The sequence below is a fragment of the Culex quinquefasciatus genome, chromosome 2 (assembly GCF_015732765.1).
Source record: "Culex quinquefasciatus strain JHB chromosome 2, VPISU_Cqui_1.0_pri_paternal, whole genome shotgun sequence".
Taxonomy (NCBI): Eukaryota; Metazoa; Arthropoda; class Insecta; order Diptera; family Culicidae; genus Culex; species Culex quinquefasciatus.
Genome location: NC_051862.1, coordinates 3,915,963 through 3,988,051, shown reverse-complemented (window position 1 = coordinate 3,988,051; position 72,089 = coordinate 3,915,963). Strand labels below are relative to the sequence as shown.

At 37.7% G+C, this 72,089-nt stretch overlaps 1 protein-coding gene across 3 annotated transcripts; it reads right to left on the bottom strand.

Moving 5' to 3' along the window:
• Window positions 1-13,929: 13,929 nt before the first annotated feature.
• Window positions 13,930-44,474, bottom strand: LOC6043290 (microtubule-associated serine/threonine-protein kinase 3). Of its 3 annotated transcripts, none has more exons than XM_038251918.1 (5): window positions 44,285-44,474; window positions 43,888-44,166; window positions 21,006-21,161; window positions 14,552-20,530; window positions 13,930-14,483 (listed from the first exon to the last, which is right to left on the bottom strand). In XM_038251918.1, exon 4 carries the CDS (start codon window positions 20,453-20,455, stop codon window positions 14,555-14,557), a length of 5,901 nt encoding a protein of 1,966 aa, XP_038107846.1. In that variant the 5' UTR covers window positions 20,456-20,530; window positions 21,006-21,161; window positions 43,888-44,166; window positions 44,285-44,474; the 3' UTR covers window positions 13,930-14,483; window positions 14,552-14,554. The 3 variants fall into 3 exon arrangements, with proteins under 3 accessions (XP_038107846.1, XP_038107847.1, XP_038107848.1); XM_038251919.1 differs by having other exon boundaries at window positions 44,339-44,474; XM_038251920.1 differs by lacking the exons at window positions 43,888-44,166; window positions 44,285-44,474 and adding an exon at window positions 41,532-41,843.
• Between the last annotated feature and the right edge of the window lie 27,615 nt (window positions 44,475-72,089).

The window sequence follows — 72,089 nt, the reverse complement described above, 5'->3', positions numbered from 1 at the left end:
CGGTCTCCGTGGCAAAAAGGATACTCGTCGCCCCCTAACGAGAGAGCAATGGCATCGTCCTACATGCAGTCTTGCCACGTTTCTCTTCCTCACTAATGGTAAGTATAACTAACGACTACACACACATTCATACGACTTGCGGAAATTTTCAAGTGAACTCTCCGCCGCTCATAATAATGTGTTGTAGGAGGAATTTAATAACAATAATCATATTTCTTATGGAGTCCGGAGAATGAATTCGGGAGCGGGCAGAAATTACGACTCAATGAAGCACGGTCAAACACACTTGAAGAAAGTCAAAATGGGTAAGGGAAAAGGTACAAAAGAACAAAGGTTTAGACAACTTGTACAACTCCTTAAGAGGAGTAGCATGAGTCCGGTGCCAAAAGTCAGGTGAAGAATGGAGAAAAATCTTAATTAGATTTTCCTTCTCTCTTGAATGGTTTTTGTTCCTCATGGGATGCAACGTAAAAGAAAGAAATAGAAAAGAAGATCATCGACGGGCCAGCCAACAGCAATCTTATTCTCATTAGACTTCCGGTAGATAAATTAGGGGGATTCCGGGAGTTTGGCTCCAAAACGAAACAATCCCATAGCTTCTGGTGGGCATCGATGCTATAATTGACGACAGGATAATGAAAATGTATTTATATTGCTGTAGAGATTTTGTGGGTTGGGCTTGGGATAGGTTCGTGAAGGTAGAGAGACTTTTTAAACGATGATGAAAGAAGCTGGCAGTTTATTTACTACCAGAAATAAGTTCAAGTAGCCTCAAATTTAAAAGAAAACTAGTTTTCAGACTGAAACGACAAATAAAACGAGTTGATAGTGCGTCCATCCCGGGAATTCACGGGACAAAATTTCCGGGATTTTTTCCAAAACCGGGAATTCCTGAATCCCGGGATTTTTCATATTATGTCCCGGGAATTCCCGAAATTGAAAAAAAAAAAACAATTTTGGTCTGCAAATTTAAGTTTGGTTGAGGAAATAGATGTACAGTTGAATACTTATTAATTGATAAGAATTTTAAAGCATTAAAATTTGTTTTATTTGATTTGATTTGTTTTCGGCATATAACAGCATTGATATAGCTTATTTAGGAAAATTATTTAAATTTCAGTTTACAGATCCGCAAAATGCCTGGTGCTTAAAATATTTTCTAATTAATTTTATTTATTTTTAAAAAGACTTAGTATAATATTTACGTGTATTACATTATTTTTCATCAAACACCGGCATCTGGAGGAAATCAGGACAAAAGAAACGAATTTATACAGCAATTTAGGATAAAAGTTTTGTTTTTTTTTAATTGTTTTCGGTTAATACAGGAACAGAACAAAAAAATTATTAGACCGATTTCCAAATTAATTGCTCTAAAATCTCCTGTACCTATTCAGCCTGTAGTCCCGGTTTTCCTCAGTTTGCGGTAGTGACTTAAAGATAATTTGTAAAAAATGTTTTACAAAAAAACATGAATTTCTAAAGTTATCAAAAAAATAACATTGGCTGTTATCATTTTATTTATTTTCGTTTCTTGTTTTCTTGTTTTATAGACAATTTCAAAGATTTTGTAAAAGTCATGCCATAGAAAAAAATCAATAAAAGAGATATTTTATTGAGAAACTTAATTGATTTGAATTACATTGGCTTAAAAATTGTGGTTTATTCGAAATCCAAAGAACAACAATGAACAAAAAACAATCAATTTTTGATGATTTTTTTTTACATTGAAGTGTAGTTTATCAACAATTACTAGTATAGAGGTCATTCTATGATTAAGCTTCAAAATATAACAACTATAATAAAAACATAGATTTTATGACTGTTTCAAAAATTTCTCGGGATCCCGGTAATTCCCGGGATTCAAAAAATATTTTTCCCGTTTCCCGGGAATTTCAAAACCCGGGAAAACTTGACGCCCTAGAGATGATCTCCGTATATTTTAATAGACGGAGAATTAAAATGCAGTTTATTATAATTTGAGACTGCATTCTTAAGCACAGTAACAAGACAAGAGGCTATGATTCGTTAAGCAATTCTAGACGTGATAGATTTCGAAAAAAACCTATGTTTCATCAAAATCAGAGAAAAAGAATTTCGATTTTTTTTCATGTTTGTATGATTCAATCTCAGACTTCGGATAATCGAGTCTGGACTGTACAATGTAAAATGGGGCAGATGTTATCCTATACTGAGATACTCTCAACACTCTGAGTAGTTCATAGTGAGGAGATAGTTATGTGGTCATCAGGGAAACAATAGTCACAATAAAGTAAAAAAAAAACACAAAATAAATCTCTAAATTGTATAATTTCATCTCGCTGGTCAGAAAACCATACCAAATTATTACTTTAATTCCACAAACGCTTCAAAAGTACCCACAAAGCCAGCAAATTACTCTGACTGTAAGGAATTACTTCCACACCAGCGGGAATCCATCCTGGGACTCTCTAACCCTCTCTTCCTCCCATCAGAAGGACACACAGATCTCACTCGGGTATCATCATCGTCTAGCTTTCTACCCCCTGACAGAAAAAAAACCCTGACTAGTTGTTCCCAGTTTTTCCCTCTAATCTGTGGATGCGAAAGAAGCAGTTTCAGTGCAATATCTGCTTCTCTCTGCTCAGGCTCTGGATCCTCGAAGGATGCCCTTTTTGCCCTGCCATGTGGAATCCGCATCTGTACGATTTCACCGCCCTGCGCCAGAGGTTTTGTTCAAATTTAATATGATCCCTTCGAATCTGCGACTCCCGCAAGGAAGACTTCCTCCTGGTTTGTATTGCTTCAGCGACGATGACGACGTCAGCCAGAACAAGACAAAAAGAGTCGAGTCGTGGGGCTGGAGAGATAATCCTCTTTCTATGTTAAATTGTTAAATAATATTGAATTAAATCCTTTTCATGGTACGATGAAGGATTTCCCCAGAGTCGTTGGTGGCTTTGGCCCGGAGTGGAGGTTGAGTTGCTATGAATTTTGATGATGATTATGTGGCCCCCCCAATGGAACAGGAGGTCGAGAAAGTGATGCCCGTGGGAGCTGTGGCAGATCCCCGGCGAAGGCCAGCCCAGAGCGCGTCGTTGTCGCGTGAGAGGAATAAGATATCATCCTTGGGCCGGCGAGGTCGGTCCGTCCGGGGGCCAATTGCAAATCGAGGCTGCGAGACACTGCTGGGACGGGGAACGATGAACATCCGCGCGCTGAACGGATTGTCGTTCGTGTCAATAAGAACATTATCGCCCTTGTCTTCGTCGTCGTTGAACTCAGCGCGTTTGCATTGTAGGAGAAAATTTCGAAAATTGGTACAAAATTTAAAACAAAAAATAAAATTGTTGAGATTGCACTAAATTTTCCCAGTATTTTCCATTACAAAAACATTAAATGTAAGTTTTATCAGCAGAATCGAAGTCTGGTACAATCTATACTTTCCCATAATTTCACTGCCGGCCAGCTGATGTTGGATTGGACCACACATACGCACAAAAAAAAAACGTTGAAATAGTTGAAATTAATGTTTAAAAATTTCCAGCTATTTTAACCCATCATCCCAGCCATCATCACTTGGCCCCGGATGGTAATTACATTATACGTTCTGCCGCTCGACCCATTCTCTCTGGAGACTATTTTACAGCATCGCACTCGCACTTGAGAAGTGCAATAAAACCGGTGGTGCACTCCTCCTCTAGAGAGAGACTTGGACGACGCGAAGGCCTCTGTCATCCTGGTTGACACGATCCACCCGGGGTAGAATCCTCCGACGAGAACGGACACAAATCACAAATGGTTCTAAATTTATGCAAATGCGAACGTGCTCTCGGTGTGTCGTCCATCCTAATGTCACCGTCACCTAGGACGTGCACACCTGAACCTCTGATTATTTCGTCCCTCGAAGTCCCCGCGTACGAGCAATTTTACATCGGATTTCACCTTGTTTGTGCCGTCCACGGGGTGGAAAGTCTTCATTGCGATTCCGGGGACATTTTTGGTGGTGATGTACACGAAATTCGGGACGCCCCGCAAAAAAAAGATGCCTTGTGGCTGAAAAACATACACGGATTCAGGGCCGTGGGCTCAATTTACTTTGGGTTTACTTTTGTCAGAAGAAAAAGAACGAAATGCTGGATTTTCAGTGATTGCCCTAAATTTGCAACGCAAACAACATTAAGGGAGCTTTGTTTGAACTGAGTGGAACAATTGAGAATCAGGAAAAACGTTTCAGTTAATTCTTTAGAAGAATGTATCAACCTATATAACAAATCAAATTTACAAATAATTAACGGTGCACATCAACCAGAGCTTTTGCACCCAGATTTTTGTTACAGACATTTTAGTATCTTCAAAACTTCGAGTGCTATCGAAATATTTTTTTATTCATCCCCTAAAGTACTGTCCACAAAGTAATTTACAACAAAGTTTGATTAATTTTACATTCCCGTTATTGCAGTATTGGGTCCGTAAGTTCGAACATTTTGGTATAAGAAGACAACAACTTCCTTCGTTGCTGTGTACCCTTAAAACTGAACATTGAAAAGCTAATTAGGAATATACCAGATTTTTTTACCCAGGGTTATGTTTTTTTTTAAAATAAATTGGCAACATTTTGTGGGTTTCGCTTTGTCCACAGAAGCTAGTTTTCATCATCCAAACAAAAATTGTAAGCAAATGTTTCAAAGTACAGTCCAGACTCGATTATCCGGAGGCCTCCGAAATTTTTCACTTCGAATCGAATCGAATCAAGAAAAAAACATGTTTTTTCGTTGTCCTATTTTTGATGGTCGGGCTTAAGTATCACCCATAAACTACTCTAAAATTATTTAGAATTTTTAAATCCAAGATGACGGTCAAAATGGCGATGATAACATATTGAAAAAATGTATTTTCAATTTAAAAGGCAATCAAATATTCAAATTTGACTAAATTGGGATCGCAGAACTCGAATTTAAAGTTTAAAGTAAGAAAATAAAAATAAACAACATTTTTTTTGTGGTCATGATTCGATTATCCGAAGTCCCATACAAACCTTCGGATAATCGAACTTCGGATAATCGAAACTTCGGACAATCGAGGCTTCGGATAATCGAGTCTGGACTGTATGTTGTTTAAAATCGGATTAACAAAGTTGAATGTAATAATGAGGAGAATTCAGAAAGAAATTACAATGTACAAAAACAGGAAATTCATAAAAGTGAGCAAATTTAAAATGTTAGGTCAAATTGATAATTATTACGTTTTCTTTTAATGTTTCATTTGAAAAACAAATACAATTCATTGTCTAATCTAATCTAACACAAACGCAGCCAGTCCGATGAAAGCTTGCTGGAAGGTCTTGTGATTAGATTACGCCCCAAGGACTTTTCTTGTCATTATTAATAATTGCAGTACCTACATCCGATAACAACCGAAAATGAATTTAAAAAATTAAAACGGCCAGCCCTACGGGGTTGTGTTTGCCGCAGAGAGGATTCTGAGAACGGATCACATTCCTCAGAAACAACAGGAGAGGAAGGACCGTACCAAACGCTCCTCATTTGAAAAGCAAATACAATTCATTGTTTGTTTAACTTTGTTTTTTAACTTTTCTATAAAATTTACGTAATTTGAGATTAAAAAAAGGTTCAAAAATTAATTAAAACTTGTTTTTTTTTTCATATAATTTTTTTTTCTTAAATTTTACAATTAAGTGACATTTTGATATCGTGCACAGTTTTCAAGTCATAGACATTTTTTTTAAAGTACCCATGTCTGCCCAATTTCGAAAAAAACAATTTATTGAAAAGCTAATTATTGAATTATTGAAAAGCTGCTTTTTTAACTTTGTTGATACGGCCTTTGGTTGCTGAGATATGGGAGCGTTCTTTTATTACCTAACGCAAATTTTTGATTTTCCTAAAAAAAAGGAACAGAACGTGTTTTAAATTCAAGATAGCGTTTCAAAAAATAATCAGCTGATCAAAATTCGGAATCCAAGCTTGTTAACTCACAAAAAAAGAATGTAAATTTATTTTATTTCAAAATAAGATGCGATTAACAATGATCTACCATAAAAAGTAAAGTCTTAAAAATACGTTTCATTTTATTCTATCCGATTTTAATACTGCAGGTGCTCTTTTAACATTCGCAAAAACCAAAGCGTTTCATTAACGCAGCATAAAAGGCTACCTCCAACTCCACCCAATCTCCCCATATTCCATCACACGTAAACAGGCTTAAATTAAGCTAAAAAAGTACGCGAGCGTGTGTGGGCAGGGGATAATCTGACAAATTGTTTCACCGTTAAAATTGATGATCGGTTAAAATGGTTATTTGCCCCAATGATTCCGATACACCCACCACGGCAGGTCGATTGACGTCCTCGGTCGCCACCAATTCCAATCCAAACGACCAACCACACACCTCCACCTCCACCAAGCGATTCCATTTGATAGATGAAGTGTGTATAATTTGTTCCCCTCTCTTCTTTTTTTCAGGTGCGTTTGAGCGGGGGATGATTCGATTAAAAAAAAGAGTCCCCGTTTCACCACATTACACCTTTATTTTTATTGATTGGGTGTCATTATCGTTGAAATTGATGCAAAACTGATGAGATTCGATAATACCCTTCTCCCTTACTTTCGTTCTACCTGGCTGGTGGGTGGCTTTCCCCCCTCCAAACCGATAGAGAGGTGACGTTTCAACAAATTGACAAAATCGTTTTCCGTTTTAATTTATCGGTTTTTGAATTTCAAGCGCGCTGTTTTTCCAACCCATTCCTCACTAGTGCAAAAAATAGCAAAAAAAAAGTCGCCCCAACTTGGCCAGCCCCCACGTGCATGACAGGAGAATAAATCAATTAATTTAGGCTTTGGCTTTTGGGGGCTGTGCGAGCGCGGCGTGAAAATTGTGGTGGCCACCGGTCCAGGGGTTGAGTGCCATAAAAATGTCCATCGTCATCAAATTCCACTGGAATCCCGGAAAAAAAATACACGTTGGGGGTTGGAGTGATGGTCGTCGCTTCTGAAGCGATAAATAATAGCCGACTTATAGGCGAATATATCGGATGGAAACTGTGGGGAAAGGGGATGCAAGAGCAGGGGTGGGGGTCACTGTCAATCCAAATGTGATTGGACAGTTCATGAATAAACGGTGGGGTTAATTCACGATGGATCACTTTCCACCGCATGGCGTTGCAGCAGCAGAAGCAGCAAGGACGAAAGGGTGGAAAATGTGACATCACTTACTGGCGCGGAAAATTTATTTAGCGTTAAATGGGGTCTCGTTGTCGAAAAAAATGGCGTGACCTTTTGTGGTGAAATGTGTACTCAGCATTGTGTAAATTTGAAAAGAAGTTTTTTTTGGAAAATTAACTTAGTTAAATGTTTAAAATCTAGAAGTGATTTCGAATTTAATAATTGACTTTGCTTGTTCTCAAGATCAATTTGTTTGCAGTTTGATTTTTTTGAATTTAAAATGGCTAGGATAAAAGTTAAAAGTTTTCTTTGAAATTAGCTCAAAATTAATTTTGAAAGAACAAAGACAACCGATTGAAAATCTTTTCTTTGTAAAATCTTATCTTATATCTTCTTCTTATCAATATATATATAAAAAATTTCGACGGTTTTGTTCGAACGCGAATCAGTTCATCATCGGATCGAGGTGCTCTTTGTTGCGTTGGGTTCGTATACGTCCAAGGAAGGTTCTTATGCCAAAAAGTGACAACTTTAACCAATCTGCAACCAATTCCGGATAATCTGCACATTGTATGGGAAAAATTACTTAAAATCAAATGTTGATTACAGGAGGCTGAATAAGGAAACAAGCTAAAAAAAGTCAAGAAACGTAATAAAGACAAGACGAAGTTTGTCAGGTTTAGCTTGTTTGTAATAAAAATACAGCTTAATTTTGCCCAGGTACAGTTTTGAGCATTAAACAATTCTAAAGTTAGAATATATTATTAAATGCTGTTTTTGACCCAATAGATTTTAAAAATATTTTTTCATTCCGCTGCCACATTTAGAACATTTTCATAGCAATCAGATTGCAGAATCAGTTTCCTGAATAAGTATTAGTGTTTAGCTAAGCAGTATATCAGATATGCCCAATTTCCCAAAATAAGCATTTTTTACCAAAATGTCTGGATTTAATTTCCGTTCACACGAAGAACACCGCCTACTCAAATATTCATAATGATTAAGTTATTATTTGAAATGATAATTTATTAAGTAATAGTTAAAAGGTCATACTAAGTCGTAATAATTAGTTATTAAGTAATAGTTGGTTGGAACATGAAAATTTTATTGAAATTTGATGAAATTCATTATTTTATAAGAATCATAAAAATAAGTAGGCCGCGTTCCTCGCGTATAAAAAAATCCAGCAATTTTGAAGAAGATCGCACGGAATTGGGCATATCTCAGTATACATCGAACCAAAATATATACTTTTGTTAGGAAACTTGTTTTGAAAACTGTTCTCTGCAATCTGATTGGTACGAAAATGTTGAAAAATGTTATGGTTTAACATGGCAGAGTGTTTAGATAGTGGTTTATGCAAAAAATTAAGACTTTTCAGCACGAGTCGTAAATTTATCCAACGAGGCTCTGCCAAAAATGCTCTCAATTGATTTGGAACTTTTTATTCCAAGATGGTGGCCAAACTGATAGTGATTTAATTTTGCGAAAATGCTTTTACTAATATAACAGGCTATTAACTACAGTCCAGACTCGATTATCCGAAGCCTCGATTATCCGAGGTTTCGATTATCCAAAGGTTTGTATGGGACTTCGGATAATAGAATGACGAACAAAACATTTTTTCCGTATTTTATTATTTTCTTACTTTATACATCAATTTCGAGTTTTGTGACCCCATTTTATTCAAAGGGACCATCCATAAACCACGTGGACAATTTTTTGAAATCTCAGACCCCCCTCCTTCCCCTCTCTTAGACAATTTCCATACAAAACAAATCTGTTTTGTATGGAGCGTGGAATATTGCTGCATTTTTTAAATGTTAATCACCGACATTTTGACCGCCATCTTGGATTTAAAATTTCTAATTGTATTGTAATGGAATATTGAAAAAAAAAATGAATTTTACGATTTAATAGGCAATCAACTATTCCAATTTGACAAAAAAGGGGTCGCAAAAGACGAATTTGAAAATAAAAATACGAAAAAAATTAATTATTTGTTCATGATTCGATTATTCGAAGTTCCATACGAACCTTCGGATAATCGAGGCTTCAGATAACCGAGTATGGACTGTACTATATGTGTATGAAGGATTTTCAATTGTTTTCATTTAAATGAACATTTTTCCATGACCGTTCTGAAGTTTTAAAGAAAATGTTACAGCATTTTTGGAACAAATAAAAGAGTAAAAATCAGGTGTGGGGTTTAAAATATTACTGAAATGCTTTGTAGTAATCTTGCTTTTTGTTGAAAATTTGAAGTTTAAAATTAATATAACTTTTTGTCCCTCCCGGTTAAATTACCCAAAAAATATTTTGTGGCAAAAATCAATTTCACTTAAACTAAAAGTTTTCAACAAAAAAAGTAGTGTGATCGATTTAAACTATTTGTCAATGTATGTCATTAATTTATGCATTTCTGTTTAAATGGGGATCTTAAAGACTTTTAATAAGTTTTGAATTCCAGGACCAGGACCACAGATCGGACATAAATGTAACATTTTACATCAATTTTTTCATTACGTACTGCAAGAATTGGACCGCCAGAGATCAATTTATAGCTAAAAGTTAACATAGCAAATTCAGGGTTTAAATGTTATGGAATCATTATAAGAAACCAAGCGTCTCCTTTGAATTTCTCTTTCTTAGAATAAATTGACGGAGGAACCTAGCTTCTTAGAATGGAAACAAGTATACATACTTTAAAATTTGTTTGTTATTTAAGATCGAATAGTTAAGATATTACTATAGGCTTTCGAAGAATTAAAAAACACACATTTCATTTCATTTCTCATTTCACAGTTCCATTCGGGGGTTTATTAACGTTTTCTTTTCTGTCTGTATGTTTTTTTTTTTATTATTCGCTTTGCTTCTCACTATGGGTTTTTGTTTTATTATTTCATATTACACTGCAGCAACATTGATAAGTGTGATTATGGTATTTTGTGTGTGACCGTTTGCCCTTTCTTACTCTGTGTTTTATTTTTTTTCTCCCTGTTCTGTTTCCCATCATGACTCGCTTCCTTTTACACTATCGATAGAATCAAATCTTTCATAGTTCAACTGTGGATACTTTACTCTTTACTTCGACGTTTTTTTTCTTCTTTGCGCCACGGCGGTGTGTGTGTAACTCTTACTACAAACTAAGGGTTGTCTTCATTGCTCGACTTTTCGCTTCGACACTCTCTCTAGGTACGCTTCTCTAGTGCAAGTTTACTTTCATTTCGCTAACTGCGCCACATATTCTATAATTTTATTATATTTCACTGTTTACTTTTGTTTCTGTTTTTCTGTGTATTGTATTATTGTAGTTTTTGCTAGCGAAAAAGGATCACTTCAAATAGAGAATAATAGATTAATGATGCAAACGCGAACACGAACGAATAGAAAAAGATCACAAAATAAGCCTGAACAGGTTTGTTCTTCAGCTGAGTAGTAGCAGCAAACGGAGAGGTTTAAGGGTCGGAATAAGCCTTAAAGTATGCTAGAAACACTACAAGAGCTTGGCGCGTTGCGCGAAATTAAACTGGAAACACTGCTTTTCTTCGGTTTAGGAGAGTTTGGGGCTACAATACTTGCTTGTGGGTTTTAACAACGATCAGAAAGATACTTTCCTACTTCTCACATCGAATGGTTTTCTGCAATTTGTTTTATTGGTAGAAAAACCGGTGCAAATTCTCTAGTTTACTGTTGTGTGAACACTATCAACTATCCTTGTATCGTTTTCAGAATCTAGCTCGTTTTACCGAGGGCAAGGTGGGTTTTCCGATTTGGGCTTCCGACACGCTTTTCCTACAAACTGTGCTCTCTAATGATTAGGCAAAGAAGTGGAGTTCGGAGAAGGGGAAGGCAAACGATGATTACTAAATTTATGCCTCCCCCTCTCCCCGCTCTCTTCTCCTATTTGCCAAAATTTGCATAATTTGTCGGTTTTCCTAGCATCTATGATGAACGACTCTCTCTCCCTCTCTCGCTTGTAACTTTCTAGAAAAGGGGTTCCGAGGGACTGTATTATTTTGCGATTTCGGTTACACGTATGGATTTATTATTGCTGTACTGTTCTTTCCACGGGGCGGAGTGGGAGAGGGGGAAAAAGGGAAGTTTCGGATCCGAATTTTACATTTCATGCAGCGTCTTTTTGTCGTTTGGATTTTGGGGGTTTTCGGGGGGAGCAACATTCACACATATAGAGGCTGAAGTGTATTCTATTTCTTTTTGTCACTATTTCCAAGAGCCAAGCAAAGTGAACCCACCGGAGGGCACCGCACAGAGTGATCAAAGTTGTAAATTCGCTGAGTTGTGATTTATAGCACACACGATAGTCGACTGATTTATTGCACGTGATATTTTCAAAGTATTAGAACTTTAAAATTGTAACAGTTTCTCGGGGGTTCAACTACCAGCAGCATTGGTTGAAAGCTGACTAAAGGACAACAAAACATTAACATTTAGATTCGATTCGGCATTGTTGAGATTTTCTGTGTTCTCAAAATTTGCATAAATTATGTACAAATCTACACGAAAATCAAAAATAATAATATCGTTTCGTGTCCTCCAGAAGCTTCACTTTGCTTGTCCTTTTATAGGTTATGATGAGTGTTTTGATTAAGTTTTATTTAGATATTAAATAAACTCAAATTCGAATTTCAAAAAAAAAAAAACAAGTTACAACTAGGAAACTTGAAAATAAGACGATTCTAAGAACAAAATCAACCTTTCAAATTGCATTAATTTTTAACTCAAAAGTAACAGATATTTGAGCACAAAATAATAGTTTTTGCAGCAAGTAGCAAAACGATGTGCAAGAGTCGTACAACGAGGCTCTGCCAAGTTGGATAAATACGAAGAGTGCTGAAAAAAGCGACCTTGCAACATTTTTTTGCAATTCCAAAAAACGCTTTTTGGATGGAATTTTTTGTCAAACCTCCATGTGTTAAGTGAATTCACCGTTCAATACAAAAAAATATATTGAAAAATGTTAATTTTTGATACTAGTGCTGAAAAGTTAAATTTGTCAGCACCCATTTGGTATTGAAAAGTATTTATTTTCCATTCTATTATTTTTGGTAGAGAAAAGTTGGCTGTTTGGTCGCTTGAGAACGACAGGAAGAGTAAGTAGTTTCACGACGTAATTGCAAAAACACACTTTTTAATAGGATTTTTTGCAACTTCATTGTAAAACTTATTTTTTTTCTCTCATTCTCGAATGAAAAAACGGCCTACTTTTCTTCACTAAAAATAACAGAATCAAAAAGTGATACTTTTCGATGTCTGGGCCGAAAAGTTCTACTTTTAAGCACTTGTATTTAAATAATACATTTCAATAGATTTTTTTAACGGTGACTAAACACGGAGACGTTTGACTTGAAATCCCATTCAAATGCTATTTAAGAACTGAAAACATTTTACTCAAAAAATGTACTCAAAAAAAAATTAGAGGAGTGTCGTAATTATTCGAAAATACTCAAATTTTAATAATTCGCAATATGAGTATCAAACAAAGCGAAATTGTGTAGGCATTTTCACTTTATTACATTTTTTATTTTGTACAATCCTCAAATCTTTACAAAATACTGTATTTTTGAAAATTTTCAAATTGATCAAACTTTGTATGCATTATCTATTTATTGATTTTATTTTTGGTAAAATTCTCCAATTTTCACAAAATATCATATTTGTTTTGAAAAAACAAAATTTTTATAATTTGTTAATGGTTATCGAACGAAGCAATATTATGTATGCATTTTCAATAAATTAGATTTTTTTGTAAACTACTCAAATTTTCACAAAATACCGTATTTTTGAAAATAATCAAATTTCAATAATTCGCAATACAATGGGTAACAATTAAGCAAAATTTGTATTTAAAAAAATATTTACCCAAATTTTAATGAAAAATACGGAATTTTAAAAACATGGTATTTTGTAAAAATTTGAGTATTTTACAAAAACAACTATAATTAAGTTAAAAAACATTGTAAATTTCATTTCGTTTGATACCCATATTGATATTAGTAAAAATTTCAGTGTTTTCGAAAAAGTAATTTGTTTGACAATTTGAGAACCACTTGAATAAATTTAAGATGCATTCAAAATTTTGCATCGATTGATACAATTATGCAAATTATGGAAATTTCAGTATTTTTGAAAAAAATACGATATTTTGTGAAAATTTGAGTATTTTATTTATAAAAAAAGCTCTAGATGCATACACAATTTCACATCGTTTTATATTCATATTGCAGATTTTTAATTTTGATTGTTTTCAAGAAATATGATATTTTTAATATTTGAGAATTTTACAACACAAAAAACATGCTTGTGAACATGTAAAAATTATAAAAATTTGAGAATTTTCGAAAAAAAAGGAAATTTTCATCATTTCACTTAATTTTTGATCATATCTAAATTTTTAAACGATAGTAAGGTTTTATTAGAATGGTAAATTACAATATTTATTGAAAAAGCTCAAATTAAAAAAAAAGAATAAAAATAAAATATTATTCAGATGGGTCGAAATGATGAAACTAAGCTCTAAAATTTGGTAAAAATGAATTAACAAGAGATGGTTACGTTTCAAAATCAAACTCGATCAAAAAACTCACCATGGAATGTTGTGAGACGCGAACATTTAGTATTTTGCTTGCAGTTTTGCCGCTGCTGATGCGCTGCTATAGGCTAAGTGAAATTATCTCTTGCGTATGCATTTCGGTAGACTCTAGAGCGTGTGTAAGTGTTTTTTTTTGTGGTTGTAATTCATAACTTGCAGAACTAGTGTACTTTTATTATCTATAATTTGTTACGTTCAGTAAACTTTAGTTTTTTTTACATCTTACATAGTTTTATTTTTTTCATCAAAATATCACACAAATTTAAATCCTTTTTTTATTTCAATGCGGGCCTTTTACACCCTATAATTTCTTAAACTCGATAAATCGTAATTGGTTGCTTAAGCTTACTAATATTATCTCCCTCTTCAAAATGTATCGACAGAAAAAAAACTTACAACATATATGTTCAAAATTTAGTGCAACTATGCTACAATTGTGTTCCTTTCCACATTCCCTTTCGTTCCAAACTTTCTTCTAAAACAGCAATTTTTGCTAACTAACTTTCTGTGTGCATCGTAATCACTTTCGCTTCACCTTACCCCCGCGCAATCTGGTCGTCTTCTCCTTCTCCTCATCTCACTATAGAGTATCACGGAATTATTAAATAAATATAAGCCTGCGTGCTTTCTTTTGCGCGGATTCGTATCGGCCCCTCGCCGCACTCTTCCAAAACAATAACCAATAACTAAAACTACGAGCGAACAATCTGGGAACAAAATAATAAAGAAACATATGTTTAAGTCGATAGAGAACAACAGGACTTGGTCGCGGTACCTTTTACTGCTTGTCCTCCTTGACGCTCATCTTGTCCATCATGCTGGCAAGCTGCTTCGTGGACGACCCGGTGGACGATACCGTGTTGGTGGTGGCCGTTAGCGGCGCCGAGCTGACCACCTTCGAGGCGACCGTGTTGGTTGCGGTGTTTGACGAGGGCGTTGGCGCGGCCGAGGTCACGACCTGCTGTTGGGTCGATGTCGTCGGAGCAGTGGCGGTAACCGGACCAGCGGTTGACGAGGGTGGCGTGGCCGTTGTGATGGTGGAGTTTTGATTGGATCGCCAGATGCCGGGGACTTGGCGCGGGGTCTTTAGTGGGGTGTTGCAGCAGAGGGGGGAGAGGACGCACTTGCTCTCGGCACTTCGTGGGTGCAGCCGGTCCGGGGAGAGGGCACGTCGCAGAAGGGGTGAGCTCGGTTCTGCGGTTTTTGCACGGGGGAAGCCTTTCTTCGTGGGTGGCGTTGGTGAGCCACCGAGCGTTACGATGCCCGGCATGACTGGGGGAGTTACGCTGGCCGCATTCGGGAGCACGCCCGGGCTGTACGATTGTGTCGTGTTGGAGGATCCTAGCGGGTGGACCACGGGGAAGGCCAGCGGGCTGGAGGAACGGGTTGGCGATGCCGGCAACGGGGATGGACTAGGTGTTCTGGCGAGTGGCGACAGCGGCATGTGATCGGCGGATTTCCTCCGGTTGGGACGACCCGTGGCGGAAGCCGTGTGCAGTGCCTTGCTGGTGGCACCACAGGGTGACGAGTGCAGCTTGTGTTTCAGCACGTGCAGCGTCGAAGGTCGCTGGTAGAGAGGCGCTCCGTCGTTGTAGGTCAGCGTCCCGGTGGGCGTGCTCGGGGCCGAAGTGCTTGGTGAAGACGACGGCGAAGGCTGGTACGTAGCGGCGTTGATCGTGTTCAGCGGCGAAAGGCTAAGTCGGTTGACGGGCGATGCTGTCAGCGATGACGAAGGCACCGGCTGGATGGCCGCAGGCAGAACACTTCCCGAAGCTACGGCAACAACTGCTGCTGATGGACCACCACCAACGCCACCGGTCAAGTTGGGTTGACTGCCCTGGAAGCGGGTGAACGACTGGAAGCTTCTGCTCGGTGGAACCGACGTCGGCGACTGAATCCCGGCCACCATCTGCTGCATCTCCGCACTCGCACGCTTGCTACTTATCCGTCTAAACAACGACGTTTTCCGCTTCTTCTCGTTGTCCTTTTTCTGCTTCCGCCGGCTGTGCGTGCTCTTCTTGGCGAATTTACTCTGCCACGGTTCGCGCTTTCTCCCGCCACTCTGAATGCTGGTATGTTCCAGCGGAGTCGCCCGCAAGCTGACCAACTCAGCTCCACTCAGCAACAGTTGCAGCACCTGCGTGTGGTACAACCCTTGCACGGCTTCCCCATTTACGTGGGTGATCAAATCAGCCGGTCTCAGTCCAGCCTCGAACGCCGGACTGCCTTCGTCGACGGCCATCACCAGGTGATGCATCGTGTAGAAATCCGTATCGCCGTAGTACACCCGGATCGTGTGCACCGTAAAACCGAACCCGCGCGGTCCCCTCCGGATGATCAGCGGTGGCTTAAGATTAGTGACTAGAGGGCTGAGCTCCCTGCACGGGGAAGTATCACGTGAGCTGGCCGTGCTCGAGCAGTTGCCGGCGGAATGCATCGTGGAGGTGATGCCGGTACTGCAGCCAGACGACGACGACAGGTTCGAGGCGGTCGTGGTGACGTTGTGCAGCCCAACACACCCTGCTCCGATCGTCGTGATCGCCGTCGATGAGTCGTCCGACGAGGTCATCAGCGAAAGACCCAGCGCGGACGCGCTCTTGACGATGTGCCGCGAGTTGTTCAGGTTGTTCAGCGAGCTGGACGGTGAAGAAGAGGTCACCACCTGGGACGGCGTCGACGAGGACGTCTCGTGGCCACTCTGGTCGTCCTCGATGGAAATGGAGAACTTGGGCAGCAGGCCCCGGCTGTGGACGATCTTGCGCTTGCGTTGGATCTGCGGCGAGACGTCGTCACTGTCCGTTTGGGACGATTCCGGGGTTGAGAGTTGTTTTAACGAGGAGAGGGGGTAGAAATCGCTGAAGCGTTTGTTGGTTTCCGGCGTCTCTGGGGTCGTTGGCACCGGTTGGTGAATGTGCGGACGCAGGTTCAGATGGCTAATGAAATCTTCACGATCTGGTGTGGCCAGCTCTGGCAGATATTCCAGGTCTGGCGTCGATGGCATCTTGTATTTGGAAGGATTGATGTTGAACTTGCGCAGCTCTGGTGTGATGATCAGCTTGCCGATGTCACCCGACTTTTGCTGACTGCTGCTGGTGACGTCGAAGCTATCCTCGAACAGCGACGGCAGCTGTTGCTTCTCCTTGGTCAACGCCAACGGAAGGTTCGTGCCCGGGAGGGGCGATGCGAGTGGTGGTTCTGGCTGGGCCATGATCGCGGGTGATCCTCCACCGGCTGCATTGATGTTTTGTTGCTTGCGATATTGAGGCGAGTATGAGTTGAACGAACCAAACAGCGGAGAATCTTCCATGTCATCAGTATCGTCACCGCAGATGTCGTGGTTGTACCGGTCAACACGCGTGTCAAAGTAGCTCGTGTCCTCCTCGTTATCCAACTGCGGGACAAATTCCGCCTTTTGCCTCAGCAAATTGTTCCAGTCCAGTCCGAAGAAGTAGCAGTGGTCCTTAACCTCGTGGGCACCTCCCGTACCGAGACGATCCCTGGGATTCTGTTGCAGCAGTACCGTGATCAAATCTTTCGCCTCGTCCTGGATCGGCCAGTCGTCGTTATCCGGCCACTCGATGTCGTCGTTCACCGTGTGGGCAAACAGTTCCTCCGGAGTCTCGCCAAAGAACGGCACGCAGCCGATCATAAATTCGTACAAAATGATTCCCATGGACCACCAATCAACCGGTTTCCCATAGCCCTGTCTTAAGATCACCTCCGGAGCGATGTACTCCGGCGTGCCGAATACCTGCTTGTCCGAAAATTGCCGCGTCTCGCTGTCCAGATAACCCTCGTACAGATTCGTGGCCAGTGACATCAACCCCATCTTGGACAGCCCAAAATCGGTCAGCTTGATATGCCCGAGTGCCGTAATCAGCAGATTGTCCGGCTTCAAATCCCGGTGCACAATTCCGTAGCTGTGAAGATACTCCACTGCGAGCACCGTCTCGGCAAAGTAGAACCGCGCCATGTCCGACGGAAGCGGACCGATGCTCTTCAGCAGCGTGGCACAATCTCCCCCCTCGACGTACTCCATCACCAGGCAGAGATGCTTCTTGGTTTCAAACGAACAGTACATGCTCACCACGAAGGGATTGTCCGCAAAGCTCAGAATGTCCCGCTCGGCAAAGACCTGCTCAACCTGATTGCGCAGCATCAGGCTGTTTTTGTTGATCTTCTTCATCGCGAATCGTTGTCTCGTTTGCTTGTGCTTAACGAGGTAGACCGCTCCGTACGCCCCGTTCGAGATCAGCTTGAGTATGTCGTAATCCTTCTCACTGGGTATGGCACTGTTGGTGCGTGCCTTGAAGTTTTTGGAAACACCACCGGGTGCAGCTGCACTGGTAATCGAAGAGTTGTTGTTGACGTTCTGGCCGCTCGACTGGTTGTTGTTGATCGTGTTGAGCGAGCTGTTCAGCGAACCGGCGTTCTTCGGTGTGCTGCACGTGATCGATCCGCTTCGGTTCAGCGGGGTGCCCTTCCCGCTGAGAATGGATGCGTTCGGCGAGGTCGAGTTGTTATTATCCGATGAATCACAGTTGGTGTTGATGGACGAATTTAGGGATGCGGATTCGATTATTTCTTCCTGCAGTTCGGCGATCGGATCCCGGTTGAGGCCGAGCTTCGTGATGATGTACTGCGGGATGTCCGCTTTGATGCCTTGGGTGATCTTGGCTTGGCCTTCGGCCACCTCCAGCAGTCGGTAGAATTCTTCCGGGTCGAACTCGAGGCACTCTAGAAGGCGCGCAGGACGGGAGATGATGAGCAGGAGTTTCTTGATCACTCCGGTGATTTCTGGGGCGGCTTCCGGGGACTTTTCCTTTGTTTCCATCAGCAGCCGTTCGAGGTTTTCGTTCATCTCGTAAAAGTAGCGCGAAGTGATGAGTTTGGCGTGGGACTTGTGCAGGCAATCGCGGGCCATCTCGAGCACTTGGTGGTGGACGAAGCGTACGATCGGTTGCGAGATGCGGGCGCTGTCGTTTATGATGTTCTTGTTCTCGTTGATAAAGTGGGAGAGGCGTTCCTCCATCTGTTGCGTTGCTTTGGGGAAGCGTTCCTTGTAGAAGGTGTTCATGAGGGAAATCTCGTTGTCGGTTATTGGGGAGTGCGAGGGACTGCTGAGACTGCGTGATCGTGGCCGATGGATTGGCGAGCGGCAGCCGCAGACGTTGTTCAGTTCGTCTTTGCAGCTTCCGGTTCCGGATTTGACCGAGTGGGGACTGTTACAGTGGGTTGCATGCGATTGAAGACTGAGCGGTTGCGGCGAGTGTTGATAGTGCGGGGCGAGCGGAGACACCGGCGGATTGTGCTGCAACGAGTGATGGTGGAGCTGCTGCTGCTGGAGATGGTGCTGATGATGATGGTGATGAAATACGTGGTGGTGATGGGGGTTGCGAGTTTCCATGCCGGGATTGCTGTCGTTGCTGGAAAAGTGCAGCGAGAGCATGTGCAGATCGTCGTTCGTTGGAACCGGCGGGAATTGGTGCAGCTTCTCCTGGCTCGAGCACTGGGACGAAATGTTGGAGCTGCCCGGGGTGGTCACGTAGCCCGAACTTGGCAGCGACGCCACCGACCATCGCCGGCTGTCGCTGTTCTTGTTGGTGATCCGCTTGATCGGCATGAACGGAAAGTGGATGATGCTCGGCGAGTTGATCCGAGGGCTGTCTATCGGACTAGCGGGAATGGGCGAATGAGATCGGGGTGAAATGTTGGCCACAAAGCTGAGCCGATGCCGGGCGACGGCACCGCTGCGTGCGGACGACGATGACGTCGAGCGGCGTTGGCCAAAGCCACCTTCCTTCGAGGTGATCGACAGCGTTGGGGCCGAATTTCCGAGGGTTGAGTTTCGAACACGAACCAGGTTGGAGATGTCGCTGCCACTGCCCGAGTATCGCAGCGAGTGCGAGTGCTGGGGCTTGTAGGACGACTTCCGGTAGGAGGCGGACTTTTGCAGGTTGGTTCCGGACGAGGGCCGCAGAACTACGGCGGCCGGAGGAGCCGTGGTTGCCGTTGGTGAGGCAGCGGCCGTCGTGATGACGGGCGTCGCCAGCTGGCTGATCGGGTGGGATGGTAACTGCGTGGAACTGCTCGGAACGGACGCCTGTGGCGATGGTCCCGGTACGGACGATGACTTGAGCAAGGCTGGCTTGGGAGGTTCTTCCGCCTTGACGGCACTCTGCTGGTGCATCTTTTTCAGACTGCCCCGCGAGGGACTTCCGTGCGGTTTGTTGACCTCCGATTCGAGAGCCGTCTGCTTGGGGCTGCTGCTGTGAGGTGGCTTCGAAGCCGAAACCACAGCAGGACTAGAGATTGGTTTCGAGGAGGGCTGTGGTGGCGCAACGACTTCCTTCTTCACTGCCGTCGGCTTTGCCGACGATTCCTTCACCGGGGAGGTCTTCCCTTTGGGCTCCTCTTTCACCCGCGGTGGACTGACGGTAGTCTTCTTGTCCAGCTCTGGATCGTCAAAGTTCAACGCGCGAACGGTTGAAGACGATCGGCATCGTTCCTTGTTGGTGGACAGCTGCTCGACGGGCTTCGCGGTCACTTTGGCACCGACGGTCGTGCTGGCCATCGTAATTGATGTTGTCGTGGTCGTCGAAGACGGTGAGCTGCTGGAAGCAGCGATCGTTGCTTTAGAAGGCGCCGACGCCGTCGTCGTCGTCCTTTGACTGCTCATGCTGGCAGGGATTATGTTCGTTCGATTGGGTGGCGATGCGCGAGGACTCTCGCGATTTAGATGTTATCAAAGTATCTGAAGCGAGTTTGGGCGATATTACTCACTGGGTTCGAGGTTGTCCGATGGCAACGGATGGTCATGCTTTTTGCCATCGGAACGTTACGGATAATTAGCAGGAACAATGGGGTTTGTTAGCAGGATCATGCAGTTTTGTTTATATTACACAACTCGACACTTTTAAGTCGAAGTCAGAAAACGCTCCAGTTTGGTCAAGGTATGATATATTTGGGCTTCCTGAACACGCTCCAATTGACAGATTTAAATTTTAGCGAGTTCCCTGTAAATGTTGGATATAAATGCTATAGAATCGCCTTAAGCAACCATGCGCAACCACGTTTATTTATAGGGAATTCAGGGAGCCCAAATTGACAAAACTGATCGTTTACTAACTTCAACTTAAAAAGTGTGTTAGAAACTACACTTTGTTAGACTTAATTCAACAGACTTAACTCAAGTCGTTAGCCAGGAAACTCAAAACGCGGACACTAACCTGTAGTACGATAACATCGTCGTCGCGTTGCGTTGAACCGGTTTCTGCTGCTACTCTGTTGTCTCTGACCTGTTCTAATGCACCAGCAGCAGGCTCACACGAAGCTGGTGGTGGCTGCGGAGGTGACTTAGACCTTCCTCGTTGACGTCGTCATCTCTGTAATGCACAGAAAGGTAGAAAGAGAGAACACAGACTGTTAGTAACTTCCTTATCACATCGCCCAGAACAGACCAGGTCGATAAGCTATGCGCGCGCGGAGGTGTAACAACGAGTGCGAATTGGAAGATTCGTATAATTGCTCCACGTTAAGTCTGTGTTTATTTAAGAAATTTTTCAACCAGAAACACACGGCACGCGGAACGGAGTGAGATAATCGTTTCAAAACCCACCAAGCACAATCGATCTCGTTCTGTTTACGTTCGAGGAAACGCTGTTCCATTCTTGTGGCCACTTTCTGCAACAATAAACATTACTCACGAGGCGAGCATTTCCCATTTGGCCAGCACCAGCCAGCCGAAGCGCATCTCATTTTGGTCTTCTTCGTTTGCTGTGGTCCGGCCTCTCAGTCCAAAGAGTCAGAGTCGGACTCTACACGGTCATCCAAATGTCGACGACGACTTATGACTCATAAGGGGACACCAACCGGCCAAAGAAGCCAGTGACTGGATTAGCGATGCGTGTCTTGAGGCAAGTCCGTAACTACAACGACGACCAACACACAGTGTCTGACTAAGTGCCTGTGGGGCTCACGACAACCGACAATGGCCGGGTCGTGTGGTTGAAGGTGATGAGTTCATAGAAAATCCACATGCGTACCCATGTTGAACTGAACACATAACCTCGAAGGGGGGCGCTTGCAGGTTTTAGCTTGATTTTTTGGAAAGTGACCGACCTGTCGATGTAATTATTGTGATGCGGTTGAGCGTAGGGAAATTATACTCATCGTAGAAAAGAATTGAAGAATCGATGAGAACACGTCCCACCAACATCACCGATGGTTGGACAGGTCGAGAGAGCCTGGTCAGTAGGTCAACAGCAGCCTCCGTGAAAGAAGAGGAAAAAAAAACGGGTTGAAATTGCAGCAGCAGTGTCTGGAGGTTTGAGCGCGCTGTGGACATTGCCAAATATAGGAACTGCTTGGGCTGAGAGTAGCGCACGCGGGGTCAGGTTTGGGAAGTATTTCTACAATAGGATATAGTTGGGGCGTAATTGAGGTAGGTTGATCGAGTACAAATAAGGATACATTCAATATGGTTTATCTGCGCTCAGAGATTTACGTGCCGTGATTAGATCAGCAGTGTAAAAATATTTAATCTTGACATAAATAAACCAATTTACACATACTTATTTTAGTGCAAAACCAATTGTTTTGATATGCCAAGTTCTAATCACCTATTTAAGTCTGATTGTCATCTACTGACATCTCTGTTCAGACATGATTACCCGAAGTCGTCGGGTAATCCCGATATTTAAAATTTCCCGAAAATCGAGAATAGAATTTTGCAATTTCCCGGGAATTTCCGAGACTCGGTTAGTTTAGATTTATTTTGAAAAATTACTGATATCGATGCCTGTGTGCTCTCTTATGCTAACTGGATAAGAAGCCCAGCAAGCTTAGTACAAGAGAGCACAGTGGCATCGACATGTTGGCAATAATTCGGAATGTAATACATTTATTACATTTTTTTAAAATACATTCAACTACATTTAGTCATAGTTGTTCAATAAAACATTATTTTAGTAATCAATTTGACATTTTAATCACAATGTGGTATTCATTATAATTGTGGCAAAAGCATTACGAATCAGCAAATGGAAGTTAATTTCTGAAGCCTGTTTGGACTTAAAAGAATACTGTGTTATTTTTTTATGATTCATAATTCGCACTATTTTTCATGAATCTGGCGGTCTACTGTGCTTTAATGCAATATATTGTAAAAAATGGATGGAATAATAAAACATTTCCTAAGCGATAAAGGACTTTCCAACAAAAACCGAGATATCTCAAGAATTATTCAATTTACCCTGAGGTTTTATATGAATGTAATGTAAAATAAAAACTCTCAGCAATAAAATATAATTGTAAGTATTCCAGTTAATGCTCATTTAAAAAAAAATGTTTTGAAAATTTCCTTCATATGGTGTTTAAAAAATATATATTTATTTACCCTTTGTATGAATAGCCCAAAAAATGGAAAAACTGAAGAATTCTAGATTAAATTTTCAAAACAACCTATCCCTCATGGGTTTCCTATGCAGATAGGGCCTTTTGAAAATTTAATCGAGAATTACCAAAAAATAAACTTTATTTTGAAAATTATTTTTTTTTTATGTAGATGAAATTTTTCTATTGCCCTATAGAAGTCATTTTGAATCATTGGGATATGTTTCCTAAGTCAAGAAATATTTTTTAAGCTATGGCACAAATTGATGAAAAATCATTTACACATGTTGCCAATCTCTCAAAAAAGATGACTTTTGAAAATCGTGAAAAAATTCGAGCAAAATACGTGGACTTTAATTATAGATGTTGAATGAAATTTGCAATAGAAAAGTAATGAATTTAAATATCGATATCGTGCACCGTTTTCGAGTTTATCCAATTAAAAAAATTTTTTTTTTTTGAAAACGAGACTTTTTTTACCTTTTAAAGTTCATGAAAACATTTTTTTCGGTATCGGTACCAGACGGTATCAGATCAAAAAATTTGGGAAAATTTGAAAATTTAGAAATATTTTCATTCGAAAGCTCGAAAATTTTACGACATTTTTTGACATTGAAAATCGGACGCATGGTTGATCAAGCTTGATCTTGACTCTCCCAGGTAAACAAAAGTCACGTTTAAGAAAATCGCGATTTTTAGTGCAAATTTTACCTGTAGGGCGTCCAATTTCCCGGGGTTACAAATTTCCCGGGAAACGGGAAATTTTCAGCCAATTTCCCGGGAATTCCCGGGAAATTTTGAATATATTGAAAATTGTTATGATCTTGGTTTTAATTAATATTATGCAACAAAATTGTATAGGACATCAATATTAATGGTTTAAATAAGTGTGAAGATCAATTAACAGCTAGACTGCATGTAAAAAATCATTCAACTACAAGAAAATGTATGAAACCCAATGTTTTTAAATATTTGAAGCAAGCTTTGAATATATTTTTGCATTTTGCAATAAAAAGTAATTTTTCTATAATTTTTTTTTGTACTATTATGCAGCATGATTTAATTTAAATTAATTTAAATCATTCCACAAAAAGTCTTCTATTTTTCACATTTAACCCTCTAATACCTGTAGTTGCACCAGTGCTCCATAATTCTTTTACTTCAAATTGTTATTTCTTTAGTACTAGGTGTTAAACCAATTGAATTAATTCTTTTTGGGTTAGGTTTGGCTTTCGGTCTGTTTGGGGAAACAAAAAACTTGTATGTTCTCTTCATCCGACGTTTCGACCCGTTTTGGGCCTTTCCGAAACGTCGAATGAAGAGACCATACAAGTGTTTTGATTCCCAAAACAAACCGAAAGCCAAACCTAACCTAAAAATTTATTGATACGGTCGAATAAACAGCAGGTTAATTTTTATTGCACAAATTCGATTTTCATCTCATTTGATCATGGTAAACAAAAACTTAAAAAAATCTCAATTTTAATTTGGAGGTAAGGCCGATGCAAATATTTAAAAAAGTTTTTGTCCCTCGGCCCTAGCCGAGGTCAAGGGGGGGGCAAAAAAATAAAAAAATATAAAAGTTTAAATAACAAGCCATAGTCTTCACATTTAAATGAAAAAAGTGTTTTAAAATGCATTTTACACTAGTTCAGTTGTTTTGCAATCATTAGTTTTCAAAAAATCTAAGATCTGACAAAAACAAAAATTTTATCGAAAAAAAAGGTTTTGCGTCGAAAATTTTCAAAAAATCTTAAGATTTTTTAATAAACCCAAACATGCTAAAAATTATTTTAAACGCAGGAGAATGTATTTTAATTTGATTTCAGCTGGTTGCACTTGAATTTTCATTGAAATTTTGAAGTTTATTGTAAAAATATTTTTTTTGCCCCCTGATTTTTCGGGCCAATTTTGAAGGGGGGGGGGTGACAAAAACTTTTAAAAATATTTGTACCAGCCTAAGGAGTTAATATTGTTTCGATGAAATAACATCAATATGTTAAAAGCTTACCTAATTGTAATAATTTAATACTCATTAAGCAAGATCTATTCCCAGTTGCCTCGAAAAATATTTTTTTTAGAAATAATTCTGATTTCATAATTTCTGATAATCTGATTAATTGTATATAAACAAAACAACACATTTAATAGAACAAAATCATGGTGAGTTTGTTCATTTATTATTTTTTCAGAGCATTTTCAAAAAATAGTTCAAAAAATTTAAGAAAATGTATACTTCCGCATGAATTTCGGGAATTCCCGGGAAATTTACAAATTTCCCGGGAAACGGGAAATATTTTTCTTCGGGAAATCCCGGGAAATTTTTTCCCGGGACGGGAAATTGGACGCTCTATTTACCTTCTTCCGAATAATTGGCAACACTGCCAAAAGAATTCTGACCAACTTGGTCCATAGCTCAAAAGATGGCATTTTTGTCATTTAAAACATATCTAGTTTTTTATATGAAACATCAAAACGAAGGAAGGATAAATTTAATGCATTGTAGCAGGAAAATATTACAATCAATATACAGTCGACTCTCTGGATGTAGATCTTCTCGATATCAATACTGCTCCAGCCGTCAATAAATATTTCGGTCCCTTCAAGAAGCATGATACCTTATATCATGACAACAGTACATTGTTAAAGCAAATCAAAGAACTGGAATTAGCAGACAAACTGGCCCCACCCATCAGCGACTGAGTGCGTGGTTCAATTTTCAGTTCATTTGACGATATTATCGAACAACAACCTGTCCGTCCTCTTTAACGATAACAACAACAGCAACGCACAAGCTAATCAAGGTGATAACCAGTATCGAGTACACAACACACACACACCTGACATCAACAACATCACGACGGTGACGACATTCAAGTGTGTTTTATGTAAAGTGACAGAAAGTTTATTCGCGCAGCAACAAAGAAACTAGTTCAACAACGATTTAAGTCTATTTTTTCCGATTTTAAAAATAGAACCATTCAGAAAGACAATGCGATGGCGCGGGTAATGTGGGGGTGGTGACAAAGAAGAGAAGAGTCCTTTGCGAAACTTGTGATTTCTTAAGAGATTTCGCAGATTGTTGAACCGCGCCCAAGAAGCGGGAAAGGCAGCTCTGAGTAAAAAGATTCAATCGGAAATTCTGATGAGACAACAGACAGAGTTAATCACTCAACTTAGTCACGATTGATCTAACCTTTAGCTGGATTGATGTTGTTACAAAACGATTGAGTTTGATGCCGTGAGTCGTGTGGCATTCACCAGATGTAATTAGCGGATTTCCAGCTGCTGGGAATGATTCATGTGCTGTACAGTATTTGGTCGAATTCCACGAAAATATTTCATTTCAACCGTGTTTACTTGAGCTCGATCACTGCGGAAGGAAGTGGTGAACCGTCCCGAGGTCACGTGTCTGGCCGTGAAATCTCCAAATATTTCGAGATGAATTCTTGGCCCCGACAGCTGGCTTTTGGACGGTGTTCAAGTTTTTCGCGCGTCAATTCCGGATGCGTTGACCCCGTCCAAACGTTACTACACTAATCTGCAGTGACCGAAGGAAGCCGCAGTAGAACACGGCCACGGAGTTACGTACACACCTCGGGACAGGATTATGCATCGCAACGCGCCTAAAATGGCAAAGTGCGACGACGACGACGACGACGTTGGGAAGTCAGTGGAGCAAAAAAGGCCGCTGCTGCATACTTGCCTATAAATAAAATTACATATTCATCGGCAGGCAGTCGGGCAAGTCAGTGGCCAGGCCCCGTCGCCTCACCGGAGAGTAGCCTTGTCAAAGTCGACGCCGCCGCGGAGAGGAAGTCGCGATTTACGCGATCTTGTTTTTGTTTTAGTTTCAGCGTGTTTTTTTTAATGCGCACACTGACCCATCATAGACTGAACGGATGCTGCGAATAGACTAAAATATGTGCTAGACCTCACGGGCGGAGATTGGCGGAACTTCAAGCGGATAGGTTCGTTAAAATCAACAATGATCGTGTGGACCGGACCAAAAGGGAGAACTCGGACACGGGGAGCAAAAAAAACCACTGACCTCACTCACACTCGGTCGTTGCTGGTCAATGGAGCTGAAATGACGATCTCAGATTGAATTACCTTCACCGTGTAGAGTAGATTTGTTTCAAACAGGTGTCCCACGGGTAGTGTGTTTGAGGCAGTTTGTTGAAACGTTTATCTCTTTTAATGTTATTGCCTGAAGGGATTTGCGTTGTTTGCGATTGTGATGGGTTAGACCTTCTGAACTTTGGGGCAACATTGAACGCCAGTGCTGGCGCAGGAATTTGAAATAGGGTCACTCAATTCTTCAATGTTTGATAGTTTGGTCAATGCAAATGGGTTCTCTAGAATTTTTCGAGATTTTAATTTTCTATTTTTTTTTAAATTATGGTGTCAAAAAAAGATCCCTTTTGCATCAATAATTTTTGCAATTTTGCGGTCCGGTCATGAGCAATTCTCCAGCAAATCCGGAAATTGATTTTAATTGTTTTTTTTTGTTTGGCACAAACTTTGTTGGTGTCTTTCCTATGACCAAAGAAGCCATTTTGTGACCGGGCAGACGGTAATAACAAAATTCATGCCATTTCAATAACAAATACTGTTAAAATAATAGAAAGTGTTATGGAATCTTCTTGAAAACTCCATTTTTGCATAAGAGTTTAATAACAGTTTATGTTATCAGAAATTTTTTTTCATAGGTCATAGGTTGAAAGCCAAAACAACTTTGGAACAACATTTTTTGTTATGGAAGTTTGCCTTCAACTGTTATTGGGATGATCGGATTAAAATAACTAAAAATAATAACAAAGATTTGTTCGAAGAATAACCAAAAGTGTTATTAATCTGTTATCCAATAACAAAAAAATCATAACGACGAATAACAAATCTTGTTGTAAATAACAATAAATGTTATTGGCCCAGGGTTTTAAAATATCAAAAAATGTTATTCCCAAATTATTTCCGTCTGCTCAGGATTGGTTTACCCATACCATTTTGGCAGCTGGTCCATACAAAAAATGGAACGTAAAAAAAAAAAAAAACTTTTGCATTTTTTATCGATTTGAATCATCTGCCGGGAATTTTTTTTATTAAATTTTTAAATTATCTTTTTTTTTGAATTTTTCTATAAGTCAAAAGTTTGAAAGAAAAAAAAAAGACTAGAACTTCGAAAGGCCAGTGACTTCCAATTATGACATCCAATTATTTTTCAGGGATCAAAAATTATGAATGGAATGAAAATGTCTGGAAGGTCCTTTTCGATTGCAAATTTGATTTTACATTAAAAATTAAAGTAAAAAAAACGTAATCAAGTAAATATTGTATTTGCTGGTACAAGTTGAAATTCACAAAAAAAGTTTTGATTTTTGAATTTTGGATCGTGATACATGTCGTATTTCTTGAAATGGCGATTTTCGGGAAACATTGAAAATATTGTAAAAAAAAACAAAATATTAACAAAATTTTATAAATCGTTTCCAGACTAGCAATTCTCTGAGATTTCGACCATCCGTTTTTTAAACTGGCTGAAACTTTGAAATTTTAAAATCTAGCCCAGACTAACTTCTTCAAATCGACGTCGTCGTGCTATCTTGTCGCACCCGCCATTTTGACGTTCCGAGAAAAACGCGTTTTAATGTTTGACCTTGAATATACAAAAACGAGAGCACGCAATGTAAACAATAACAAACACGTTTTGTTTGGCTGACCATTCTGTGCATTGTCCCAAAGTTTAGTTGAAGTTGGTTGCTGGAGTCCCGAGTTATAATTACAAATGTTTACGGTAGTCTAGTTTGTACGTGCGACAAACGCATCCTGACTTTCTTGGCCTGAAATCCTTTTGGCCTTTTGTCGCACTTACATCAATTTTCATGGAGTGACAAGATAGCACGACAAGATTGAAACTACTTTCATATGTAAAGTGACAAAAATGCACGGAGTTTTTTCGGTTTTTGTTGAATATCTCAGGATTGAAATCGAATTTTGGGGATCTGTGAAGGTCAAAAGGTGAGGCATTGTGAGCTGCACAAAATGGCGTTCTTAACTCAATTTGGCCCAAAATGCACGTACGACAAGTTAGCACGATGGCGACGAAATGTCAAAAATATGTGTTTTTGGTCCTTAGAAAAGTTATTCTTGAATATAAAATTTCGAAATAATTTTTATTATCACCAAATCGAATAATTAATTGCCGAGACATCGGTTGTAAAAAAAAAACAAGTGCTAATTGGGCAACACTGAGAAAATCTATTTTTCCTTTGCATATCTCAGAAACCAAGAAAACGAAAAAAATATAAATTTCTTTTTTTTTTCAAAATAGTTTAGCAACGGCTTTAATTTGGAAACCGTAAGGCTGGTACAAATTTTATTTAAAGTTTTTGTCTCCCCCGCCTTCAAAGTTGGCCCGAAAAATCAGGGGGCAAAAAAAATATTTTTTCAAAAAAGTTAAAAAGTTCAATGGAAATTGAAGTGCAATCGGCTGAAATCAATTTAAAATGCATTCCCCTGCGTTTAGAATCATTTTTAGCATGTTTGGGTTGATAAATCTTTTGATTTTTTGGAAATCACCGATGCCGCAAAAAGTTTTTTTTTGTAATTTTTTTTGTTTTTGTCAAATTTTCCATTTTTTGAAATCTAACGATTGCAAAACAACTGAACTAGTGTAAAATGCATTTTAAAACACTTTTTCCATGCAAATGTTGAAAATATGGCTTGTTACATCAAAATTAACATTTTTTTATTTTTTTGCCCCCCCCTCGACCCCGACCAGAGCCGAGGGACAAAAACTTTGAAAAATATTTGCATCGGCCTAAACTTTATCAAAACTTTTCTAAAGTACTTTATGATTGCAAATATGGTTGAAAATTTAAAATAAATTTAACATTTTTTTCGCGATTTCCTCGGTTTAAAAAAAAACAATTTCATAATTTGGTCCAAATATTTTCCCCATAACGATTTTTTTTTTAAAGATGGCATTTTACACACTTAGATTTTTTTACCGAAATCGGTAAAGTTTACCGAATTTTCAACTACTGAACAGTTCGGTAAACTGAATATTACCTAATTCGGTAAAAACTTACCGAAAATCAGTAATGCAGTTCATTATTGTTCATCGTACAACCGTAATTCGGTAAAATTTTGTTCATTTTGACAGATAGTTTACCAATTTCAACTTTACCGATTTTTCAACTCCAGATTTCGGTAAAAAAAATCGAAGTGTGTATGTCTTCTAAACATATAAAAAATAAAAATGTTTTTTTAATCTATTAGGTAAAAACAAAATAATTTTAAAATCTGTAACAACAATTTCGGTGAACTATTACAACTATCTTATCCATCCAACATTCTCGATAAAAAAAATACAGATTTTCAAATTTTCTCATAAAAAAAAAAATAATTGTTTGGGCAAGGAGGAACCCGAAACAAGGTTAAAAAATGAAATAAAAGCGGATGGCCACCGAAATCTCAGAGAATCGCTTCAAAAAAAAAAAAAGAAAAAAAAGACGAACATTGTAGAAAAATTTCGCAGCTTTTCGTTTTTTTAAAGGGTTTTTCCTTCATGAAGTATTTTTAAATTGCAAAAAATTGAAAATTTTTTGAAAAAAAAAAAAAAACTAGAACTACCGTCATCAGGGGTGACATTGGGTCTGGGGGGTGAGATTGGGTCATACAAATTTTAGCATTTTTGTATGACCCAATTTCACCCCCCAGACCCAATGTCACCCCTGATGACGGTAGCTAAATCTTGAAAATACTTTATTATAAAATGTAGTTTTTGATTGCAAATTTCGCATCAAAAATTCAAAAACACACTGTACATGCGCTAAGCTTCGCTAGAAGACTGTGATTTTAGCGGATTGCAGACTGAACTTCGCCATGTGATGTGACAGCCCCATCCATTGCCGGCCGCTCCCATCTGCATGGCGCACCAGAGACAAGGAAAAGGATTTGGAAGACGAGAAGTGTTAATGCTACACTTTTTTAAGAGGGTAAGGGAAAATCTCCACAGTATTCCCAAAAACGTTTCGCATAGTACAACTATGCGTTTATGGGCAGAAACGTTGAAAATCATTCAAAGATTTCAGAGGAAATAAAATAAATAAATATACATGGCTTATTAAAGTTAAAAAAAAAAACACACAAATCTAAAGATAAACTCAAAAACTTGTTCAAACCAAAGCATAACATATCGAAGTGTTTGTTTTCTTCAAATTTAACATGCTTACATCAATCCGCGCCACCAAAAAAAAAAAAAAAATCAAAAAAATGTTCCAACCATCACGCTTAAATTAACACGAGATATCATCGTGATCCATAAATCTACCCCCCAGGATATCCGCGGCATTTACCCAGCTGTCCCCAACCTGTAGTCTCTTCCCCTTCACTTTCAAGCTCAATGATTATTTTTCACGGTGACGTTCACGGTCTCCCTCGCACTCACAAACAGCGAAATCTTTCGGCAAATTGTCGCGCCATCGTGCCATCTTGACGTAAATGCAAAAATCTAAAAAAATGAAAATTTTGTTTTTAGACTTTGTCAGAAACGAAACATCAGAAATATTTTTTCTGTTGAATTCTTAAAATTGTCAGCAAAACAAAAAATGCTTGTTATTGTACATTGCAACGAGTTATTCTCGCGCAGCCAAAAAGCTACTTGCCCCAAGATAGCACGACCACAACGAAGTGGTTTTATTTGCACGGCGATCCCCGATATTTATAAACCCATTTGATGAATATTTACCGCCCCCCCCTCTCGTGCGCCAAATAGTCTGTGCGGCTGTCTATCTTTATAATCACGATACGGCGGCGCGGCTGGCTGGCATTGACCGTAGGTAATTTGCGCGCGTGAAAAACATTCAGCAACTTAAAAAAATCTGTGCTGTGCCACGACGAAGTTACACACCTTCCCGATCGTGAAGTCGCACGATGTCGCACGGTGGGATTCTGGTGGGTAAAAGGTGGTCAAAAAATAATTAAAATTGATCAATTTGATTTTAATTTTCATTTAAAATTCTTAGGGTGGTTCAGAAATTTATAAATAGCACCTTCAACTGATCCCAAAGTGCGCAATAGATCACGGAATTGGGAGGAACGTCAACCACAGCTGCTCCCTCTCCGTCTGACGACAACAGCCAGCGATCGTTCGAGTGTCACACAGCGTACCGAGAGATCAAAACCATAACATACGATCGCCGCGGCTTGGTTTAACGACTGCGACGAGATCGCGACGAACGAAAACATAAACATCCCATAAAGGTTCTATTTTTGAAACGCGCGCGACACAAGTTCAGAATTTTTGATTTGCGCGGGAGGTGGTTTCGCGAAGGGGCTGCCGGATGACCCTTGAAAAGCAGGGAACGAGGTCGATCCTATAGTACAAACTAACACACACACCTAATAGTATACCAACACTTTGAGGTGGCAGTCACTAAACACTAAATCCCACCGAGTATTTACACGATGACGCGGCGTGAGATGTGTGGAGAGTGAAAGGAAACCGAGTGTGAGGGCAATTCGCAAAGGTTAGCGGCACAAAGTCGCCAAGTGAAATACCTGGCACGTATGGGCGCGTGCCAATGTGTGTAACACACTTGTGCGTTTGCTTGTTTATTGGTTTATGTGAATATGGCCACTCTTTACCCCCCCAGACAACCACAACGGTATGTGGGCTATCGAGCAGCGAAAAAAATTTTTAGTGTTTGTTGTGCTTGGAAAGAAAAATTGGCGAACACTTTTGCTCTCCAGATGGTCACGGTTTGTTTATGATTGAGTTTTGAAAGTATCGTGAAATTTGCGAGAGATGATCTCAGAGTTGCACTAGTGAAAATAAGATGAATGGTTATTTGTTTTAAAATCTCCTATAATAAACAATTTTATTTTTTATACCATAAGTTTCAGATAATTGTTGAGGAAGTTTCTGTTAAATTCTGTAACTTCAAACGAAATAAAAAAAAATGGTCTAGAGAATTCGTACCTTCCAGTTCATTAGGGCACATAACTTATGTAAACCTTATGTAAACTGTCATTTGAGTGAAAGGGATACACCAGGCCTGCCCAACGTCCGGCCCGCGGGCCGGATCCGGCCCGTGAAGCCATTTCATCCGGCCCGCGACGGCATTTCAAAACAGTTCTATGACCGGTCCTTAAGGCTGTTCATGAAATATTAAATAAATAAATTGAGTGCCTGAAATAAACAAAATAAGCTTGGGATCAAATTTTAACATATTCATACAACATTCTTCTTGTTTGAATTTAATTCTTAAAATATCTTTATTGATATTTTTAAACTAAAAAATTGTCCATTTCGTAAAATTGTGAAACATATCAAAAAACTTGGATTGATGTCTAAAAATGTACAAAAAGACACTAAATTTAAATATCTTTCAGTTTTAACTGTGTTTTTTAAATTGAAGTTGTTTTCTATTTTCTATTTTTTTTAAATAAATATGTAAGCAAAAACTAATGTATTTTCCAGAACAACTTTTCAGTGATAAAGCTTTTTTTGAAAAAAGCTTTAAAAAGCAAATTATTCATACTGAAAATAGATCGCTGCAAAAAATTTAAAAATATTCAAAAATGTCTCAAAATGAGTCAAGCAATTAGGGAGCAAAAAATATATTTTTAATTAGCTTTGAATTTCGAAAAATAACAAATTCAAAATGATTTCATATATTTTTTTTTATTTATTCAAATTTGTGTTTTTCTTAAATCATTTTAAAATATTTTTTTTTATTTTTTTAATAAAGGTGCACAACAACGCAAAAAGTTTTTTTTGTAAAGGATATTCGAATCCAAATTTCGTTTGAATAAATTTTATCATGTCTCATTATTTTTTTCTAAATATTAATTAATTATTAATAAACTTTGTAGTGTTGAAGAAATTAAACTAACAAAAATTGCAGCGAATATAAAAATTTAAATGGTTTTTTTTTTAATATTATATAAAGGTTTTTAATTGTATAATACAATTTTAAACAAACAAAAAAAGAAATAAGTCAAGTAAACACATTTATGAAAGTTATCTTTGTTTTTCATTCTTTAAATCAAGATATATGAATCTTATTTGCAACACTAGTTCTTTTATTTATTTTCTTTAAAAGAACCCAATCATGAAAAAATTAAAAAAGTGTAAATTATTTTTTCAACTTTTATTAAATATTAGTTCCGGCCCACCACTGCTTCAGATAAATCAGATCTGGCCCGCAAGGCTAAAAGGTTGGGCACCCCTGGGATACACTCTTGTTTACAAAATTTATGAGCCCTTTTGAAATGTTAGGCTCCAATTATTCAATTTCTGGGAAAAGTTGTTGTTAACGGTTAATTACTCTAAATTTAACAGTTCAGACCGCGATGAGATAAAAATTTTGCGGTAAATTTAGAAAAACACGTTTAAAAAAACAAAAGACAATAGCTTAAAACCTTGCCATTTCGGTTCACCTAATTATATACCTTTTTAAGTCATATTTCGAGATTATTTTGTTTTAAAAGATCATATAAACAAAATTTACAATTTTAGTTTTTTGGGGGTTTTTGAAACAGCCTTTAGTCAGGCGTTTTCAAAAACATCCAAAAAGCAAAAAAGGGAAAATTTTGTTGACAAGACCTTTTAATTTTGTTTTCTTTGTATAGTGTTTTTGTTAAAAACTAAAAATTTCACAAAATAATACTTAAATTTTTAAAATTTGCAATATGGGTATCAAACGAAGCGAAATTATGTATGCATTTTCACTCCATTAAATTTTGTTGTACATGACACAAATTTTCACAAAATATCGTTATTTTTTTAAAGTACTCAAATTTCTATAATTTGCAATATGGGTATCAAAAAGCAAATTTTTTTATGAAGCATACCAAATTTTAATGAATGTTTGAAGCATGCAAAATTTCGCTTCGTTTGATACTCATATTGCATATTTTGAAAATTTGAGTATATTTTTAAAAAAATACGGCATATTGTGAAAATGTTAGTATATTAAAAAAAAACTTTTATCATGTGAAAAAGCTAATAAAATTTTGCAAATTTTGAAAATTTTAGGATTTACGAAAAAAACGATATTTTATGAATATTTAATTGTTTAAAAAAAAAAAAACTCCAATAAAGTGTAAAAGCATACAAAATCTCGTTTCATTAAATATCTATTTTGCCAATTTTTAAAAACTGAGTACTTTTGAAAAAAAAAACGGTATTTTGTGAAAATTTTAGTATATTCCAGAAAAACTCTTGTAAAGTAAAAAAGCATACAAAATTTTGCTTCGTTTGATACCCATATTGCATACTTTGAAAGTTTAAGTATTTTCGAAAAATACGGTATTTTGTCAACAACTTTGAGTATTTATACTTTGAAACATACATACTACATTTTCAAAAAATTTAGTCTAAGTGAAAGCATTAAAAATTTAACATAATATGGTTGAATTAAGTCGATTTTAGAATGATTTTTAAAATTAGTTGTCGTCTATTATCGGCTATAAGGAATGCCTTTTATATTGATTTCAGCTGATTGCACTTAAATTTCCATCAGATTTATGCAATTTTATGATTTTTTGTTGCCACATGATTTTTTGAGCCGATTTTGAAGGAGACAAAAACTTTGAATAATATTTGCAACAACCTAAGTGAAAATTCAAAAATCTGTATCTTTGAGGCATTTTTTTAAACGATTCGATGTTTTCTGCAAAGTAAGTATAGATGAGGAAAACATCGAAAAATGCATTTAAAAAAATATTTTTGATGATTATTTACAATATTTAAGTTTATTAAAAAAACTATTAGTTTTTTTTTATTATATGTTTTAGGGGACATAAAGTGCCATCATTTCAGAAAATCCCAGAATGGGCAAAAAAGGGTTTTGCTTGAAATTCGCGTTTGAAATGTTAGGGTTGATTTTAATTTTTTTAAGGATCATTAAATTTATTTTTTTTTTATTTTTGCAAGAACATATATCAGCAACTATAAATGACTATAATTTGAAAAATTTTCATCTAAAGTACCTTTTGATTGCAATTTTTGATATTACATTAAAAACGACTGAAATCCAATTTTTGTAACTAAAAGTTATTTTCAAAATATGCAAAAAAAATCGGTGAAGTCCATTCATACTTACAATTTTTTCGAAGACTCCAAATCGATCAGAAAATCCTTCAAAAAATGCAGATTTTATGGAAAAATTTCAATATTTTTTATGAAAAATGGAATGGACATACTGATGAGTGATGATGCAAAATGGCTTCTTTGGGCATACTGAAGGTACCCAAAAAGTTTCGGCCAGATTAAGAAATGCAAAAGTAATATAAGAAATCTTTCCATAAATTCATCAATATTTTGCAATTTTTTCCAAAGGATTACTTTTATAATGTATGAAGAAGCATTTTGTGATGTGATGCAAATTTTGAAAATCAGACTATTAAATTTAAATTTATTGAAACTTTCCATGGTCTCATACAGAGCTGCTTTATGTACATTCTATTTGAGTTAGTTTACTTGCATGAAGTTTATATTCTTTCTGAGACCTTATATTCATAAAAAAAACAAAATCTTGTAAAACAAAGTCGAAATCGTCCTCAGGTCTTACTAGAGCATGCCGAAAGAATCATTTTTATACTTGGAAAACAAATGTAGTGTTTTCACTCCCACAAAAATAATCAAACCTGTCAAAAATTAATAGAAACAAAATCAATTGCTCAGGTGTTTTCCTACAGCTGCTTTCATATTAAAATTATCACAACACTTAACCAAACAAGCACCGGCGCCGGATATCTATCCAATTGACCAGTAATGGAAACATCCTTATCTAAACATGCCCATATGTTATACATCATAATCAAAGCAAAGACGAAAAAAGAGAGCCCATGGCATGGATCTTGCGTAATCTGGTTATGCTCGGCCAGGCCATTCTTGCTTCACCCCGGCAAAAATAGAAACCTCCTCCCACCCTCAGGCAAGCGTAGAGAAGACGCTGCTCGCAATTCCAAAAACAAATGAAGAAAAATTGAACCTTACACCATCTATACCTCAACTCAACGCATCGCATCGATCGGTACCATACCGTTTCTTCGTGCAGGTCGATTTCTTCGCGCGGTATTTCTTGAGTTTGCGCTTGCTTACTTGCTTGGCACACACCTCAATAAAATAAAACTCTCGATCGACGCCAATATCGCTTTCCTTCATCGGAACGTACAGACGGACCAACAAACAGACAGATCGATCGAGAGTGAGTTTTGCAGCGCGCGAGGAGCTGAGGCCAGCTGAGCTAATCGGCTTCGGTTAAATTGATTCGCTCATTACGATTCAATTTGAACTCTGGCGGCGTACGCCGCGAAACGGCGAGCATTGCTACTGTGGGTATTGACTATGAGGCAGCTGAGCCGATGAGCCTCAAAAGCCAAAGAAGTGTAAATTACAAAGCTCTCCACAAATCGAGCGGCGGCGGCGGCGAGCGGACCACTTATAAATAATGAAAGTGTCAGTGCTGGTTGCCTGGTGTGTACAATACTCAATATTGAGGGTGCCAACCAGTTTGCTGAACTACTTGTGGTGTATTTGCTGGCGATGAACTCGCTGGGCTTGAAGAAACTTGTTTGGTTTTCTTTGAAAAAAATGTATACATTTTAAAACTAAAATTGAAAGCTGATTTTAAGCCTTTTGAGTTTATCTGCTCTGAAGATTTAAATCATTTCATTTTCTACTGTTATGTAAAACTTCATTGGAACTACTTGCTGTTACTCTAGCACAGAATTCTTGGATATGGGACATCTTTGGCCAAATTTGTTTAGGCGCATGTCAAAACCCTTCAGAAAACAATATTTTTTGTCTTGAAATTAATTCAAAATTTTAGTGTTTTATATTGCTTCAAAGAAACTTTTTACAAGTATATTTTTAATAAAAACAATAAAATTGGTTCAACAAATAAGATCTTTTGTTATCCTATTAAAAATAAGGGCAAGGGTCCTGATTGTTCAAAATCAACCACTCCATTCGCGAGCACAAATAGCAGGCGACGCGATACTGCCCTGATGAATTCCTACTGTTTGTCACTTTCTCACCATTCGCTCCCGAACACTCTCGCTTCTACTCTCCTTCTCTCTTTGATCGGCTCAGTCTCCGAACGGCTCAGGCAGGCCGAACGTCACCGATCACTCTAAACTGAAAACATTTTTTCTCTGATGCGCTGCGTTATACTCATTCATTTGGGTTGCCTAAAATCAATGTTATCAATTAAATTGTGCATTTATTTTGATTTCATAACATTATAGACACCATTCAAAGAAATTTCCACCAAGAAAAAATCAAATTGATGGCAAACTGAGGGCGTGAAGACAAAAAGACTGCCGCGCTGGCATTTTGTGAGAATGGCTCTCCGCTGAGCATGGTAGTGTGTGAGTGTCGTCGAGCGACGGAGTAGGCAAACATTTTCACGATGTATTTGTTCGCTGAGTGAACAGTTCGGGCCACTCGCTGGCTGCTTGCGAGTATCATTCGCTCATGAATGCTAGCGGGTTAGAATAGGCGACGACTGGATAGGCGATGAGTGAGTGGTTTCTATTCATTGAACCGAAAATCAGGACCCTTGAATAAGGGTATAAAATTATGTGTATTTTTTCAAAGATTTTTAATTTTTGCTTGTTCAGGAGGTCAACATTTGTTCTATGAAAACTTAACTTTTTTTATGTTTTGTCAATAAAATTTTAGTATTATTATTGTTAAGTTTATCATCTTTCTGTCATTATATTTTGTCTTTTTAGTTTTCTCATGTTTTTATTTTTTTTCAATTTCTTGCTTGTTTTTTTAATACAGAGCGCTACTTTAAACATATAAAAGGTAGAAAAATGTATAGAGACATAGTCTAATGCATTACAAAAATACCTTTTTTAAAATACAATATTCAAAATGCAACAGAAAAACCTTAAGGTTTTTGATGCCTTTCTTACATTCATATAGTATATAAGGTTGTATTTACAAAACTGTTTTTACCACAACAGCAACTTATGAAATCTTTTTTAAAGTCCCCAAAATTTAGGGACAATATGTTTTTGTATTGGAAAAAATGTTTTTTCCTATCCAAGAAAACCACTTAACACCCTTCATTTGAATCGAAAATCATTATTATTAAAATATCTGAGATCCGGCTTCTGAAAAGTGTACAAAAAGCACTTAAGTGTGCATAACTTTTGATATGGATACCAGATCTTCGATGGCTCATTTAAAAGGACTTTCAATTATCCAACTAATGACGGATTGCATAATGGATCCGGAGACCATTTTCATCGAAATATCTGAGATCCGGCCAGCAAAAAGTACTAAAAATTCACTTAAGTACTCATAACTTTTGATAGGGTTGTTAGATCTTCAATCTATTGGGCTCATTGGAATAGAATTTAAATAAATTTCTAAGAATGTATAACTAGACCTTTTTTACAATCCTCCGGACTTTGTCCAAAATCGTTTTTAGCATTTTTTTAGACTTCATAATATTAACTAAGGTCTTATGGGACTCCAAGACGGATAGAATGAGACAAAAACGGTCTAAATAGGTTCAGCAAGTCAGGAGATATTCGAGTGCATATATTTCGGTGCACAGACTTACAGACGTACACACGCACAGACATTTGCCAAGAATTTAATTCTGAGTCGATATGTATACATGAAGGTGTGTCTAGGAGCTGGAAATAAGAAGTTCATTTTTCGAGTGTTTTTGTAGTCTTTCCTCAGTTAGGTGAGGAATTCAAAAAACCCAGCCAAAGACGACCCCAGACAAAGATGTCATTTTTTTTAAACATTGGAAAAATCACATCAAATAAATCATACCTTCAACCCTAAACCTTTCTTCAATTTTAAGAGTTCTTTTCCCAAAGCTTTCCAAAGATCAAAAATTACTTGAAAATTGGATTTTTGACGATTGGCAAAAATCCCAACTTATGCGTTACGTAATAAAAGAAACCTCACTAACGCATAAAACTGACATTTACCAGTACCTAACATGAATACATTTTTAGTCCCTCTCGAAATATAACTGACATAAACTCAAGCAAAACAATGTAAATGGGACAATGAAAAAGTTTGTACGTTATTCATTGCCATTCCGGTTATGTCTACGGCATAAATTCTTTGACTTTTAATCTTTTATATTGGAATCTATACACCCAAAACTAGGCAGCGCTATTTCGATAGAATAATGACCTCGAGTCGAGAGAAAAGTGGTACAATTTACGGACACAGAGAACACAGCTCGAATTATTCTCTCGAGGTTAATTTGCAAAAAAAAGTTCATCCATCAAAACAAAAAAGCTAAAAGTGTTGACTACGGGAATCGAACCAGAGACCTTAAACAGACTAGCCCAATGACTTAACTGCCTCGGCCACCAGAGCTTGGCGACCGAGGAGTGGTCAGAAGTCGATGTATGACACTTGTTGGAGATGTATAGAGCTTTATGACGTTTTGCGTACGCACACTAGCGCACCATTTGGTTTTGCTGCCTGACAAAATTTAACCTCACTTTATTTTCTTGTACGTACATGCAATACATACGCACGTAGATTACTCTATTGTTTCAATCAACGAATGAACACATTTGTTATGATAGTGTGAGTTGGTAGCATTATTCATCCGATGGAAATGAGTTTTCAATAAATTTTGCGGGAACGATTCTCTCGACGAATTTTGGGTGTAGCATTTGTTTAACAATGTACTTTTTTCGAAGCACATTTAGATGTACCTGTTATCGCCGAACTGTTCGCTCGAACGTCAAAACCAGTTACACGAGACCTGGGCTCGAAACCTTGAAACGTGGGTGTCTATCTGGCACGAGAGCTACCCTACTGACTGTTAGATAAGTTACAACTTGGCAAAAGTAAAAAGAAGAGCACCGCCGAAACTGAAACACCGATCGAACACGTCGAATTTTATGAATGACACCTCCCCCAGAGACAAGTAGAGTAGGCCCCCCAATCGAAGTAGTCGGCCGCGCTAAACCACAACAAAAATAGTCCAAGGAGTCAGGTATGCTGCTGACAACTCGGTGACGTTGTTATGATTGTTTTTGTTGTTGCTAGAACTGTCATCCGGAGAGGAAACATCGTTCACACTACCACACTCTCACACGTGGGGGGGTTCGCATGGATTTGCCCTAATTTGTACATAATATCCGCGCTGGCAGAATGTAAACATAGCGCCAATACCATCACAGTAGGCTGTTGGTGGGTGTGCGTGCGTGCTGGGTTGCGCAAGGATGTGTTGGTTATGCTGCTGGACGGGCATATCGACACACACAGGCAGGCGGCGGCAGACCTTCCTCCCAACTCCCCTCGAAACTGTCGGGATGTTGGGGCGATGAAAATTCCTGCTCACACCTACCGTTTTCTATTTTTCCTCGCCGGAAGCACCTGGGCAATCATTTTCGCAGCTGATTTCGGGGATAATTTCGACGTTATGACTCAGGGAGAAACGATTCGGCAAAACTAACTAAAAAAAAAAAATCGAAAGCCAACTCGAAATGCACTCTCGGACGACCGACGTTCGCGGGGTTCGATGTTCGCGAAAGGCAGCGACGAAAACAACACACGCAGTAGGCTGGCCTGACTGGCACTGACACTGCACACGGGGTCTAACTTGGCACAAACAAGTCGAAAAACTGGTCGACCGATTCGAAACAGACACCTTGGCAGGCCACTTTTGCTCTCTTTCGGTCCGCGGTCTGCCTGTCTGTGGTGGTGGTGTTGTACGGGCAGTACGGCTCTGATGTTGGCGCGATGTTTTCACCCACACAACGTTGCTTGGCAGGCACGGCTGAAGCTCATTGAAGCACATCAACATTATAGCTCCCCAAAGCAGTGAAGTGAGTGAGTCACAGCGCACAGTGGGAGTTTTGTTGGTGGATACCATTCTACGTTAATGCACTTGCAGTTTGGATTGTATTTTCTAGTAAGGATCGTATTCAACCGAGCAACTAATACAAAATAACAGTCATTGAAATCGAACCCTGGTGACGAGTTCGCCGGCAAACTCGGTTTGCTTTTGAACCTTCATTTGTGTTTGACCTTGAACACTGTTCTGTTTGAAACAGGGTTCGTCGGGTTCGCCGAACAATTGTTTGAACCCGTGTTTAAACATTTGTCTTAACGGTGCACATCAACCAGAACTTTTGCACCCAGATTTTTGTTACAGACATTTTAGTATCTCCAAAACTACGGGAACTGTCGATATAATTTTATATTCATCCCCTAAGCTAATATTTCCATAAACATTTACAACAAAAATTTTAAATTTTCATAATCACATTATTTCAGGATTGGGTCCGTAAGTTCAACATTTTTGGAAAAAGAAGACAACAACTTCCTTGGTTGCTGTGTACCCTTAAACAAAAGATTTTTAAGCAAAACACGAGCTAGTACAGTCAATAATAAGCTATTTTATTAAAATTAATGTTAGTTTTGAGACAAAAATCCTTTTAAGCTGAGAAAACCGTGCTAACCAAACAATTGTTGTCACCAAGGTTGTCACCAGGGTTCAAAACCAAATTTGAAACTCAGCGTGATCTTTGGTTTGTGTTTGAACATCCACACAAAACGGAATCAGAAAAAGTTGCTGTTTGGACGCGGGTGACAACATGTTGACAGAAGTTCAAACAATGAACGGTTCGGCCAATGGCTGCAAAATAATGTAAATAACATTCAAATTATTTCCGAAAATGAAATTTCGCGGCATGCCAATATCAAAACATTGGAATTTTACGGCAATTTAACGGTTCTTTGAAATTTGCTTAAAATTACACAAAAAGTGTTATTCTTTGGTTATTTAATAACAATTGAGTACCGGAAAGTTACTGAGAAAGTTATCAGAGGTTAGCAGTAGTTCATGATCTAAAAATATTAACAGCAAAAAGAAATACCTATATGAGATTATTTTGTAAAACTTTACTAAATTTTCATCAGCCAAATTTACGATTAGGCTATCCTAATTTTAATGAGATCTTAGCATTTTAATTTGATAAAATATCGCCAAAACGCACATCATAAACGAAATATTCTCCAAAAGTAGAATCAGTAAAACAAGAGTCAAGAATAAACAGACATTAACAAACCTAAGGCAACTTCACAGTACACTCAAACCCCGATCGATGGTTTGACACCAACTGTTGTCAAACGAACGGGGTCGCTTTTTAGTTTGACACCCCTTTTACAAGAAGTTCACACACACTACCAAACGTTTGTTTTGATAGTGTGTGTGAGCGCTGTATAAAAAGTGACAGTTCGACACTTTTTAGTTTGACTTTGACCAACCAACGGGGTACAAACTAAAAAAGTGTCAAACGATAAAGTGACCAACCACCGGGGGTTGAGTGTGTTCTGGCTGACACTTGAAAAATCTGGCATTCCAATATGTATTTGGCAACCTGGCAACCCTGGGAAAGATAGCGCAATTACGAATCTAACAATTTTGACCACTCCTGTCGATGTTTTCCCACAATTCCAACTCTGATTTTTGCTTGCGTGAAGGTAGCAAAAACACACAGAACCAATACAAAGTAGCGCAAGATGGGAACCTTCGAGGAGATAAAAAAAAGTGTGTATAGAGGAATAGACACATTAGAAAATCCTCCAAGTGGCCTCCGCTGTCGTCGTCGTCGCCGTCACTCTCAAGGAAATGCGAGCAGTTGTCTGGGTTTTGAACCTGTAATTGCATGCTTCCGTTCGTTCGTTCGAACACTTACCTTGGACCTTAGAATTCGCACACCCTTGAAACATCAACAGCGCTCACACAAATTGCAGTGTGCCGAGAGCGCTTGCAATCCTTGGAGGAGGCCAACTAGGCAGGCCAGGATAAGAGGCCGACGAGGGGCAAATGTCACGGCCTACCGCGAGCAATCGAAGGACCACGTAGCGGCCTACCCCGGAACAGTACTGTGGCCTTCTTCGATCGAAATCACCACTAAACCCACGGGATATCACCGTGAATAATCGCAAAAACTCCACCGACAGCTCGTAACTCTCTATTTTGTGTTGTTTTTCGAACGGAGGAAGAAAAAAGACCCAAAATCGATTATTTTGCCGTCACACTTTCAGCACTGAAATCGCGGCCCTCGACCGACCACAACCCGGAACACTCACGGTGAATCCGCACGAGCACGACCGAACGCACAGACGGAACCGAGTTTTGCTTACGTTTTCCACGCTAAAACACTAGAAATTCTGTTGTTAAAATCACGTTCAGCCATACTGGTTGGCTTCTCGATGATGTTTTAATATTTTGCCCGAGTGCAGCACTCTCGCGCAACAGAGCAACTTGCTGTCTGCCAAGTTTTTCTCTCTCACTGAAATGCGCAGGGTAGCGTAGTTTGACAGGCCGTGTTTTTTGACACTGACAGGGCAGTGTTTTTAGCGCGAGGGGTGATTCGGCGAAGCGCGATCGTGAAGAGTGCAGAAATGGTCGAAATTATTTTTCAGTGTATGGACTTCATCGGATAAGATTTTATTTCAAGAGATCATTTAATTAATTTCAGTTTTTTGTGGAATTCAGGTTTTATTTACTTTAATTGAGTTATATATCTCACCAGAATATGCAAACGAGTGTGCTACGAATTCTTAGAACAGAGCGGTATTGAAAACACGAGTTCTTTAAAGTTGAATTTCTCGAGTTTTTTTTGAAAAGGTCCTATAAACAAAATTTTTAATTTTTGCTTTTTGGGTGTTTTTAGAACCGCCTTGAGTCAGGGGTATTCAAAAACACCCAAAAAGCAAAAAGTGAAAATTTTGTTTATAGGACCTTTTCAAAAAAAACTCGAGATTTGTAATTTTTTTTAAACGTTTTGTGACCGATTTGAAATTTTTCATATTCAATTAAACTTTTTATGTGAATTGATATGTATCATAGGAATTTTAAATGAGTTTATAATTTTTTTCACTGATTTAAATTAATTGTTAAGATCAAATTTAAGTTTAGTTTAAGATCCGAAGTGATTTTTTTAGGACTTCGGATAATGTTGACTTGACCGTTTTGTATTGCATTGCTCAAAACTGGAATAAAGAGTTCCAATGTCACTTTTCATAATTTATAAAATATCTAAAATATCATGTTTATGTTTTAAGATTTTCAGAATATGGGATTTTTGTTCAAAACTTTGGTCAAAAGCTGAATTTTGCTCTCTGGGCTATTTGAGACCTCTCAAATATAAGCAAAATTTGTTGGTTTGCGATTGTCCACGCTTCATGTAGGGAAGGCCCAATAACATTCATTTCATTTCATTTTAGAAAATTGCTCAGTGAAATAAAAATTCAATAGCGTTTTTGGCGTCATAATAAAACGAAATGAAAAGGTAAATTTGAAACATTTAAGAATTCATTTTTAGCATTTTTGCTCTACAAAAAACTGCATTCCTTTAGTTTTAGTTTTCTCATTGTATTGATACAAAGTTATTTTTCTAAGATTTTTTTTCCTGAACATGAATGTTAAGCCGGGACCGTGGTGTAGGGGTAAGCGTTGCCTCTCACTCAGTCGGATTGGGTTCGATCCCAGACGGTCCCGGTGGCATTTTTCGAGACGAGATTTGTCTGATCACGCCTTCCGTCGGACGGGAAGTAAATGTTGGCCCCGGACTAACCTTAAAAAGGTTAGGTCGTTAGCTCAGTCCAGGTGTAGGAGTCGTCTCCCTGGGTCCTGTCTCGGTGGAGTCACTGGTTGGACTAACAATCCAAAGGTCGTCAGTTCGAATCCAGGGGTGGATGGAAGCTAAGGTGTAAAAAGAGGTTTGCAATTGCCTCAACAATCAAGCTTTCGGACCAAGCTTCCCATGCGCCAGTGCCAACGCACACCGCGGGTTTGGTTTTCTAGCTTCGGTACGTGCCTGAACCCATTTTTGTATTGGTATCTTGGTACATCGTACCAGCGCACCACGACACTCTCGGCTCGCCCCATCGGTTTTGTGTCTGGCACTCACCCATGGCATGAACCCAGCGTGCCGTGGTACGTGTCGTGGTATTGAACCCGTTTTGTACCGCCAGCGCGTACCACGGCACGTACCTCGGCTCGTAACGAGTGAAGCACCTTGGCTCATATACCGGGTTCATGCCATGGGTGAGTGCCAGACACAAAACCGACGCGGCAAACCGAGAGTGTCGTGGTGCGCTGGTACGATGAACCAAAATACCCTCGGTTCGTGTGAGTCGGGTACGGGTGTAAAACGAACAAAGCAGGCGCAAAGCAAACCCGAGGTACAAGCGAACCGCGTGTACCGCACGGTGCAGGGAAGCTTGCTTCGGACCTTCGGCCTTCGGACACTTAGTTTCGAGTAGGAATCTCGCAATCGAGAACGCCAAGGCAATGCTGTAGAGCGAATAATTTGATTTTTTTTAATGTTAATTAGCAGATTTTTATCAAACTTTTGCAAAGTTGATCTTACATATAGTAAGAAGTGAAAATAGTGACACATATTTCCAAGTGCGAGTATCTTTTTCCGTCCATCTCCAAGAAGGAAAACTTTTCTCCCACATGAAGAAAACTGTAATCATCGTAATCATAATCGCACATTGAATTTTAATAACGACGTCGTCAGGGACACAATCATCATCATCATTATCATACACTCATCTCCATACATGAAAAGAGCAGCGGCCTTAGACTTTAAAATAAGCATCGTCCTCGAATGAAAGAAAAGTTCTCTCACGAGAAGTGATGCAAACCAGAGAGATTCTCCTTTCCAGGCCGATCCTGCTCTTTCCTGTACCCTTAACAAAACTGAGGTCCTCACTTGTGCAGAGAGTGCATGAACCTTTCCTTTCCTAGTTGCAATGAAAATTCACAAAAAAAACTTCACTTGAGCCAAGTTGGTGTACCTCTCGAGTTGCCTGAATGTATGCAACAGCAGTGCCTTTCATATTCAACTGTCTGTTTGGAGTGTGTGGCGAATTACTTGCAATAACATCAACACTATTTTTTGTGGCCCTCTGCTCCTCAGTCACATGTCGTTTCCAGCAGCTGGGGATCCTTTTCAGCCTCCAACCAAACTCAGAATGGGAACGACGATGGTGATGATGTTTTGCAAAGTTTGGTGTTGCACTTTTCCATGCCATTGAATGGGAGCAGAAACGAACGGAACGTACGAACTGACTGATGACGATGAGTGGGCGACGACGAGTTTTCACCATTTTCAAAAAAGGAAATTTACATGCGTAACGACTCTCGTGGTGGAGTTTGCCCATTTGGTTGGCTTTTGAATGTAGATTTCATTCATTGCTATGGCCTTTGAAGGGAGAAAGAAATTTGATTAGGATATGATACTGTTTGGTGAAGTGGATTTCGTAGATTTGCCGGTGGGCTACGATGCTCTATGGAAGCGACCACTTTCATGATAAATTTTATTTTGATTTTTATTTGGCTTAAAATGTGTAGGGTGACATGTTTGATGAATGGTTTGTCAATACAAATATGCTACAATTAGGCAGCTGTCCTTACAAACATGCAATGTAAATATTCGAAAGTCTGTACCTTGAGACAAATTCTGATCGATTTGATTGCACAGTAAAAAAAATATGATGTCAGAAAAATTTCTTATTACCTTTAAAAATATGTAAATTTACCACGATTCCAGTGTTTTGCCACTTTTTGAGTCTAAATAAATAAAAATAATAATAACAATATTACATCATAAAATAGGTAATACTATCCCTTCCAAATTCACACAATTTTTTTCTGTGTAAGATAAAGGTTGTCGTCATGGTTTGAACTATACTTAGAAATAAATAAAAACTTAAAAAATACGAAACACTTCAAAACTTCTCTCAGTTTTTTTTTTAATTTTGTGTCAAGGGTTGATAAAAGCCATCTTTTAGTCATAAAGAAGTTGAGCAAAAATTGTCGAATTTTTTATTGATAACATTAGTAAATGGGCAATTCTCTACGTTTTCGCATATAAACTTTTCTATTTATTTTTTTATTTGGATGAAACTTTGCACATGCTTTGTCAAAGGAAGCCATTTTGCATAGGTGGTTTTATCATTTTTAAAGTTTTTTTATATGTTTAAGAGGTATTTTTTGCGTTAGAGTTGAGTTTACAAAATTTACTGCGCACACTCAAATTGAGAGGACGCATGAAGTTTGGGGTCCCCAAAAATACGTACACTTTGATTTTTTCAAAAATATATAGACAGGGCCGAATAGTTTTTCTAAAAAGTTTATATGGAGAATTAGTGCTGTTCACTACTCCCAAATATTGCATGCATTTTTTGCTTGTATGCAACAGCGACGAACCACGTTAATTCTGGGGACCCCAAACTGCATGGTTCCCTTCGAGTTGAGACTGCGCAGAAATTTTGTTGGTCGGTGTTATTAAATACGTATTTTGGTAATTCGACTTTTAGTGTTGACAAAATTGTATAAAAATATCGAGAAATTTGAGGGATTTTCTAACGACATATTCAAGAAATACATTCCCCTATGAAACTTTGAAAATTGGCTTTCTCGTATAAAATACAACAACTTTTTAAAAAACAAAGTGTTATAAATTTAATGCTTTTTTAATCCATTCTATTGCATTTTCCATTTTTTTTTTATTATTTTCAAACCCCAAACATGAATTTTTTGCCTTTGTCACCAAAATTTGCAGCTCCCCCGACTGCAGGCCAATTCCCATTTAGCTTCCCAAAACATTTATTGCCAATTCAGCTTCCGTCCTCCCGATCCATAGCGCTGTCATAGACCCTCCATCGTCCTCTAAATCAGACACCGGCAGACGCTCCGTGAAGCGGAAAGTCGGTTTCACTCGAACGGACTAATTGAAATCGAAAAGCATGAGACGACCGAACCCCCCTCCTCAGTTCAGTCCAAAGCGCGTCCTCAACGTCGATTTCGCGCGGATAAAGAACACGTTTTATCCCGATAATCGGTGGCACACTATCTCCGGAAGCTTCCGGGGATTCCAATTTCATCCTTCGAACCACAATTTGTAGTGGCTTTTTGGGGACGCGAACTCGGGGGGCGTGGAGGATGAAGTTTTATGATATATGGCTCTCGACATTCTGTGGGGGTGAATGTCACAGTAAATGTTGTACACACACCCACCTCCGAAGGGCACACAAAAAGCCAAACTGCCAAGCAAGGCAATTTAGAACGAATGTCACGTGGCTTTGTGGGGGAGAGAACATATGTTAATTAATAACCCTGTTTTTCTGATTTATGACCCCATCCGTCGGCAGTGAATGAATCAAATTAATTGAGCCACACTTGCTGCTGCTGCAGCAGCAGCAGCAGACTCAGCTCTCTGGATAAGAAGCACTTTTTTTGCCGTTCACTTCCCTCTTCTAGTTTAAGCTTTTCGCATCACCTTCTGGTAGACGCTTTAAATCGAGTCCGATTTAAATCAACGTTCCGGACCATCAATATCAACATAATTTCCATTTTCGATTCGCCCCTTTTCTGCTTTATTGCAGAATTGAACTTCATCGGCGCAAGGAATTGGAGAAACCACTTGTCTGTGAGCCTGGTGATATTAGGGTGGATCATTGTTTTGAAACATCTGCATTATATTAAATGTGTTGTGACAAACATCTAAATTGAATTAAAAAAAATCACGTCGGTACCACCCTAATATACTTCTACCAGTAAAGGTGGGGTCGCGACGCTTTCTCTCCGTTCAGGTGCTCCCGAATCTGACGAAAAGGTCGTATTAGCAAGCGGCAGCAGCCTCGTCGAGAACGGAAAAACACTTTACAATTGGTTCGGGCATCTCAATTATTGATGAAACAAGCTCCGTCGATGGCACAATGTGACGACGGTGATGAGTTTGGTGCACTTATCTGTGTGCTGTTTCCGGCTGGAAGAAGCAGCTTCCGTTAATGCATCGAGCAGCGAATGGTGACGATGGTGCAAAGAGGATCAGGATGTGAACTGAGTTTGTACCTGGTGGAATATTTAAGATTTTTCTCTTGGTGCACTCTAGGATGGGAAAAGTCTTCAATGAATTAGATTTGTGTATGTGGTTCGGTTTGATTTCAACAAAAATTGCAAGTTTTTTGTTATGTGATTTTACCAAATTAACATTTTTAGTTCTTTTCAACATTTTTTCGAAGATCTTTTATTTTTGCTAAAACGATTTCTTTATTTTTTCTATGATCCAAATTATTTAATTGTTGAATGACAAAAAATACATTTTTGATTATGAACATTTGAGTTTTCATTCTATTAGGGGATTGTTTACAGTTGTCTCAGGATTTTTTTGAAATTTAATATTGTTTTTTGATCTAAATTTAAGGCATTTTACTAAAAATATGAAAGAATGCAAAAACATATTTTTAATTAAATTTTGGAGAACTAAATTTGATTTCGTTTTATTGCTAGAAACTTAAGTAGGTAATAGTAGGTTAATAGTTTCATGCTTATTTACTTTGTATTTTTTCTTATTTTTGTTGTTATTGTATTTTATTAGAACATATATACTTAAGATTACTAAAAAAAAAATAGTTTTTCCTGACAAAATTAACAAAAACATTAAAAAAATTTAATAATAATTATTTGATAGATATTCTCGAGCAAACAATTCATAAAGATTACGTGTAAAAATGTGTTGTTTTACTTAATGTATTAAATAAATTACTGGAAAAAAATCGAAATATTTTCAAAAAAATTGCGGTATTCTTCCATGACTATTTGAATTTCTAACAGCACTTGTCAGAGCGAATTTCAAAATTTCTGATAGTTATTTCGTATTTTTTTATTCTCCTGTCCCGTTCCCGTTGAAATCAAACTCAAGGAAATTGGATGCCTTAATTATTATCATCAAGAATTCTGACCCTTGAAAAAATAAATACATTTCCAAAATTATCATTTTCCTATTTTCAAATATTTCAAAAGCATTAAAAATATGAGTTCGCGAATTTTTATAACAATTTGGGACTGAATATTTTTCTCGTTTCATGTAACTTTGCCAACGATTGGATTTTGTTAATTTTACCTAAAAGTCTCTTTGACACCCAATTTCTATCTCATCACCGTTTCAGGCTGCAAATTATTGAAAAACACCTCTTTTTTCGCATGTTCAAAAATAGAAGGGGTCGTACCGCCCCTCCGTCACGAGATATCAAAAAACGGACCTCGGATTCGTGATCAGGGACAAAAGTTACCCCTTACGACAAAGTTTCACGCAAATCGAAGAGGGGTCAGGGCAACTGCTGTGTGAGTTGGCGGAGAATTACCCAATATTTTTTTCCGCTCTTAAAATTAAATTAAAATTGTTTGCTGAAAACAGTTTTGTATTTTCCCGCGTTTTATTGATTTTTTGTAAATTAATTCAGTTTTGCTTATTTTGAATAATTTTGAGTGTATATTTTCTTCGAAACATACTTTTGATATTTTTATTGGTAAGATGAAGCTGTTGGAAAAATAATTCAGCTATCTCTCTTTTTTCTATGAAAACATATATTTTTTATAAAAATATTTGTACTTCCAAGGACACGTATTTTAAGTAAAGTAAGTAAGTACTCAGCACTGATCAGTTATCAAACTGTTTAGTGCAATTCGTTTCCTTTTCTAACATTGTGCATTTTTCCAAGAAATTAAATCCCGACATCGTCAAACTACACCAAAACTCCATTAGTGCCAGAGTTGCGAACAAATTAGTTCATTTCCATTATAAATTATCTACCGGGGGTGCACTTAACGTGAAATAATTATTTTCATTAGAAGCACTTTTTTTTAAATTTCGTCCTGCCAAATGTTTCCCAAACGATTCTTCCCACCAGCTCTACTGTTGGCAGCAGCAAGAGTGCAATTCCAATTGCAGTTGCAGCCTCTCTTCAGACGACAGAGCCTCGAAATCGACCGCAGACCACGAACGGAGCGGGAAAACGCGAGAAAATTAGGCCAAATGAAATATGTCAGCTGCTTAATCAAAAGTTTCACACTCGAGAAATGAGGAAAATGTGGTTCTTGTGGGACTTTTCTTTTCTTTTTTCTATTTTCCCACCAAAAGTAGAGTGTCGTGCACTCAATTTAGCTCAACCACCACTTCCGCACTTTGCCGACGTATCACAATCAATTCATTTCGCATTCTTATTTATACTACCATCAAGATTATCATAAAAGCCGGAAAATGTGGAAAATCTACACGACCAGCAGGAGTGTAGGCAAATACCGGCAGGCTTCGTCATCATCGTCATCACTTTTTCCCAGCACTGGGGCGTTCTCAGTTTCACATAAATAAGAAGACCAGGAAAAAACCCGGAAGGATCTCCTCTCCGGGCGAGGTCGCGGGAAATCGACCCAGGTTTATCTTTCCCATCAAAACGGTCGGTGGTTGGAAAAACGCAGTCACGTCAATCCTGGACGGTATGCAAAGTGGGACGCAGATTCTATACACACAGTCAGTTACTCTTCTTTATTTCGCTATGCAAATTCAAACAATTTTTCTCCTTACTCATGCATTTCATTCTCATTACAAATCATTCACGGTCCACCGGCGATCAACGCGTGAAAAAGGACGACGGCGACGAGAAGAATCGTTTGGAGAGAGTCCGCAGAGGAGATGTGCCGTGCGACATGAACCATGGGATAGATTCGTATTTTTTATCCCAGCAGCCAGTAGCGCTAGCCAGTCAGCCAGCAGATTCTTGTTCGAAGAGAGGACGCGCTTTTCTGCCCCATCATCATCGATTCAATCCGAAAGATGAAGTATTTAAAGGTCCATTGTGTGGTGAGCAGTGTTGGAAGACGTGTTTGAATTTCTGAGTTCTGAGAGAAAATAACACAAAATACCAAAATTTTACAAAAGATTTTCAAATAAGAAGATCGGACCACAGTTGTTGAGATTAAAAGTGGGGCTGAGCTGAGAAATAAATATTACTATATTTTGTTTTAGTGTATTATTTTCAATATTAGTTACTCCATAAAAATCTTAATTAAAAAAGCCCATTATCGAAACATAGATAACCTATTATTTCCTATTTTCAACCATTTAATTCTCAAACTTTTGAAGATAAGCTATAAGTTTTTTTCCTAAATATAAAATTAATATTTTCTAAAATGATGGTTACATCACGTGTAGATTTGAACATTATTCTTATTGAAATTCTTAAATTTCTATATTATTTCAACAGAAATTAGCAGAATTTTTTTTTATATTGAAAATCATAGCAAAAGTTTTCGAAATATTGCAAGTTGATAAGTGAGAGGGGGAACGGAAATATGGGAAAATTTTCTCAACTTTTCAATCCATTTTTGCGTGAGTGCTTTTCCTTCATAAAATCTTTAAAATTCAAAACAAAATATACCTGGAGATGTCTATATCAAAATGATGCTCCTTATAAAAAATAAATAAAAATGGATGGTCATTTTTGATTCAATATTTTATTTTGCATTTGAAAATGATTTTCTGAAGTTTGTTTGCCTTTTTTTTATTTCATCCAAAAATCTTTTTTTGAAATTCATTTTCGGTACCAGATATTGCACTTTCCTAAACATTAGCACAAAAGATGAAAAATAAAAATTTAGAAAATATTTGCAATAGCCTTAAAAAAAACAACCAAATTTAAAATTCAACTTTCTATAATTAAAAGTCAAATTGATTTAAAAACCCGTTTTTCCCGTGTAAATTGAGCAGTGTTGGAAGACGTGTTTGAATTTTTGAGTTCTGTTTTAAAAATAACACAAAATACTTTAATTTCACAAAACATTTTCAAATTAAAAGATCAGTTGTTGTCAATTACGAGTGAGGCTGAGCTCAGAAGTAAGTATAAGTACATTTTGTTTTGGCTCATCACTTTTTATATTAGATGTTCTATAAAAATTTTAATTAAAAAAATGTTCATTATCCAAACTTTGAACACCTATAATTTTCAATTTTCAACCACAAAATAAATTCTAAAGCTAGTGAAGAAAAACACAAAGATTTTTTTCTGAACTAAAAAGTAATACAGACCAGACCGTTATCTGAAGGCTTTCACGAATTTTTTCACTGTCTTATTTTTGATTGTATGACCCCTAAACTACGCTAAAGTGATTTACATTTTTGTAATCCAAGATGGCGGCCAATATGACGGTGACGAAATATTGAAAAAATGCATTTTATTATTTAATAAGCAATCAACTATTCGAATTTGACTAGAATGGGGTCGCACAACTCGAATTTGATGTTTAAAATATGAAAAAGAAAAAAACGAAAAAAAAGTTTTTTTGTTCGTGGTTCGATTATCCGAAGTCCCATACAAACCTTCGAATAAATGCTCTTCGGATAATCCAGTATGGACTGTATTTTCTGAAATTATGAAGCAGAACCAACTTTTTTTTGTTGAAATTCCTAAATTTCTACATTATTTTAAAGAAATTAGCAAAAAAATTGTAAAAGCATCTTTTAAATGAGGGCAAAATTTGTGAAAACCCAATTTTTAAAAATAAATTTACTTTAAAGGCTATATTTCAGCAGCCAGCAATTCATCAACAACGTAAAAATAAAATAGAAAATGAGAAAATTTTCTTAGCTTTAAAAAAAAATTAAATGGTGCTTTTCTTTCATAAAATATATTTAAATTAAAAAAACAAAACATTAAAAATTCCTGAAGATGTCTGTATAATGAAAAAGATGCAACTTTTCAATAAAATGATTGATTATTTTCGATTGAAAATTTGATTTTGCATTTAAAAATGATTTTCGGAATTTTGTTTGACAATATTTTTAATTTGATCCAAAATTAATAAAAAAAAACATTTCCGGCACCAGATATCACAAATGATGAAAAACTTTTTTTTTAAATATTTGCAATAAACTAAAGAATTTTTAAAAAACACACAAAAATATCAAATTCAACTTTTAATAATTAAAAGTCAAATAAAAAAATCAGGATTTTTTTTTCGTGTACACATATTTTTTTACGTCCTTATCCAAAAATCACATTTAAAAAACCTACTTCCGTTATCAGATTTTACATTTTTTGTTAATAATTTGAACCAAATTTAAAAAAAAACAGGATTTTTTCCGTGTAATTTGTTTAATTTTCACATCAAAATATCACATTTGAAAAAATCTATTTCCAGTACGAGATTTAGCACCATATAAACGTTAACACGATGCATTTTTTAGTCCCACGTATTTTTGAAATTCATTTTGAAATTACTTAAGACACCAATTCGAACAACAAATCCCTTCTCATGATTCAGATTATGGAATGGAAGGCATGGTCAAAGTTCCATCCAAATCATAAAATACAAAGAAAAGTTGATTTTCGTAAACGTGCAGAGTAACAAAACATGTTAATTTGGAGAGAATAAAATTTACCGCTTTTATTATGTAATTTACCTCAATTTAGACAGAAAAAAATACATTACACCAGAAAAGTGTTCAAATTACACATTTTCAGAGGTAAAATCACATCTTTTTTCTGTCATAAAAGATGTACCTCTTCCCAGATGTAATATTACGATGTTGTTTTTTACAGTGTAGACTCTGCATTTTATCATTATTTTTTTCTAAAATTTATTGTTTAAAATTAGGCTAATACAAATTTTAATTTTAAGTTTTTGTTCCTCGGCTCTTGTCGAAGTCATGGGGCTGGGTCGAATTTTCGAAAAAATAAGGCAAAATCGTCGCTTGTGTGCTATCTTGTGACACGTCCTATCTTTTTACAGCAGACGTGTCACAAGATAGCACACAAGCGACGAAATGACGATTTTTTTGCAATTATTTTTTTCATTGCCTCCTGGTTTTTTGAAAAAACTTTTGAAGGAAGGGGGGAGGAGGGGAGCAAAACTTTACAAAAGATTTGCAATGTCTTAATCTAATTCTAAAAATCATAATTCCAATAGGCATTAAATTTATTTTTTCAAATAAAGGGGTAATACCGCCCTTACGTCACGAAAAATATAAGAAAAGACCTCTCAATCGTGATGACCAAAATTATACTTTAAGACAAAGTTTCACGCAAATCGAAGAGGGATTAAGACAACTGAGTAGTAATGACTCCAAATTAAAAATCTCGAAAAAAGTGCAAAGCTCAAGAAAATTTCTCTTGTCAAATCATTACCTATAGTTTACAAAAATTGTTCAGGGCATGACAAAAAATTATCAATTTGTCTTCAAATAATGATTGTTTTGTCTTGAATGAAAAAAAAATCTATTTTAGTGAATATAAATTTACCCAAAATCTCAAACCCCAGGTAAGAATTTAAAAAATAAAAACAAGAGAAACATAAGATTAAATCAAATGTAATATCTAGCAACACTGTTTTGCAAACCTTCTCCAACCAGCCTAACTTCCCTCCCATGCCCTTCCTAGATCATCTCCTTCCCTTCGATTCGCTGTGATCCCTGCTGACTGCTGGTACTGCAAGGTACGAACAGTGCAACATTATCTGCTTCCATCACACGTCGTTCACGGCTGTATGACATCTATTTCACTTCCGGTATCGACGACCTGTCTCTTCAGTCTTGAGTCTCGCATCGTCGTCGTCGCAATCAAGAAGCATCACGTGGCTGCGAGCACAAGATAGATCAATCCACACTGCTATATAAAGATACACTGATTTATCGTCTTTGGCCCCACGTGGACGTGTGTGTCTATTTCTCCTGAAGAACGCTAAGATGATGCTGATGATGATGACGATGATGCTCCCCCAATCAGGGACGGGGTGGCGCTAAAGACGTTTTCATTTTCCGAGTGCCGTGCGGCTTCTGTCTACCGTCGTTGAAGTCTCGACGGTGGATTTTCGTGAAAGGGGAGGTGGGAGGGGGCGAAAAACGAAGATGAAAGAATAATGAGCCCGGTGTGGATTTCGATCGAGCGGAAAAAGAGTGAAATGGATCCTGCCAAGTGTGCAAACGGTGAATTTTGGGAGGTGGAAGATTTTCCTGGGGGAGTTTGGGGGGTCGGAAGGTCGGGATCCCGATTTTGGCGTGATTTGGCAGCTGACGAAAGGAACGATGAACCAATAATTTCCACCAGAACGATGCGGGAGTGAATTTGCTATCAAATCGGATGTGTCTGTGGAGGTTGCTGTGGGGAAATGGGACGATTTATTGATGGAGTGATTGAAAGATGTTTTCATCTCTGTGAGAGGGAGGTTTTAATTTTTGGGTGAGGATAAATTGACAGAAGGTTACGAAAAGAATCTATTCGGGAAGATAAGACCATTATATTCGAATTTAATTAATCAATTTTTAAATCAAATTATTTGTTGAATGTTATAATTAGGCTTAGTGATTTTTACGCTCAAAAATTGCAATTTGAAACCATTAAATTTCACGGAAATTGCGTGGAACGTGGAAAACGTAAAAAAATCGGAAAATCTTATGTTACAGAAAATCTTAAATTACAGAAACTTCTTGTTATGTTTCATTTAATATTATTATTTCAATAAACTAAAAAATATCTTCATTTTCAAAAAAAAAAAAAAAAAACGTTTATGAATTTGATCTATATATATTTTGACACGAAATGTAGAGCATGTGTATTTTTATATATTTTTTCATTTTATAGAATTTCATATTACAGCAACATTTAACATCTAGTCCAGCCAAAATGATTAAAATAACTTACGTTTTCTGTGACATTTTGTTAACCCTCTACAACCCAACCCCCCTTTAGACGGCCTTCGATTGAAAAAATCGCTGAAAATTCATTTTTCAACCAATTTTTGATCTTTAAAAAGCATTGCAAAGAAGAACTCTTAAAATTTTAGAAAATTCATGGGTTGGAAGTTTTACTTATTGTATGTGACTTTGCCAATGTTTTAAAAAATGTCATTTTTTTAGGGGTCAACTTTGGCTATGTATTTTACTAACATTTCCTATATTTTAAGTAAAAAGAAGTATGCAGTAATTTTACTAGTGTCCCAGACTATGCCTCTACGCATTTTTTTACAACTTAAATGATAATAGTGCCATTTTATAGCAGAAAATGTGAAAAACAGGCAAAAAATTGAAAAAGTGACTGTAAAAACATGAAAAAATTAGATAGGCAAAATGTAATGATAGGAGGTGGTAGAATAGGCAAAATACTACCAAAAACAAACATAAACTAAAAAAGATAAATGCAAATTATAATACTAAAAATTAAACAAGAAAAACATAAAACAAGAGAAGTAAAGTTTTTCATAGAACAATAGTTGCTCAAAATGACCTCCTGAACAAGGGAAAAATAAAAATTTTCGAAAAAAAATTTGGGCAGTACAGGGTTAAGTAGATTTTTTTGGGTTTTGTATGTATGTATGTATGTATGTATTTGAACCCCCGCCTTGGCAGGACTTGGCCATGACCACAGTATATTTCAACTGAGACGGTTCGGTTAGTAACCACCATATATCTCAAGAACCTTTGAAGCGAATACCTTTCTCTGGCTAACGATTTCTTCTGAAATTGTACAGACATAGATCGGTAATGCAGATGACTTGGGCCAGGCAATCCACGACTCCCTCGTCCAGTTCATGAGTATATGAGAAGGCCCTGGGCTGTGAGACGGTGTTAGTAGTTATATAATGGTTTGATATGTTATACCTTGTGACATTATTTCGCCACTACGGATCAATTCAGTTCTAGAGCATTAACTCCATGATGGCCGACTGGTTAGCGTCCCAGACCATCAATCCAAAGGTGTGAGTTCGAATCCCACCTGATTCTTAAAGGTTTTTTGTTCATATTCAAAGTTCAATTCCTGATTCCAAATTTCAAAAGGAACCGACCGGGATTTGATCCCTGAACCTTCTGCTTTCGAGGCAGAAGCCGCAACCATTAAGCCACGGAGCCGGTTTAAGTAGATTTTTTTGGGTTTTCATCAGAAAATCAGAACAAATAACAAAAAAAAATGATATTTTTAAATTTATTTAGTTTCATAAAAAATAATTTAATTGATAAACTAAGCAGTATTTTTTTTAAATACTTTTCTCAAATTCAAATGGAAATCAATTTGTCATTCTATATTCTGATAGCTTGCTCCTTAAGTTAATAATTATATCGAATCAGGGAAGAGAATGTTTCTTCTGAATGTTACTTTTACATGAATGTTTGCATTTAATTGTTTTTTTTTGAAATTATTTAATTCAATTTAAAATAAATCGGCGCAATCTTTAAAAAATATATCGCAATTCGCTTGTTCAGTCAGCTTCAAAAAGTTTTGGTTGAAAATGCCAAAATTTGTAAAAAATAAAAGTTTTTGGTATGAGAATAACTGAAAGAAATCAATTCTCGATCCCGTGAATTGTGTTCATGAATTTGAGAACAACGAAGGAACATTTTCACGTTTATAGTGCAAATGCACGTATGGAATTGAAAAAAATCCTTCGTGGTACTGAAATTCATGAACACAATTCACGATTACGGGGATTGATTTTTTTTGTGTAAAGAAGTATTCAGCAGAATTCACTTCTCAGTAAGTTTGGTAACATTTTTTTGTTATTTTATGTTTTGCCTACAACCCTAAATGTTTTATATCACGCTTTTCAATTTTATACTAATAGGTACAAATTATCTAATAAGCCATTATGGGTGAAATATTTATTATGCTATTATTTCAAAGAATTGATTTGAGAAAATTGATAAATTTTACGGGAATTCACGGAAATCTTCAAATTTCACGATTTTAACGCTAATGCTCTAAACGAATAACTGTCAACTGAATTGAAGCTCAAAATTGAAAAAGGTAAAATTGAATATTTTTTACCCCGCCAGTAACATTTTTTTTAAAATGTTTTTGTCGTAATTAAAATAATTAGAAAATTTTACAAAAGTAACATTTTGAAATTGAAAATTGGAAAAATAGATGAGAAGGTTAATTGTTCTTAAATCATCATGTTTTGGAATAAATTGAGAAGTATTTTGAAATCCTCCCTTTACCATCATAAACCAACATCTTAATGAAGTTACTACCCTCACCCTAGACCTAGAAACCCATTGAGACATCTCGTAGACCTAAATCACTCACTCTAACACCCCGCTGCTGCGGCAGCACCTTGACAGTCATGAACCACCACTTGACAGGGGTCTTCTGATGGTTGTTGTACGTTCAACTCCCCCCAACCAGGGGGGGATTCCTCAATTGAGCCGAAACCGCATTGTTTTCTCGAGGGTGGCCTAGCATCTCCGAATAACTTGGCACAGCAAAAAAAGTCGGACATTCGTGAGTCCACCACCACTCTGGGTGAGGGTCGAGGAGGCTCTCAATTCGCGCTAAAAGGCAACTTGAAGAAAAAAAGAAAGAGAATGGCCAATTTCGAGGGCTCATCGAAAAATACACACATTCTCTAGAGAGCGACTAGTAGGTACAAACGCGGATCCGTTCGCTTCTTCAATGAAGGTCCAAGGTCTGCGTACTAAAGGCAGTTAAAATGTACCTGTTTGTATGCGCTAAACGAGACAGGCTTCCCCAAAGTGGCATGAAAGGGTGTTGGATGTGACCCTGGAGGGGGAGGAGGTCGAGGACGTAATGCTGCTTGACGCGCGTTCTGCTCTCAATTCCCGTGAGCTGGTTGTTCACCGGTCGTCGCTGGTATAGGTCTCTGCACCGGTGCTCCATTTCTCTGAGCCCGAGCCCGGACCGGCTGAAGTCTTCATCGGAACGTAAGTGTATGACTGTGTACATGTTTTGCCTACATTATGCTGCACAACAACGAGAGACTGAGCATGTTTACTCTGTAATAAATCTGGGATATTTGACACTTGACGTGAAACAAGCAGTTACATGTTTCTAGATATGTTTTTACATACCTTTGCCATTTCGGGACGTGAGGGATCGTCAATAAATGTTGCACCATTATTCAAGAGCTCAACTTTAAACGACCGAAACGTGATTCGCAGCATTTTAAAGAAGTCTTGATGTCAAACAACCTTCACGTAATTCATGGTCATCCCCTGCCCCCCCCCCCCAGAAGAGAAATGTTCGACGTCGAATTTTCCTTGGCCTAATCTCCACCCACTTGTCACGTGGGTTTGTAACGGACAACGGCATATCGATTAGGGGTCAACCTTTGGCGACGGTAGCTTAAACTCGGTGTATTAAGAGCTCGGCCTCTGATCGGATAGTTTGCGTTCGGTTTGCAGATAAGCTGGCCCCCGCCCACACCCTCCTGGGCGGGAGGGGGTTAAATGACATTCAATTTAGGTGCCACACCGGAAAGTAACAATATATGTGCGTGGGTGTGTGTGTGTGGCGTGTGGTGCCCCTAATAAAGGGGGATTGAGTGGTGTATTGAAGATTTTCGGGGGGAAGGACCTTAATCCGGTTGATGCGACACGACAAGTGCAGGAATGTAGAAACAGTGTGACGGCATGCCATGTTCTGTTAAGCTTTGATTGATTGGAGATGTGGGATTTGCCTAATTTGCATGATTATGTTTTAAGAAAACCTACGTGAGCACTTTTGTTCTACAGGTTGTGAATCCTTTAAAAGTGGTGAGTGAATTTTGATGCATTTTAAAAGAAGGTGGTGATTATTCATTGATTATCGTTAACTTTAACCTATTGGTCATTTGCTTGCTCATATCGATAGAAGGTTTTTAAGAATAATCTAAAAAAATATTGGCTACAGATAATATTAAAATACCTTATATTCCGATAAAACTATTGCAATTATTATCTAAAGTTTTCGTCGTTGCCTAGAAGGTAGGAATCTTGCATTTGAAAACGATTTGATTTTAATAATTATGGCTACTTTCCTATCTGAATTTTTTTCAAAAATTATGGAAAATGGATTATTTATTTTCATTCCAGTGATAAGTGATTGTATCCACCTGAAATTTATTTTACAACGTTTATTTAAAATATGTTTTCACATTTCAACATTTATAATTATTCCCTGAAATTGATATTTTTTACCTGAAATGGTTTTTTTTTTAAATCATAGATCAAAACGGAAGAAATACTAAATCTTCAGTGCCTGTCCTTTTTATTAATTTATAAATAAAAATATAAACTGTCTGGTTTAAAATTAGGGATTTTAAGTGTTATTTTTTTGTTTATGTTGTTAAAATCTTAGATTTTACGATTAAAAGTAAAAGAAAGTGAAGGTGAGCCCATGACTATTTTTCGTAATTTATGTTGTGGCAATAGCCTAAGATGTGCAAAAATCCTCACGAAAAATGAAGGGAAATGGTCTGAAAATCGATTCCCATTTTCAGTTTTTGTAAATTATGATGATTGATGATTTTTGTATTTTTTTTAGGAGAGACATACTATCCTGCATTTTTTATGAGGTTTTTTTGTAACACTAAAAAAATTAACGAAAGAAATTGTGGGCTCGCCTTAAAATTTGACCTTGAAATAAAAGAAATCTTTTAGAAATAGCGCTTATTTTTATTTCAGTTATTTTCATAAAGCCCTCCAAATTTCCTATTTTTGAGATGTAGTCATATTTCAATTACAAAATGCAAAAATAATTAAATAACTTACGCCCTTCTCAAATGTCATTCTCGTGTGCAACTGGCTCCGAAATAAGCCTAGGATTACACGTCTACAAAGTTTTATTGATTTCAAAGAGGGCCGAGTAAAAATGAACAAATGGCAAATTCCTGTTATGGGCTGGAATTGCTCCCATACAATGCATAAAAAAATTGAAATTTTCCATCGGCTCTACATCAAACGAAAGATTTCAAGAAAAGGTTTTACAATAAAGGCGAATATTATGTTCAATTTTCGATTTTTTATGATTTTTTTAACTATCCCGAAAATAAGGGATGAGTGCATATCAGAGAAATAAATACTCAGGCCACCTACTTCATTGATCTGGTAATTATTATCAAAATATCGCAGATTGCAGGGTTGCATGCATGTAAAATTTAGGTTAATTTTAAATTGCTCAGAATTATTTACATGGCTGTTTTTATCTATCCATTTGTTTTGAAGTTTCACGAAGACATTTCTTGATTTGATTAGGCTAATTTAAAAGACGATTCAAGGTTGAGTTTTGCCACGGACAAAACGATCTGTCGATCTTGCATCACGTATTCTACAAGTTTGACTAGGGTGACAAGAAAAATTGAAAATTTTGAAAAATCTCGAGAGATATTCCCTGGCTTGATTCTTAAGGCAATAATAAGTAACTGTGGCAATTTTGGAACAATCGGTGAAGGTTCGCTATTGATCGTTGAAGTTTATATGGGGAAAATCGTGAAAATGTATAGGGAAATGCATCACGGGTTTTTGGCAGCAGATGGCGCAGTCTCGCCCAAATTTGTGCAAGTTAGAGCGTCCAATTTCCCGTCCCGGGAAAAAAATCCCGGGAATTCCCGGGATTTCCCGAAAAATAATATTTCCCGTTTCCCGGGAAATTTGTAAATTTCCCGGGAATTCCCGAAATTCAAGCGGAAGTATACATTTTTTTAAATTTTTGGAACTATTTTTTGAAATTACTCTGAAAAAATAATAAATGAACAAACTCAACATGACTTTGTTCAATTAAATGTATTGTTTTGTTTATATATAATTAATCAGATTATCATAAATAATGATATCAGAATTATTTCTGATAATATTAATTTTTGGAGCAACTGGGAATGGATCTTGCTTAATGAGTATTAAGTTATTATAATATGGTAAGCTTCTAACAGATTGATGTTATTTCGTCAAAACAATATTAACTCCTTACCTCCAAATTAAAATTGAGATTTTTTACGTTTCTGTTTGCCATGATCAAATGAGATGAAAATCGAATTTGTGCAAAAAGAATTAATTCAATTGGTTGAATACCTAGTACTAAAGAAATTACAATTTGAAGTAAAACAAATTATGGAGCTTTTGTGCAACTACAGGTGTTAGAGGGTTAAATGTGAAAAATAGGAGACTTTTTGTGGAATGATGTTAATTTATCGTATAATTTAAATCATGTTGCATAATAATACAAAAAAAAATCATTGAAAAATTACTTTCTATTGTTTGTTCTTAAAAAATGCAAAAATATATTCAAAGCTTGCTTCAAATATTTGAAAACATTGGGTTGTTTAGAATAAACCCAACACTAAAAAGCATTACCATTTGTTCAAGAGCTGAAACCAGTATTTGACATGAAAAACACAATTTCTGCATTTTTTTTTCTCATTTCAATAAACTGGTCATAGAGGCAAGTTTAAAATTTCTCATCAAAAAATACCAAAATAAATTTTCTTGTAGTTGAATGATTTTTTATGCAGTCAAGCTGTTATTGATCTTCACACTTATTTAAACCATTAATGTTGATGTCCTATACAATTTTGTAGCATAATATTAATTAACACCAAGATCATAACAATTTTCAATAAATTTGAAAATTTCCCGGGAATTCCCGGGATTTCCCGGGAAATTGGCTGAAAATTTCCCGTTTCCCGGGAAATTTGTAACCCCGGGAAATTGGACGCTCTAGTGCAAGTGTGAGATAGTTGTAGGAAATGCTCAGATTGGGTCATACAAAAATGCTGAAATTTGTATGACCCAATCTCACCCCTCATACCCAATGACACTCCTGATGACGGTACAATCGTTTTTGAAAGACCCATAAACTGTGATCCAAGTACCATACCGTAAACTGGGGTGACTTTGATAGCCCGGGGTGGCTTTGATAGGTTTTTCAAATGCCCGCCAAATTAATATCTAAACATTTTTGAGAATTTGGAGTATGTATGGAGGGACCGTGGTGTAGGGGTAAGCGTGATTGCCTCTCACCCAGTCGGCCTGGGTTCGATCCCAGACGGTCCCGGTGGCATTTTTCGAGACGAGATTTGTCTGATCACGTCTTCCGTCGGACGGGAAGTAAATGTTGGCCCCGGACTAACCTAAAAAGGTTAGGTCGTTAGCTCAGTCCAGGAGTAAAAGTCGTCTCCCTGGGTCCTGTCTCGGTAGAGTCGCTGGTGGGCAGTTGGACTAACAATCCAAAGGTCGTCAGTTCGAATCCCGGGGTGGATGGAAACTTAGGTGTAAAAAGAGGTTTGCAATTGCCTCAACAATCATGCCTTCGGACACCTAGTTTCGAGTAGGAATCTCGCAATCGAGAACGCCAAGGCAATGCTGTAGAGCGAATAATTTGATTTTTTGATGGAGGGATAGCTTATTATCGAACATAAACGCAAAATTTTGACTTTTACATTGGATGTATCAAAATTAGTGGCCCAATCAAATGTCTATCAATGTCACCCCGGGCTATCAAAGTCACCCCAGTTTACGGTATGTACATTTGGTACAATGATGCTTTGTTTAAAGTATGAAAACAGCATTCTTTTAGCCAATTTTATTTATAACAACAAACTATCTTCCCCGATAAAATACCGACTGATTGCGCATTCCAAGCTAGTTCCAATAGTGTTTGACATTGCTCCAAATTCGCATTTCGAATAGCTGATGTCCCACCCACAAAGGGTGCAAAATCGATTCAAAAATGCCACTGGCATTATTATCCAATTATTTGCATTTCCACCTGCCGAATTCCAATTCCCACAGCCGGCGAAATTTTGTCAGTTTTGCACGAGAATCGCACGTGTGCGAGTTTGTTCTGTGTGTGATAATATTTTCTCTTGCGCATTCATGTCACAAAAGTCGCTCTATTCAAATTCCGGGTCGAATTTTTCCGATGCCGCGTGAAAATCCGGTGGGTAAAAAGTCCGAACCTCCCCTGGAACGGAACTCAGGTTCTAGCTTATATAATCCGGCAAAAGTTTGTCCAGGCTGGCTTGGTGTTAAAGAGCAAAATTTCTGCAGTTCATCAACAAATTTGTCATTGATGAAGTTTAGGTCATTAAAAAGCGAACTCTGGTCCCTCACCCCTCCTTTGGACACTGACGACTGACAACACAATGTCCAATTTTAGAGGGAAGGGGGGAAACAGTGGACAAATCGCAACCCCAATTTGGTGTGTCTCCTCTGTTCACCGACCACAACATGCACCAACTGGCTGTCGCGTTGTTTCAGGATGCTGTTCTGGTGAATCCTTTTCGGTTTATGTCCTTCTATAAATACTCACACACAAACGCACAAACACATGCACGCACAAACATTTCGCCGAGTGTAGAACGCGTGACATCCATATTTTATTCCGCACTCGCATATTTATCATTTTGAAGTGGTTTGTACAAGGCTGCTGCTCTATCAACGGTACTACCGATTGACCCCGACGGTGTCCACCCCCTTTCCCCTTCCGGAAGGACTCCCCAGGAACATTGTGCACCGTACACATCACTCTCCAGCATGCTACTGATGTTGGTCACACTTGTTGGGTGCCGTTTGGTGCGAATTGAGGGAAAACAGCTCTTTTTTTCCAACTCGCCGTACTCACAGTGACAGTGAAAAAATGCGAACATTTCACAATCGGTTCCATAAATTATTAATTTGAACTTGGACCTCCCCCCTCCCGTGCGATGAATGGGTGCTTGTTGGGAATTTATGTACTTTACACGTTGATTGAACGGCTGTGAGTGAGAAAAATGTCGGGCAATTGCGTTTTGTGAATTTATTGGAAAGGCAACAACATTGTGAGCATAATAAAAATCACGCTAAATAGTGTTGGCGTTAGTCCATATTTCTGCTGCAAGTTATTTTAATAAGATTCAGCTTCTTTTAAATTTCACTGGTGTTAGAGGCGTTTATCCTGATTATGCTATTGAATTTCGATGTATTGGTGGATAACAAAAGGTACAAAAACTTTTAGTTAAAAGATTTGTTCTAACCAAAGAAAAACATTTTAATGTCCATTTTTTTTGTAGATTATAGGTACTTCAGGTTGAAAATCACCGGTTTAGGGGAAACTGTGGACCGATACTTAGCAAAGCTTTACAATTTTTTTTTCGATTTGATTTTGAAAGTTATTAATTTTATTAAAAGATATGATCAAAAATAAATGCTTTGAGGCCTTTTTAAATGTAAGTCTTGATTTGAAAATGTTGAAATGATGTATCTAAATATGGCATTAAAAAAAACTTATTTTGCGCAATTCAATATTTTGTGTGAAAAGTGGAATTAAAAAAAAAGGGAATTTATTTATAAAATCCGACGACTACGATTGATTCAGATTATACAAGTCGCCATTTTAGAAAAATAAATTAGTCAGGATTTTGTGCTCATTAAGTGCTATTTGGTGCACTAAATTTCAGAATTAGTACCCTTATATTATACGTACAAATTGCCATACAAAGTTTAAAAATTGGTGCTCATTTAGTGCTATTTGGTGCCCCATATATAAGATTTAGTGCCTTTATATTTACCATACAAATTGCCATACAAAGTATCCAAACACATGTCAGATTACACAAGTCACCACTTTGGAAAAAAAAAAAATAAAACTCATTTTGTGCTTCTTCGTGCCCGAACTTCAGATTCAATGCAATTATATTTTCCATACAAATCGCCATGCAAAGTTTACAAACACAAGACAGATTACACAAGTCACCATTTTGAATAACAAATGGACAAAATTTAGTGCTAATTTAGTTCTAGGACTCTAGGACTCCGATTTAGTGCCCTCACCCGAGTGCTAGTATTGCACTGGGAATGATGTTTTTATTAACACTGGAACGCCCAACGCATGTCCAACTTACACGGACGCCCAAGCATCCCAAAAAAGGTGGAACGGTAACTTCAACTCGCTGGTACTCGGGTATTACTCAACCAATCGGGACGATTCTTGTTTCCAATGATTTGTAAGAATGTCTAGATGATCGTAACATTTTTCAGAATTTGATTTGAACAAATCTGTAATTTCTGCGCCCGAATTTTTTTAAAACAACTGCCTCCGCGGATTTTTTGGCGAATTTTTTTTACAGGCGAAAAAAAAGTTGGAACGATGTTTTTGATCGTAAAAAATACAGATTTGATCAAATTAAGTTCTGCAAAGTTTTAGAATCATCTGGACATTCTAACAAATCACTCGAAAAAAGATTCATCTTGATTGGTTGAGTTATGCCCAAGAACCAGCGAGTTGAAGTTACCGTTAAAATTTTTTTGAGCGTTGGGCGTTGGAATGTTAAATATATTTTATTTTCATTCTGGAATGATTCAATGCCATTGTCTAAGTGCAAGTATTTGACTGAAAATTATGTTTTCTCATAATTTATGCTTGTTTTAACATATTTTTCTTCTGGAATGATTAAGTGTCGGACTGAATATGATTTTTTTCTTGTAATATTTATTTGTGTTTAACACTTAGATTTTTTTTTGAAAAATCGGTAAAGTCTGTCAAAATGATAAATTTTTTACCGAATACGATAAACAATAATGAACTTAATTACCGAATTCGGTGAAAAAATCTAAGTGTGTATCTTATTTTCATACTGTAAGAATTTAGTGGCATCGTTTAGGTGCAAATATTGGACTGAAAATAATGTTTTCATATAATTTATGATTGTTTTAACGTGTTTTCATACCGAAATGATTAAGTGACTGAAAACGACTCTTTCTTGTAATATTAACTTGCTTTATCTTATTTTTATACTGGAATGATTTAGTGCCATCGTCTAAGTGAAAATATTGGACTGATAATGAATTGAAAATGAATGAATTTCTACTTATGTTATCCTATTTATCATAATAGAAGTAAAATCTTCAAAAAAAAACATCATTTTCAGTCCAATACCAGCACTTAGTCGATGGCACTAAATCATTTCAGTATAAGAAAAATAATACAAGTGAATTTTACAAGAAGAAATAATTAAAGTCCGATACTTGCACCCAGACGATGGCACTAAACAAATTTTATTCATTAATCATGAAAAAACTGTACACGAAACATCAAGGTAGGTTAAGTTGACATAACGAAGGACCTTCATTTTGCAACCAAAAAAGGCAAAATTTGCTTACTATTTCCTTTTCCGGTAAAAAAGCACACTAAATCCTCCCCAACAAAAAAAGGGTCCAGCACACACGGTGGTCTAAACATCTAATCCCTGTCAAATATCACCTGTAAGCACACATCGGACAGGCAAAGCTCTGCATCGTCCATAATTGGCCCCGGAAAGCTAGAAACGAAGAGACGGCAAAAAAAAGTTAATATGCCATAAATCAAGCTTCCTGCTGCTGCTGCATCCTTGCAAGGAGTCGGTACTCGCAAAAACGACCCAAGTCGGTTATCACAACCAACTGGGTGAGGAGGGGCAAGAAAAAGGATTCGACAACCATCGAATGAAATATATTGGCCGTAAGAGCATTATTATTATAGTGCAGCAGTGCTGTTCTGCAGTTGGCTTTCCCTCGGCGCATCTGCCAGCAGGAGGGACTCGAAAAAGCTCCCCCTTTCTTAAGCTGCGGCAACTGCTGCCTTCGAAAAGGACTTATATCTGGAGCTGCTGCTGCTGAGAAATTGTGAAGAACTTTCGGAACCATTTATGGATTGGAAATTGGCTGCGGCGTCGGCTCCCTCCGAAAGGATAGCGGATCCTTGAAGAATCAAAAGAAATACAAAGCCAAAAAGATGCAAAAAGTTGCGGAAGGTTTTCGGAACGGATGCTTCATATGTCTTGGAAGTTAGTTGAAGACAAACTGTCTGAAGTCGAGTATAGGGAAAGTGAGTGAAGTGCCAAGACGGGTTCGTTCCGCTTGTTAGTTACTTCCACTAAGCGCGTTACATTGTTGAGGTACGACTGTGGTGTTTTAAGACGAAGAAAGACGGAAACTAATCTTCATCAAAGGAACGTTCGGTTCAATGAGCAGATTGGGTGATGTGGTAGACTTTTGGCAGGGCATTTTGAGAAAATAAATAAGTCTTTATTTCAATTCTCTGCAACCCAACGCAATTGTCAGCTTTGGTCTTCCAATTTAATGTTTTTTTAGGGGTTTTTTAGTTAGAATATTTATCCCAACCAAATATAATTTAATAATCCTTTTTTGAAAGATTCATAAAATGATTAACTTAAGCGTCCACATTTTTTACAGTGTTGCCAGTAGCCGTTCTGTGCTTTTTTTAATTTTGATTTTCTTTGTCTTACAGAAATTATCCAAATTTTTATTTTAGCATACCTCTGAGGACTTTTTAATCTGCCAAATCTTAACACTTCTTTAGAATTTTAGTCTTGAAGTGTCCACTAAAATTCATGCATTTCTCTCAACACACAGCAAGTCATGCATTAAACTACCGGTCGATGCCATCATCCAAGTAATCCATTTTCTTCTACTGATTGCCATTTTCCGGTCTTGTTCCAGGGGTTTCCCACACACTCCCTCACAAGGGTTGATGATGTGTCACTTAACCTGCACGTTTCGACGGGGTTTTTTTTTTCTATCCCAGCTCGACCCAGCCAACTTCGATGTCACATCGTTGTTCCCTCGGTGGGTGTAGTGCAGTAGATGGAAAAATAATTGAAACCCCGACGATGCAGATAAGCAAGCGACGACCAACGGACCGATCTTTAAAGTAATTAGGCCCTTTTGCATTTTCTGTACTCGGGCAAATGTGTATCACTTGTCGGTTTGTTGGACCAGCTGATGTTGAGTAGAGTGATTTTAAGTCCTTTTTAAAGCTTCCCTTCTGTTATTTAAAATCATGAAAGAATACATTTTTAGTGGTTTTGATTTAATTTTTTTTTACTAATTTTGTCAAAATCCTAGATTTCAATTATTTTGATTTCCCATTTCCAGATTTTTTCCTCAAAGTCTACAAAAATATCAACCTTGCTCGTTATTGAAACGTGACTCCCACGGCGGTGGCTTTCTGACTCTCTATAAATACAAATAAATACCACCCTGTCCCTCGGAGCCAGAGCTTTCCTGGTCCTCAGTAGACGTCAATCTGGCGACGAAAGCTGCTTCCGTACACTTCCTTCCTGTCCCAATCGATCCGGCGCTAGTAAAGTTTCACCGTCATGAATTCAATTTTTCAAGCGCTTCTTCATCCGGAGTAACTTTTTTTCTTCCTATTTTGGTCCAGAATAAAAGTAAAAACGGAAAGTCTCGCGACGTTTTCTGTGGTTCAATTTTTGCTCGAGGGGCCAGCAAATCGATCAGACTTGGAAGATTTCTTCCAGCTCGTCGGAACTGCTTCCGCGGGGGTGTGGGGGACTCAGAAATAAGCAATATTGATATGGAGTCAAATGTGATCAATTTGAGATATTGCACCGCGGAAAGGAAACATCGAGGAGCGTTTGAAAGAGGGTTTGCTGGTAAATGTTGTTTAAACTTGAAGATTGCAATGTGACAACTTTTTCCAGTGGAAGCGTCTCGTTTTCACTGGATTTTTTAATTTCAAATGCACTGAAATTAGTTATCACGTTGTTAACTTCAAGAAACCTTGCAAACGAGTTCTTCAACAATCTGTCACATAATAGTCTTCTCACGAAATCGCCTAATTACTCAGTCAGTCCGTCAAACTTCCGGTCTGGGCAAGATAAGCCGCCGCCGGCGGTGGTCTTCGGTGGCCTGGCCATTGTAAACGGAGGGTGACAATGTTTCACGCCATCAACAATTATGTCCTCTCTGTCGATGTCACTAGCCACTACTTCTCGGTGGCAGATAAGGGAGAGTGGGGTAAAACCCTAAAGCAGCAGCTGGTAGCCCCGCAAGAATGTTCCGGATTAAATGAAGTCGTCTTAGTTGGCGTGTTTTCCACTTCCTACAGCTGCTGCTGCTGGAGGGAAAACTGGGAAGTGCCTTGATGAGAAAGGATAACCAAGTCAAAGTGGAAGAAAAGAAATAGTGTGGAATGTGCTGAACTAAATTATACGGTACGACTTTTAATTCCCACCCAAATCATCATCGCTTCGCATACAGCAAGTGTGTTCTTGGGCGGTGAGTCGATTTGAAGATGCTTTTTAAAAATATGGTTTAAAATTTATGGTATTTTCAGTTTTTTTTATTGCTAATTTTCTGTCCATAATAAATGACTTCTCATTTTAATAAACATTTTATTAAAAATATATTTGAAACAATGATAAATTATAAATCGATAAAAAATATTCATCAAATTTATATAAAGGGCAATTATAAAAATAAATTTGAATTTTCAAAATAATGTTTAATCCTCTTCCATTTCTTTGTCTTCTTTAAATCGTTAATAATTCGTCAGG

Excerpts from the sequence above, each read along its gene's own strand:
- LOC6043290 (XM_038251918.1), bottom strand. The coding sequence starts at position 20,455 with ATGAGCAGTCAAAGGACGACGACGACGGCGTCGGCGCCTTCTAAAGCA.